General features: G+C 45.8%; 2 protein-coding genes across 2 annotated transcripts; both read right to left on the reverse strand.

The window, feature by feature from the left end:
• Nucleotides 1-7,208: 7,208 nt before the first annotated feature.
• LOC134203465 (otefin-like) lies at nucleotides 7,209-8,814 on the reverse strand. Its single transcript, XM_062678342.1, has 2 exons — nucleotides 8,645-8,814; nucleotides 7,209-8,573 (listed from the first exon to the last, which is right to left on the reverse strand). Exon 2 carries the CDS (start codon nucleotides 8,570-8,572, stop codon nucleotides 7,367-7,369), a length of 1,206 nt encoding a protein of 401 aa, XP_062534326.1. The 5' UTR covers nucleotide 8,573; nucleotides 8,645-8,814; the 3' UTR covers nucleotides 7,209-7,366.
• Nucleotides 8,815-32,823: 24,009 nt separating this feature from the next.
• Nucleotides 32,824-43,953, reverse strand: LOC134203464 (zinc finger MYM-type protein 5-like). The gene is made up of 6 exons (XM_062678341.1): nucleotides 43,809-43,953; nucleotides 41,540-41,887; nucleotides 41,356-41,453; nucleotides 41,171-41,259; nucleotides 41,011-41,115; nucleotides 32,824-33,238 (listed from the first exon to the last, which is right to left on the reverse strand). The coding sequence occupies exons 1-6, from the start codon at nucleotides 43,951-43,953 to the stop codon at nucleotides 32,824-32,826; spliced, it is 1,200 nt and encodes a 399-aa protein (XP_062534325.1).
• Nucleotides 43,954-67,058: the final 23,105 nt, after the last annotated feature.

Genomic DNA, 67,058 nt, shown 5'->3' on the forward strand with positions numbered 1-67,058 from the left:
GTGGGGCAAGAGTACGCATATGAATCTTCAAGTTATGATGTCAAACCCGTATTTCCGGCCGAAATAAGACTTCTTCCAACGCGTAAAGATCCACAACTAAGAAAAAAGGGACAGAATTCGAAATTATCACAAGTTTTTAGGATAAGTTGAAGTAATTCGGTGTTAGAAAGGACTTAGCGAACAAAGCACTGAAGCGAAATAATGAAATTGTATTAGGACTTGTTGTACACCTAAACATAGTACGAAAACACAATTTCATCTAAATGATAATTTTATTTAATCAAAAGAAACATTCATAAATTACGCAACGTTTAGCTGGGAGGGGTTGTGAGATGTGTAACGATCCATATAATTTTTAGAGGATTCATACAAATAGTGTAAGATAGGGGGGAGGGGTGATGAAATAGCCAAATTTTACGTTACGTGATTGGTAGACTTTCTTTAAGGAAAATGCCTTTGTATACGCCACGCGAAACCTGATATATATTTTTACCTCTGTAGTTTTTTGTATATATTAGAAACAATGGTTTTTCGTATGAAAGTGCACATTTTTAGGACCCCTCCCCCCTTCAAGAGTTACGTTATCTTTAAACATTCCCTAATATATCCTCATTAAACATCAATTAAATGTTATCAACTCTTATTTGTGTTAATATATACTTAAAGCACATGATTGGATAAATGCGTACTCTTACCCCACCCGATGCGCACTTTTACCCCACCGGTGGGGTAAGAGTGCGTTTTCCACTTGTCTTGCAATAAGGGTTCTACTAGAACGAATCTCAATAATTTCAATATTTTTTCCACTGGGTAACATAAAGGAAGAGTATATGAATCATCGACACTGATTTGATATGCAGAAGCTAGCTTCAGAAGGGCCACATGATCGATTGAAAACTAAGTGCGTACTCTTGCCCCACTCTACTCTACTCATGCCAATGGTCCGAATGAAAAAAAAAACATTCTGCACGTACCGATTGCCATTCTCAAATGTAAGTTTATTGGACAAATAGTCCCCGCTATTTGATTCCATATTGGAAAACGTTTGACGTATGAACACTACAGGCCTTAAAATGGCATTAATGTAGCTGTTCCATTGCACTTAACGAAAAACAACATTGTGCATTCGAAATGCTATTATAAGACTATGCCTCTCATGATTGCTTTGAAAATGCTTATTTAGAACAGCCAGGTTTTCGAAATGCTTATTTACAGCATGGAGCATATGCAATGCCAGTATGATGCTACTATAGTGCTTACTTTAATGCTTATTGGTTACCTGGGCTATGCCTGTCCCAGCCTTGACGAGGGGGGGGGGAAAGGGGTTTTCCGTCCTCGGGCTCGGAACCCGCCCGGTTGACCGACGCCGCGAAAGCGACGATACCATGTTGTTCTTCACGCGGCCACTTGTTCGATAAAAGGATCGAGTTCGACCACAGGGCACCGGTATGACCCATGAAGCCGACTCCGATCCCTTGGACCACCTCTTATTTGCGCCTGAACTAGCCATTCCTCGAGTTCACACGCCACCTTCTGTGTAGCTCCGAGACGATTTGGACGATACCCGATAAAACGGCATTCCAGGCAACTTCATCTTTACACGTCCTCCGGACTAGGTTGTCCGGGGTAGTGTCCAGACAACATGTGGCAAGCATGTGGTCACGCATTGTGCGAAAACGCGGGCACACGAACAACACGTGTTCCGCCGTTTCCTCTAAACCTGCGCACACCGGACACTCGGGCGAGGCCGAGTGTCCGAACCGGTGTAGGTACTGTCTGAAGCAACCATGGCCTGTAAGGACCTGGGTCAGGTGGAAAGTGATTTCCCCATGGCGCCTCTTGACCCACGTACCTATCTCCGGTGTCAACCTATGTGTCCATCTACCCTTAGTGGAACTGTCCCACGCACGCTGCCATTCGACCATTGAGGCCAACCAGACAGTCCTACGGATGCCTCTCGTGCCGCGCATTTCGAAGCACTCTATGTCTTCACCGATAACGATGTCAAAAGGCATCATACCGGTGATGACGCAAAGTGCATCGTGCGACACGGTACGGTACGCGCTCGCAACTCTTATGGGCCAAACACAATGGATATGCTTGCGTGCGTTTTGACAGTTTTCCCATGGCAAAACTGTCAAAACGCACGCAAACGTACCCATTCTGCTCAGCTCTTTAGGCACATGAGCCTATAATACTTTCTAACTTCGTTCTGTAGCAGTTAATACTCAGGGCCGTGCCCCAAGCTGGCCCCCCATACCTTAGTATGGACAGAGCAACGCTAGCCAGAAGCTTGCGCTTGCTGGCATAAACCGCAGAGCTATTGGACATCATCCGGGACAATGCCACTATAGCTGTGGAGGCACGCTTGCAGGCGTAATTGACGTGACTACCAAAGGTGAGCTTATCGTCGATCATTACCCCCAAGAGTTTGATGGAGCGTTCAGAGGTGACCGTGCAGTTGCCTGCCCTTATCGCCGCTTGTTGCTCCGACTCTCGGTTGTTAACAACAATCACCTCAGTCTTATGGTGAGCCAGTTCTAACTTCCTGGAACTCATCCACTCCTCCATAATTGCGATCGAGTGGGCTGCAGTCAACTCCACCTCTTCGATCGATTCGCCGTAGACCTCCAGCGTAATATCGTCAGCGAAGCCGACGATTACCACGCCCACCGGGAACTTCAACCTCAAAACACCGTCGTACATGACGTTCCATAACACCGGACCCAGTATGGAACCTTGCGGAACCCCTGAAGTTATGTCAACGCACTTCCGACCTGCCTCCGTGTCGTATACCAGTACTCGATTCTGGAAGTAGCTTCCCAGAATCTTGTACAGGTACTCGGGAATTCCAAGAAGCAGGAGCGCATCTGCAATAGCTGCTCAACTGGCACTATTGAAAGCATTCCTCACGTCGAGAGTCACTACTGCACAATAGCGAACTCCCCTCCTCTTACGCTGGATAACTATCTTCGCGGATTTGGTAACCGACAAGATAGCGACTTACCCTTTCGGAAGCCAAACTGGTTACTCGATACACCATCCGCACCCTCCGTGCGTATCAACAACCTGTTGAGGTCAGTACATTCAAAGTTAATTGCCTATATGCCGGGTATTAAGCCACCCGGAGTGGAAATTAATTACTATGTCTGAAACTTGATTATGCATATGTACAACATGTGATAGATTTAGTTCGGAAAAGGTATTGGAGGGTAACCGCCCCTTCGGTGGGGTTTGATCCCACGACCCCAGTTCGCATGACAGGTGCTTTCCCTACTAAGCTACGAAGGACCTCCGTCGTCCACCGCAGCTTACCTGTTGAGGATGATCTTCTCGAGCACCTTCCCCGCCGTATCAAGCAGGCATATTGGTCTATATGCCGACGGATCCCCCGGTGGTTTTCCCGCTTTTGGCAATAGGACCAAGCTCTGCCTTTTCCATGCTTCAGGGAAGACTCCCTCGTCCAGGCATCTCTGCATGACAGATCTGAACATCTCGGGAGCCTCGGCAATGGCCGCTTTGATGGCCAGGTTCGGAATACCATCCGGTCCTGGCGCCTTACCTACACTAAGGGACTGTGCAATCCCCGCAAGTTCCGCCACCGTTACTCTTCCCTCGTCGGCCACCCTGGCCCGTGGCAGCTCCACAAAGGGAGGCCAAGGACTTGGGTCGTGACGTGGGAAGAGCCCCGCGATGATCCTCTCCAGCATCTCTGGAGACCGCTCTGTAGGGGCCATCACCCCACGTGTCTTGGCCATTACGACCCTATAGGCGTCACCCCATGGATTCGCGTTGGCACTTTGACACAGGCCCTCGAAGCAGGCTTTTTTGCTTGATCTAATCTCAGTCTTCAGAGCGGCTCTAGCAGCCACGAACGCCACCCGTCGTTCAACACGCTCCTCTTCTGTGCGTGCTCGCTGCATCCGCCTCCTTGCCCGTAGGCAGGCGCGGCGCAGGTTCGCAATTGCTTGAGTCCACCAGTAAGCCGGTGGCCTCCCTTTCCTAGGCATGGTGGCATCGCATGCACGCGAGAGTACTGTTACCAGCTGCTCGCCGCTCAGACCGAGAGTATTGTGCTCGCGGCGGAGCGCTTCCTTAAATACATCGTCGTCGAAGTATGATGTCTTCCACATACGAGGGCTAGGCCTCGCTCCTTCTTCCGTCCGCTGAATGCTGGTCGTAGAGTCGATACTGTAACGAACCGCCAGGTGGTCGCTGTGAGTGTAGCCATCATCTACCCTCCAGTTCGAACTACTCGTTTGGCCAGGGCTCCAGAACGTAACGTCGATAATCGACTCGGCCCCGTTCCAGCTATAGGTACTTTTGGTACCGACATTAGCCAAGTCCACATCCAACATGGCCAGTGATTCCAGCAGGATCTCGGCAGGATCGGCTTCCCCATTCCACGGCCCAAGCGTTGAAGTCCCCCGCTATCACCACCGGCCTACGCCCCATCAAGTTAGCCGTCAAACAATCTATCATTCGACCGAACTGCTCGATCGACCATCGAGGAGGCGCATAGCAGCTGCAGAAGAAGACCCCGTTGATTTTGGCAATGACGAAGCCCTCGTGTGTCGAAGACACCAACTCTTGGACTGGGTATTTCCCCGTTGTCCATATCGCCGCCATTTTAGACCCATCGGTGACCCAATTACCGTTCCTGGCGGGTACCCGGTAAGGATCTGCTATGATGGCGATATCCGTTCCCCATTTAGCAACTGTCTGACACAGCAGTTGCTGGGCTGCATCACAGTGCTTCAGGTTTAGCTGCGTTACCTGCCCTTGTGATATTGCAGCACGCTTAAACGCCGGGCACTTGGAACCCACCATGGAGTGCTTGCTGTTGCAGCTTTGCTGGAACAGATCAAACAATTGGGAGGGTTCGTGCAGCATTGTGCCTTATGTCCCTCCAATCCGCAGCGTCGACAGAGCTTGCTTATGTCAAGGCCTTTGCAGTCCCATTGCTTGTGCCCCGGTTCCAGGCACTTGAAGCAAACTTCGGGTTGCTCATATATGCCCACAGGGCATACCGACCACCCCACCTTAACGCTCCCTAACTTGACTACCTTGGAGGCGTCCGCTGAAGATAGCCGAACCAATTCTACCTGTGTCCCTGCCGGAGCTTTCCGTAACCGAACGGCTGCGGTGGACGCCTCCACTTCACACAGTCGCCGCTGTGCCGTGACGAGCTCTTCGACTTCGGTGATCTCGTCCAGGTCTTTAACCCTTAGATTCACCTCCGTAGTGAGTGCCCTCACCTTGACCGTATCGCCTAGGACTTCCTCCGCAAACTTCTTGTAGGCGGCGCCCTTTTGCGAGACGCCCCGCTTTAGCTCGAGGATCAACTCGCCCATCCGGATACGTCTTATTCGACGTACGTCGGCGCCGAGTTCACCGAGTGTGTGTGTGTGTGTGTGTGTGTGTGTGTGTGTGTGTGTGTGTGTGTGTGTGCACAAAAAAAATGTCACTCATTTTTCAGGCACTTATCCTTAACCGATTTACTCGCAACAAGTTGCATTCGACGCAAAATAGTCTCTTATTGTATCCTATTGAAAATTGGCCAGATTGGACTATGGGCTCAAGAGTAATGGCCAAAATACTTTTTTTATACTACACGAGAAAGGCACCATCACCGCTAGGTAGATTAATCAGGGTTTTTTCTCTGTTCTTCCTTCTTTATTTTTCTTTCTCCTTTCTTCCTTTCTTATGTCTTTCTTCTTTCCTTTTTTTCCTCCTTCTTTCTTCTTATGTCCTTCCTTACTTCGTCTTTCTTCCTTCTACCTTTTTTATTTCTTCTTCCTTATTCCTTCTTCCGTCTTTCTTCCTCCTTTTTCCTTCTTCTTTGTTCCTTCTTTCATTTTTTCTTCTTTCTTTCCTTTTATATCCCGTCTTTCTTCTTCTATCTCCTTTCTTCTTTCTTTCTTTTTTTCCTTCTTCCTTTCCTCTTCCTTATTTTTTTCTAACTTCTTCCTTAGTTCTTTCGATTTGTTTCGCCCCGTAGACTTTATCCATGAATAAGACATCAACCTCGTCAATTTAAAATCGATTTTGATAAAATCTGCAGAAAGTTGGTGCTTGTTGTTGGATTTGCAACGCCGATACAAATTTTGGTATATCTTTTGAATTCATGATTGACCAAACACGGCTCCCACCCCGACGAGAATGGTAGGAAGAACGGTTTGTTTGAACGAGCTTAGCATTGGTTTAGTTTTGCTTTGAACATGTTCTATGCGTTTCAGTTTACCGGAATCGTCCAAGTCGCTGTAAGTCAACATGTATTCCAAATGCTGATTGTTATACCGTTGTTAGGCCTTTTTCAGAAGATTCTTATTAAAATCTTGATTTACCAATTCGTAAAGCTGTATAGTGCTTCGTCGATTCCAATAGCGGTCTAATTGTGAATGTATAAGAATGATTCCTTGATCAACTCTAGGGATTTAGAAAAGTTCTCGAGTGAATCACTTTCATCAATCACATTGCTGAATGGCTTGATGGTTTCTTCATAATATGTCTCAAAGTTGATATAATTTGCGGTGGTTAATTCCTAGAAGTTATGCCTACCTAGTTATGTCCGATTCGTAGGGAAGAATCACGATCATTACATCAATGATCATGATTCGATTCCATTGTTGTACTCGTTCCGATCAACTAGATGTAACGGCTTTTTGTAAACTTTGAATCGCGTGAGTTACAAGCCGTGAGTGTAAATGACACCGATTCACGTAAATCTTGCTCTCCTGAAATCACGGTAGCTTACTACCCGAAACGCTCCACACGAATAAAGGGTGGAGAGCGCAAAACCATCACTTACTGACGATGATGCTTATGGATCTCACATAAAGTGTGTACATGTTCGTTGGTCGCTAGAAGCCATTTTTTGACATCGCTGATCACGAGCTGTTGTATCAAGTGTACAAAGAAAATATTGTGAATCGGATAAAATACGGCAGACGGCAGTGGTCTGGTCACTCAGTGCGAATGTCGGAAGAAAGAATAGCGAAAACAGTATTCAACAGAGAACCGGATAGAAGCCGGCAACTTTGTTGGCTGCACGCAATGGAATCGGAGCTGGAAAGGAAACCATAAATGTTCGTGGAAGAACAGCACCCAAGACCAACGATTATGGAGCTCTACAATACGCCAGCCATAGGTGTATCGACGCTGTAGCCAACCAGGTATTCAGGTAGATAGAATGTAAAAATCATAGATTCTTTAGTAGTTGCATATTAAAAATTAGTTTATTAGATATTGAAATGTCAACCTTACACGGCCAGTATAAAACAACAATCAAATACAGAAAAAACAGATCTTTACGTACACCTCTGAACTCTGGCTCAGAACAAGTTAGTTCTCCAACCTTTGCTGCTTAAAGAAAAAAGAAAACGAACAAAAATATCAAAACCATGGCCACGATCAGCAGGTAGAACAACTTCCTAATCGAATACTTCTGGTCCAGCGAAAGGATGACCTGTCGGAGCGATGCCCGAATTTCGCCCTCCTTTTTGCCTTCCGCGACTGGTTGGCCCCGAGTTGAAGCCAACCGGGTTGCGACATAATCGCCATCGGTCTCACGGGTAGCGGCATAGCTGGAAGCAATCGTGCGTCTTATCGGATGGTCCCGCACCGCATTCAGCTGGGCATTTTCTGCCTTCAGACGGGACAAGCGCTTCGTAAACTCGCTCAGATAAGGGGAATCGGTCGGTTCCAGGTGAACCTCCTCTCGACGTGATTCTGCCCTAGGGGATGTGTACACGCTAGACAACGATGGACGGCCAAAGGACGTTGAGAGCTCGCTTTGGCGAGCTGCAGTCATTGCGGGAAATCCTCCGGCAAGTGTGGTCCGTTTGCTAGATGTCGTTGTACTTGTAGAAGTCGTATGGAAACGAGTATCACGCGGTGGATTAACTGAAGGCTGCTTCCTGGGTTCCGGTTCAATCATGATATCGTCCGTCGACTCGGTAAGATCTATTTCCATGTCCTCTACAATAGGCTGCGGTGGCTCAACTTCCACCTGATGAACGTACGACGTCGTTACCATTTCAGCTCGCGACAGCGACGGGCTTTTCGATTTCCGGTCACGGGTATTCTTTATCTGGGTTAACGGAAGCATATCCTCATCTTCTTCATCATCGGAATTTTCCACAATCATTGGTTCCTTGGGGGCGGCCACTGTCGAAGTATCATTTTTGCCTTGAACTGGGGTAATCCTTCCTGATCTACGCTTCTGAACGGATTCAGTTTTCTCCGTTTTTGCTTTCGGTGGTGGTAAATCCGGCATGACTGGAAGCATTTTTGACAGTTTAGTAGCAGATGCACCGATAGTTGCTCGTCGACTGGATTCCTTCTTTTGTACTTTCTTCGGTTCTTCGGCGGTATCGGTGTCGTCGTCGGAGGAAAACTTTGTGACGTGAATAGTATCCCGACGGGATTTGCTATTGGCATTCTCAACATAGTTTTTTAGCTTTTTAACAACCGCCTTACGAGTTGTCGCTGTTATGGGAATGTTCGGCATGCCGTATTCTTGCATCTTCAACCGGAGTTGATCGTTGGAAAAATCGTCAAAGTTTTCCATTCTGCAATGACGTGAAGCATATTGGAATGAATAAAAAAAAAAATTATAAAGTCGATAGAATTGCTCTCTTACCTTGCCAATTATATGCAAATGCCTATTAAAAATATTGTATTTTGCCTGTTCTTTTAATTTTAATTTAACGTTTATTCTTTGTGGTGTTGAAGCCGTTCACTTTTTTTTTGCGATTTTTAAATGACGTTAGCTGCGGCGAAAAAGTTTTTTGAAAAGTCTTGTTTTTCCACGATTGGTCAAGGTTTCTAGCAGTGCAGGGGTGTACAGAACTCAGTTGCTCGAATATTTTAAGCTGAGATATTTGAAGTACTAGCCTCAAACACGGAGATTTTCTTTTACCCATTAATGGGTATTTTTATGTGCGTTTTTTTTAAAGAGGCTGCACTCATAACAAACACGTAAAAAATAACCTTATATGTTATGGCAAAAAACCATTCGAAAATAATCTTCATTATGCCACACGCAGCATAATTTCGTAAGGTTGAACCAAAAAAGTATATTGTTGAATACAACAATAAGTCTTTTATTGTTTCAAAAATATTTGATTGTTGAAACTACAATGTTGTTCGATTGATTCAACAATATTATTTTAAATTCAACAATATTTTGTTTTGTTATGAATTCACCTGATTTAAATGCAGCGTGTATATTTTAATGTGTACTGTTGTTATTTTAAAAATGGAGAAATGTCTCTTATACGTGAATATAGCCAAAACTTAATTAGTTTAATTGTAGTTGGATGGTGAAATATCCACAGGGCTAACCACAGGTAAAAATATTATTATTTTCTAAATAATCATATATTAAATTACACTATTTGTAGCAGAATCCTTGATATGAATCGCTTTTTGAAAACAGTTCCGTTTGCTTACAAAGGACGCCTTCAAAATGTTAATCCGTGTTATAAATACATTCTTCCTAGTAAGGTAATTATTCCGCCACAGCTTTAATAATATTCTATTATATTCAATGAATAAATAAATTTGAAACTCATCATTTTTTGTTTTTTATTCGAATAAAATATAAACAATCACATTCTTATAAATGCCATATTTTTTGTTTCAACAATATTTTATTGTTGAAGCAATCCTAGATGTACTATTGACCTAATATAAAAGTCACGATTATTCCAACAATAATATTGTTGAAACCACAATAATGTTGCTCACGTCATGGAAAGCATCTGATTGTAGAAACAACAATATTCTTGGTTGATTCAAAAGATAAATATTATTAGCCCTGAGTTAACAATATTTATTGTTGAATTTGAACAGGAATATTGTTGTTTCTACAATACATTTCTGTGCGTGCACCTTATGAATGATCCAATATCAGAAAGCTAATAACATTCATAAGTTAATGAAAAGTATAAGTTTCCGAATGTATGTGACTAATGCGATGTATAAGTTTTTTCTTGTACATACTTCTGTTTTTGGTACCCAGTTTCTGGGTAGTATAAGCCATTTTATATAAAATATACAGTATACAGTATATAAAGTATACAGTTCATATATTGTATTCCATATTGTTTTAGACTAGAAAAAGGATTATAAATGAACCATATCACATACTGTATAGTGAAAAAATTGTATTGGAAAATGGCCTTTTTTATATTGTAATTATACTTAACCGCCTATTACCCATATAATCATTTAGCCAATTACAGCATACCATATTGTGGAGATCATTTATGTTGAGGTCAGTGTATCTTAAGTATGAACAACAATCGGAATGGTATTATTAATGTTATTTATTGTCATAGACGCTCTGGGGAATGGTACGATTATGGTCCATGATTATGCGGGATGGCTTATACCCGAATTCAGCGCTCATTTTGGGTGATTGATAAGAAAATTATTTTGAGCTTTTTAGTGGAATGTTTTCACCTGTCATAAGACGAGTTTAAACAATCCCATTGAATTCCACCACTTAATTGTATCCTGACAGATACGTATTTCGACCTCAACAGTAAGGCCGTCTTCAGTGTGTCGGGATTGTTTAAACTCGTCTTATGAGAGTTGGGTGATTGGTTAATACGCAGTTAGTGCTAATTATCGGAATTTAACTTCTCCTGGCGAAAACTTGCAATTGGTTGAGGTACATCGAGCCTTTTGTGTTTGTATGGCTTCTTTATGTCGAAAAATAGCTCGTCGATACTTCCGAAGTTTTGTTATCATGAATCAAACGAAATTAAGGTGGGTAGGCGTATTAGCCTTCTCTTCAGTCTCCTGACAGCAACTAATTTGTTCAAAAACCAAGCCGGTGACAAGCGCGATGTCATCATTATCAACAGACATACCCCGCTGTGATCATTGAAACGCAGTATGAAAAAAAGTTATAGCCCGGGGCTACGATCTGCCCGGATAAAAATATACAGTTTTGCAGTTATCGGACCGCTAAACTTCAAACTGATGTCAAACTCAATGACAGCTGCATTGCGCTGCACATTTAGATGCACTTTTATTGCATCTGACGTCGATTGACAACCGTTTGACGTCCAGAATGCGTTGCAGTTATCGAACGGCATTCGTTAACTGAAAAGTAAACATTTTGCAGTTATCGAACGGCTACTGTATTGGTTCAATAGTGTAAACAATTGAATTCACTGAAAATAATTGAAACGCTCGATTCAAGAATTCTTGCACATTGATGTCAAAGTTGGTCCACTGTTCAATTCAAAATGGATATCCTTCCAGATTAAAACTTCTTCACCCTTTGAGTTCAAGAGCTAAAACACTTGAGAACTCAATTACCATTCACTCACCGATATCAAGTGTGTTGGTTATTTAATTAAAGTGGAAAACACTTGGTTTTGCCCCACTAGTCAGTAAAGCCCTAAACGCAATACAACGGAACGGCGACGGAAACGGAAAATTTGACAGTTAGCCCATATATTTTCTGTCAAATTTGCCGTTTCCGTCGCCGTTCCGTTGTATAGCGTTTGGGGCTTAACAGTGACATCGAAGCAAGGAGCTAGACTTTACTAAGGTGGCGCAGATCAGCGCAGCGTGTCACTAGTCGTCTCTTTCTCTCTCCCGTTGTTCTTATGCAACGCAAATAGTGACGTCACTATTTGCGTTGCATAAGAACAACGGGAGAGAGAAAGAGACAACTAGTGGCACGCGGTGGTGATCTGCGTCACCTTAGTAAAGTCTAGCTCATTGACATCGAAGTGTAAAACACTTTTGATTCGATCGTTTTGGATTTGGCAATAAAGAGAATTCTGTTGTATTGCTGGCGAAGTCGTCAAAGTAAAATCCCTACAATCGAAAGTGTTTTACACTTTATTAAAGCATGTTTTGTTTTGAAAAAAAAAAAATGAACTTGCAAGTTGTGGCAATTAGTGGAGAACATGAAGGAAGCTAAGAAAATTCACGTTCTCAGGATAAAAATCAAAATATTTCCAGAAGGTAAGAAAAATTAATTAATATCAATTGTTGTGCACATTTGTTTATAAATGCTTATAACTATTATTCTTTCAACAGGAAAAAATCAGGTGCTATAAGACACAATATTCACCATGGAACATGGCTGGTGTATACCTTATAAGATACATAGTTTGAATCATTTTAAAATATAACCACCTCGATATCCACCACATGATTCATCCATTTAAAATGTCTTTACAGTACGCTGCTATAGAAACAAGACATGCATAAGACAACGGACAGGACGCATAACTCCCAGTATGGACCAGTGGAGAAATTAACCGATCGCTAAAAATTTCCTTCTCGGAGATTGAACCCACACTCCATAGTCGTCGCTAACCGCACGGCCATGAAGCCCACATTTTCCAAGTAATTGTGTATCAAAATCTATATATATAAAAATGAAATGGTCTGTGTTCGTATCCGCATTACTCAAAAACGGCTGGATGGATTTTCTTCATTTCTTCAGCATATGTTCGGTACCGTTTCCGACGGGTTTATATGATATTTCCTCATCCGAAAATTACGCGTAAGGTTGTGCAAATCGTAATAAACTAAAATTAGGACTCGTATGGAAATTTCACATGGGATTTTTCGCCTACTACGCAGGACCTTTTTTTCTGGTTGAACAGCTAGCGTCACAATTTGATAAGAAGTTGGTTGCCCGGTTTCTTCAATTTGCACTAATTTTTCGCATTCGTTTCTCAAACCGACAGTATCAGGAAACACACTGGGACCGTACCACCATTCATGGCAATTAACGCAGCAGATCGGACGGACACCACGAAACACTAAATCTGCCGGGTTTTGCTGCGTCGGTGTTATAACACCACATGTTCGCTGCAAACAGTTTTCTGATTTTCACCACTCGATTTTGTACAAACACTGGAGTTCCAGCTGACAACAAAGCAGCACACAGTTCCAGCCTAGGAATCGTCATCTCACCTGGTGTTGCATATTCTTCGGTATCTCGTTGCACTTCTTTCAAAGGAGCGACACGTGACTTGTCACAAACCAATCTACTCTCCGTTGTTACATCACCCAAGACACTTCTCGAGTAGATGCAGCATCATATGTGACTTTGGATGCATCGGTGAACCCATGGATCTCCATAGCAACAGCGTCGTCAACGGATATTTGCCTATCGATCCGCAAAGCATGTAGGACGCCACGCTCAGCTCTAAATCTATTCCATTTTCGAAGCTGTTCACTCGGAATTGGATCATCCCAACCGATTGCATGTTTTTCTTAGGCGACTAACTGGCGATTATTTTTGGTTGCGACGAAAAATAAGCGGATGTGTAGATTTTTTTTATCCGCGGTACAATATTGCAGTCGCTCAAGGATTTCGCGTGGAACATAAATTCAACCCCAGACGGATTCCAAAGTATTCCCAGTGTTTTAATAACTCCGTTGATCTCGCTGTATTTCAATTTGGATGTCATCGAGCAGAGTTTCGTCATTCGCACACCATTTGTGAAGTTGAAAGCCTCCTCTATCTAGAAGAGCAATCTCCTTTCAGAATCGCAAGCGAGTTAGCTCGTGCGTGAAGCCTCGATGATTGAGATTTGAGTATGATTCTAATAACACTGAGAGAAATCAAATCTCCTTGAAGTTGTTTTGCTTCGTGCAGTGTATAAGCACCAGTTACTAGGTCATCAAAATAGAAGCATTTCTCTACAGATTCACGTGCAGCTGGAAAATCTTTCTGCTCGTCTCTGGCCAATTGTTAAATTGATCGGGTTGCCAAGAAGGGCGCAGCAGCGCCTTTGTCGTCTTCAAATGCATACAATAAGCATCATAGCGTATTCTTCTGACTCCGCCAATTAGTATGATTGTTATCAGTACATGACATGTATGACATGCATGACATGCGAACTGGGGTCGTGGGATCAAACCCCACCGAAGGGGCGGTTACCCTCCAATACCTTTTCCGAACTAAATCTATCACATGTTGTACATATGCATAATCAAGTTTCAGACATAGTAATGATTGTTATGTTAATTTTCATTCTGTAATTATTACTTACTACATTTTTCGAAAAAATTACTTTGTTCATTTCGACTAAATAAATTTGTCACCGGATAATGTTAAAGTCCCTGGATAATGCATTGATATTACAATCACTGGAGCCACTAGCGTGCGCAGCGAACTTGTAAAGGTGGGGCACAATGTTGGTGGTGCAAGATGTAAAAAGGTGGAAAACGAGAAAACGGTTTAAGCTTCAAATTTGGCCAATTCCAGTAAATAACTGGATAAAATGGCCTAAACATTTTTTTCTTCTTTATTAAAGAGGCTTTCAGGGTGGTGTAAACATGGTGAATGGAAAAACAAAGTAAGGTGCGAGAGTGTAGATTTGCTGTTTTCATGGGTGATTTTTAATACTTAATAAAAAAATTGTCTTAGATTAGCTTAGGCTATGTTTAGTACATTCAACAATTAATAAATGTTTTCATTGGATTGATTACATTAAAAAACCTATCCAGACTACTAACTTCATTACTTGATAAAGTTTTTTTTGATATGAAACATAATGAACATTATTCCCAGTAAAAATAATAAGTGTGGACTTTAACATCAAGATACTCTTTATAAAGTGATTATAAAAATTGGAGGTAATTTTTTTTTTTTTCAAAATAATATCGGCCTAAATATTTAAATATCAGGGAAAATGTTCAATTTGGTGGGTTCTTGCCCCATCGTGTTCAACTTCAGTGATTAGAAAAATTGATGGAAAATCAGTTTTTTTTCAGAACAATTTTGGCATACCTAAATACTTAAAATTTTGGGAAAATTTTCAATTTGGTGGTCCCTTTGTGCCACAGCTCAATTATGATAAAAATTGGTGGAAAATCTTTTTTTTTTTGAAACAATTTTGGTGTACCTAAACACTTAAAATATAAGGGAATTTTCCAATTTGGTGGCCGTATCGTAGCTCAGCTCAACCTCGCCAGTGGTTATAAAATTTGTTGGAAATTTTTCTTCTCTTTCAGAACCATTTTTTCGTATCCAAATACTTGAAATTTAGAGAAAATTTTCAATTTGGTGGCCCCATCGTTCTCCAGCTCAACCCTGCCAGTGATTATAAAACTTGATGGAAAATTAGTTTTTTTTCAAAAAAATTTCGGCCTAAATAAATATTTAAATATAAGGAAAATTATTTAATTTGGTGGGACTGTGCCTCATCGTTTCTCAATTTAACTCCGCCAGTGATTATAAAAATTGCGGGAAAATCAGTTTTTTTCCACAAAACAATTTTGGCCTAAATATTTAAATATCAGGGAAAATATTCAATTAAGTGGGTCCGTGCCTCATAGATTCCCAATTTAAATCCGCAAGTGATTAGAAAAATTGGTTGAAAATCAGTTTTTTTTTCAGAACAATTTTAACAGACCAAAACACCTATAATTTGGGTAAAACTTTCAATTTTATGGTTCCTAATAAAAATGATTAAAATTGTTGGAAAATCTTTTTTTTTTCAGAGCTTTTGTGGCGTTTCTATACACTTAAAATTTAAGGAAAATGGCCCATCGTTTCCCAGCTTAACTCCGCCAGTGACTATAATATTTGTTGGGATTTTTTTTTCAGAGCAATTTTTGTGTATCCAAACATTTAAAATTTAGAGAAAATTTTTAATTTGGTTGCTCCATCGTGTTCCAGCTCAACCACGCCAGTGATTATGAAAATTGAAGGAAAATTTCGGCCTAAATATTTAAATATCAGGAAAAATATTCGATTTGGTGGATCCATGTCTCATTGATTTCTAATTTAAGGTGATTATAGAATGAAGCCCGTGGTGAATTTCAAATTCACCACACGTTTATCTACATACATTTCCAAAAGCCCAAATCTGGCGTAATAGTTTTCGTACTGTGCCGAAACTCAAATTATGATTGTTCAGCATAACTAAGCAAACGATCTACCATTATTTCAGCCCCATACACGTTATGGATCTTTCATCTCATGCTCTTGAAAAATATATTGGAAAAGCACGTGGTTTACAAAATAGTCGGCTTCATTCTATAATCACCTTAAATCCGCCAGTGATTATAAAAATTGAGGGAAATATTCGATCTGGTGAGCCTCAATTCCGTCAGTGATTATACAATTTTTTGGAAAAGTAGACTATTTTTTCAGAGGAATTTTTGGCGTACCTAAACAAAATTTTCAATTTGGTGGCCATATTGTGCCCCAGATCGATGATGATAAAATTGGTGGAAAATCTTTTTTTTTAGAGCAATTTTGGCGTACCTAAACCCTTAAAATTAAAGGAAAATTTCAATTTGGTGGCCGCATCGTACACAAAACAACTTCGGCCTAAATATTTGAATATCAGGGAAAATATTCAATTTGGTGGGTCCGTGCCCCATCGTGTACCAATTTTACTCTGCCAGTAATTATAATAATTGGTGGAAAATCAGTTTTTTTTTGCATACCTAAACAATGACAATTTTGAGAATATTTTCAATTTGGTGACCCTTTTGTGCCCCATCTCAATATGAGGATAAAAATTGGTGGAAAACAAGTTTTTTTTCGAAACAATTTTGGTGTACCTAAACAAATAAAATAAACGGAAAGTTCCAATTTGGTGGCCGCATCATACCGCAGCTCAACCCCGCCAATGATTAGAAAAATTGATGGAAAATCTTTTTTTTTTAGAACAATTTTGGCATACCTAAATATTTAAAATTTTCAATTTGGTGGCCCTATCGTTCTCCAGCTCAACCCCGCTAATGATTTTAAAAATTGATGAAAAATTAGTTTTTTTTTTTTCAAAACAATTTCGGTCTGAATATTTAAGTATCAGGGAAATTATTCTATTTGGTGGGTCCGTGCCTCATCGATTCACAATTTAAATCCGCAAGTGATTAGAATAATTGGTTGAAAATCAGTTTTTTTTAACAATTTTGGCAGATCTCAAAACTTTAAATTTTTTCTAAAATTTTCAATTTGATGGCCGATGCGTACACAAAACAATTTCGGCCTAAATATTTGAATATCATGGAAAATATTCAATTTGGTGGGTCCGTGCCCCATCATGTCCCAATTGAACTCCGCAAGTGATTAGAAAAATTGGTTGAAAATCAGTTTTTTAGAACAATTTTGGCAGACCTAAAAATTTAAAATTTTGGTAAAATTTTCAATTTGGTGGCCCCATTGTGCCCCAGCTCGATGATGATAAAAATTGGTGGAAAATCTTTGTTTTTGGCGTTCCTAAACACGAATATATTCAATCTGGTGACCCCATTGTGCCCCAGCTCAACCCCGTCAGTGTTTACGAAAATTAGTGTAAAATCAGTTTTTTTTTTAGAACGATTTTGATGTAACTAAACACATAAAATTTACTTTACTTAGATTCACCTTAAACCAAATAATAGGTCGATATACTTATCTAAAAAAAATAAATCGAAAAGCATTTGCATCCATTTGATTTAACCCCTTCAGTTAATCCTGAAAAAGAAATAGTGTAGTAGTGCCTCTTGTCAATTGAGAGATTCAATTGAATGACGAGTTATTCGAATGACTGGTGGTCGAAAAAATGGAAAATTGCAGGGAAAGCACATTCCTTATCACCTTATTGATATGTATTATTAATGCTGAATTATTGTTTGTGCTTATTATGGTAAATGTTGTTCCAAAAATTGGGTTTTCGGCATGTTTTTGAACTGACATGATATGCACCAAAAATCAATCGAATGAATGCGGCGGCTGCTGTCAATTGAATCGACAGAGGTTACTCAATTTAGATCTCTGTTATTCAATTGATATCTGCGTAGGCAAAGTTCACATTAGGGTCAAAAAGATCAATTGACATTGAGATTTCACGGCACTGGCTGACGAGTTCGCTAATGTTGACTCCTATGTATAATAACCAATACGTTATCGAAAGATGATGATGACGGACGATTATATACATTTGTATACTATCCTGACAAAAAGGTAATAATCAAAAAACTGTTGATTTCAACGACAAACTGTCATAAGCATTGGTATTGAAATAAATATCGAGTCATAAAAATACGTGATACCTCTAGCACACGTTTCAAAAGTTTCACGAAGAAAAGTGTTTCAAGCAACAAGAACGAAATTACATCTTGGAAGTGTCATGCAAATTTACTTCTATGTTTAGGCAACAAACTTTAAACAATCGCGGGTAAAAACGCGCTAGCCATCTGGGCTATACACCAGATGAGAGAAGTACGAACAAAAGACTATCATAATCCTAGTTCTGCATTATGTGAATAAGATATAATAAGATTTTCATTTATCCTCAAGTAAAAGGGTAACAGAGATGAATATGAAGTGGAGTCGGCACCATGTTAATTGGTGGCCTTTTCTGTCATCAAGCTCATTGGAATCATTGTGTGGGTCAAAGTTATATAGTTGTACACGATTCATATACTTGTTGCTGGAGGAATCAACGAGAGTCCTTTAGATGTACTGATCGAAACCAGATAAACCGCCTTAATGCAATGAGCTGGCATAGGAAATATAACATTCTCTGAGTGGTTTGCATGCGAGATTTGATACGAAATCAACATTTGAATCTTTGTTTACAAAATCACATGCGTCCTTTTTATAAATACCCGAGTCAAGATGTTTTTTTGTTTGTCTAAGCCAGGACTGCCCAAAGTACGGCCCGCGGGCCGGATGCGGCACTCGGGACCATTTTTTGTGGCCCGCGTCACGCAGAACAAAATGCTTTAGAATCGGCCCGCAAGCTCTTCTATCTGATGCGAGAAGCTTAATTTTTCATCATTTATTATTAATTACTTACTATTGAGAGATCAGCTGTGATTTTTTTTTCGATTTTTAAGAACGGCTACGCAGTCTTAATGGATTGAAACTAAATGTGTATTTATCCGACGTTTTGACACGGGGATAAATACGAAACGGATAAATACACATTTTGAATAACCTGGAATAAGTTTTCCACGAGTCGAGTTCACATAGATTTCATGAGTTCTATATATTAATCGTCACGTTGAAAATTTAAGCCAGCAGTGTAAACGTATTGCCTAATGTCATACAACGTAGATTGGCCACGGCCCGGGGATACGTTGAGTATAACAAGAACAAGAATAATAAGAATCCATTAAGACTGCGTAGCCGTTCTTAAAAATCAAAATTATTAATTACTGTAGGTTACTACTGGTTTCAAAAACAATTATAGCTACTTTTATTGTTCTTCAAAATCATTACTTTATTGCTGCTGTTAATGTCTTGAGAAATTTAATTGGAAGAAAATTAAAAGCATAAACTTATTTTCTTCCCGCCGAACGAAAGTTTTCAAATTCAACGTGGCCCCTAGAAATCAGAGGCTGACGAAAACATCGCGTTTACAGTGAACTCTACGTTCCAAAGGAATACCATTTTGTTTAATTTGTTCTGAAAGTGGTACTGTGTTGAAGCAATATGATATGAAACGACATTATGACACCAAGTATTCAACGAAATATGATGTTTACATTAGATTAGGAAGAAAACAAACGTTTGAAAGAGCTTCAAAGGTAAGACGCTCATTTAGTTTGAATTTCAAATGCTTCAAATTATTGGTGAAATGAAGGATTATCGAAGCAATAAGCTCTTTTTACAACACTTTGCAGCAAATAAGCAAACACTTTGTAAAAAGTGCAGTACGGGCCAGGTTTGGAAAACTGATACATTTCCCTAATCTTGTTCACGCAAATATGTTAAATATGCTGGTAAAATCGAAGCCCTTTAACAGAAATGTTCAGCCTAATCACTGATTTTCGAGTGCAGTATGGAAATTGCCATTTCCTCCACACTGTTTACTGATGTGAATCTGAGATAAGAACGAATAAACGGTTCGAAGGTTACAGTGATTGGCGGGACTAATACTTGACTCAAGTACCACCAAGCATTACATTATTGCACATACATCAATCACAAATCGGCATGCTAAATTGCATTAGATCAGTTTTAACCATGTGAAGTTGCATTTATTTATCAACTGTCAGATAACGATACTCTAAATCAGCATTACGCATACAGCGATTCATTACTCATGCTTTATTTCAACCTGAGATATTTCAACATGTCAAAGTAATGAACAATTAATTTGGTCTTATAATTGCCCTTTTCCACTCCCGAAGATATTCCTGGAGCAACTTCCGACGATATTCCTGGCAGAATTTCCGAATGAATTCCAGGAGGGATTGAGCGTTTGACTGGGCCAAATACTTGAGCTGGTGGTTGATAAGAGAGAATGCTTGGCTTACTGAAGGGCTGAACAGTTTGAAGGTAACGGCAGCCGCCGTGACTAGTACTTACGCAGCGGAATAAATGCAAGAATTACTAAACAGCTGGCCGGATCGGGAGACACATCTATATGTGACGAGAATGCTTAACTTAATGAACGGCTGAACGACTCGGAAGATAGAGGGATTGACGGGACGGGGCCAGTACTTTAGTTGGCGGCAAAGAAACATTGCATACCAAAATGCTGCATGTTTTGAAGAATAGAGCGACTGGCGGGGCCATCTTTAGTTGGCGACGAGAAATCTGTGCTTACTAAACTGCTGGACGATTCGGGTTAAAGAGCGATTAGCGTTTTGAGTACTTCGGTCGGCGGCAAGAATGTTGTGCTTACTGAAAAGTGTTGAAGAGTTGAATGAATGGAGTTTGCGGTGATAATGTTTGACTTACTGAACGGTGTGGGGAATAAAGTGAGTCTGAAAAATGCATTTGCATTTGTTGGTCACATTGATGGATAATGTGGAACGTATTTCTTATTTCATGATAAAAATAATGAAATAAACTAAAATATTTTAAAATGACATTAGTAGAAAAATGATAACGAGTTTGAAATTCAATCGTAGTTGGCATTTGAAATGCCAGCATACTAAGAAGCTAATGAGAAGAAATTTGAAATTCAATCTCAGTAGGCTGACAGGAATTCTAGATGATTCTAACGGTGAAAATAAACGATCATTCAGTGTTATGTATTTGAGGCGTGAACATGCGAATTATCCTTCGGTGTTCCGCGCTTGTTTTCGTTGGTAAAAGGCAAATCGGAAGATGGATTTGCTTGGCTACGACAATGACGTAGTCGTTGCTCCCTACAAGGTAAGAAAGGTCAGCAGTAGAAGAAAAGCTGAATGAGGCAAAAAAATATGATAAGCCTCCGACGTGAAAAATATAGCAAAAAAAAATGATAAGCTATGATTGGTGAAGGGTAAAAAAAAGGTAAACCCCAGACGAGATATGGCAAAAAATAGTGGTAAGCCTCAGTCTAAAAAAATGGCAAAAAATAATGGTAAGCCATTCTATATAAAAGGCAAAAAAATAATGGTAAGCCTAAGTTGGAAAAGAGAACGGCAAAAAAAAAGATAAGCCATGATATGCTAAGGGCATATAGAAAGAGAGAGAGAACGCGAAGAAATAACATGGCAAAAAAAAAATTAAGAAAAGTCATGAAAAAAATTACATCGGATTTGGATTGGATATATATTGGATTTAGATTTAATTTGGATTGGATTTGGATATGATTTAGATTGGATTTGGATTGGATTTGGATTGGATTTGGATTGGATTTGGATTGGATTTGGATTGGATTTGGATTGGATTTGGATTGGATTGGATTTAGATTGGATTTGGATTGGATGTGTATTGGATTGGATTTGGATTGGATTTGGATTTGGATTTGGATTGGATTTGGATTGGATTTGGAATGGATTTGGATTGGATTGGATTTGAATTAGATTTGGATTGGATTTGGATTTCATTGGATTTGGATTGGATTTGGATTTCATTGGATTTGGATTGGATTTGGATTGGATTTGGATTTCATTGGATTTGGATTGGATTTGGATTGGATTTGGATTGGATTTTAATTGGATTTGGATAGGAATTGGATTTTGGTTTGGATTTGGATTGGATTGTATTTGGATTGGATTTGGTTTGGATTTGGGTTGGATTTGGATTGGATTTGGATTGGATTTAGATTTGGATTGGAGTTGGATTGGGGTTGGATTGGGGTTGGATTGGATTTGGATTGGATTTGGATTGGATTTGGATTGGATTTGGATTGGATTTGGATTGGATTTGGATTGGATTTGGATTGGATTTGGATTGGATTTGGATTGGATACCCTAACAGCTCTAAACAAAATTCCTAATCGAAAAAAAAGAGTAGAGACGGTGAATATTGTGGGGAATAAAGTGAGTCTGAAAAATGCATTTGCATTTGTTGGTCACATTGATGGATAATGTGGAACGTATTTCTTATTTCATGATAAAAATAATGGAATAAACTAAAATATTTAAAAATGACATTAATAGAAAAAATGATAACGAATTTGAAATTCAATCGTAGTTGGCATTTGAAATGCCAGCATACTAAGAAGCTAATGAGAAGAAATTTGAAATTCAATCTCAGTAGGCTGACAGGAATTCTAGATGATTCTAACGGTGAAAATAAACGATCATTCAGTGTTATGTATTTGAGGCGTGAACATGCGAATTATCCTTCGGTGTTCCGCGCTTGTTTTCGTTGGTAAAAGGCAAATCGGAAGATGGATTTGCTTGGCTACGACAAACGGATGAACAGTTCAAAGGTTACAGTGATGGGCGGAACCAGTACTTCCTCGGCGACGAGAATACTTTGTTTACTAATCAACTGGACGGACGATAAAGCTATTGTCGGCGAGAATGCTTGACTATATGAACAGCTGGACGGTTCGGATGAAGGGGATTGATGGAGGCAGTACTTCAGCCGGCAGCTGAATACATGCCTACTAAACTGCAGCGCATTTTGAAGAATATCACTAGTGGCGAGCCATCTACATCTTTACTTGGCGGCGAGAAAGATGTGAACTTGCTTGATGCTTACTGAACGACTGGACGATTAGGATTATAGACCGATTAGCGTTCCATGTACGTCAGTCGCGGTGTGCTTACTAAACTGCTAAAAATTTTGAAGGATTGAGTTACCAGTACTAGCCCAGCACCGATCTTGAATGTTTGGCTTACGGAACGGTTTGGTTTTCTGGCAACGATAGTACTTGAGTTGACGGTGATAATGATTGGCTTACAGAACGGCTGGACGGATCGAAGATTGCATCGATTGGTGGGATCAGTACTTGGTGGTGGCTTGGTGGCGAGAATGCTTTGCTTACTGATTAGCTGGACATACCGGAGTATAGATATATTGGCGGCGAGAATACTTGACTTAATCAAGGGCTGAACGGTTCGAATGAAAGAGGGATTGACGGAGCCAACCAGCAGCGAGAATGATGTGATCATTAAACTGTTGCATGTTTTGGGGAGTAGAATGATTGGCGGAGTCAATTTTAATTGATGGCAATAATGCTTGACTTACCGAACGGCTGGACGTTTCGAAGGTTAAGGCGATTCGCTTGACCAATACTTTAATGCTTGGCTTACCGATCAGCTGGACAAATATGAAGATATTGTGATTGGCGGCAAGTATGCTTGGCTTACTGAACGATTAGCATTTCCAGTAGACGACGGCAAGAATTCTGTGCTTACTGAAAAGATTAGAAGGATTGAATGGTTGGTTGGGCCAGTATTTGAATTAGCGGAAGAATACTTGGCTTACCGAATAGCTGGACGGTTCGAAGGTTACAGCGATTGGCGGGACCAGTCTTTGCTCGGCGGTAAAGGACTGGACACATTGTACTAGTACTAGTACTCCAGCCAGCGAAAAGAATGCTATGCCTACTGAAGGTTTTGAAGGATTGATGATCGGAGAGTCCAGTACTTGATTTGGCGATAAAAATGCTTGGCTCGCTGAACGGCTGGACGGCTTACAGGTACAACGATTAGCCCAGTAGCGAGAGTGCTTTGTTTACTGAGCAGCTGGACAGACTGAAGGTTACAGGGATTGGCGACATGAATGTTTGACTTAATGAATGGCTGGACAGCTCGAATGATAGAACGATTAACATAGTCCGTACTCAAGCATTCAGTGAGAATGCTGTGTCTACTAAACTGCTGTAGGTTTTGGACGATATTGCAACTGACGGGGCAAGTTCGTGAGTTGTCGGTGAAAATAATTGGCTTAGCAAACGGCTCGACGGTGCTCAGGTTACAACGATTGCCAGAACTAGTACTTGCTGCTCCGGCTACTGGACAGATCGAAGGATATAGTGATTAGCGGCAAGTAACGTTTGCTTACTTACGATTTCGAAGGATTGAGTGATTGGCTTGGCTTGCTGAACGGCTAGACGGTTCAAAGGTTACAGTGATTGGCGGGACCAGTAATTACCGGGCGGCAAGAATACTAGACAATCACAGCAGCTGGACAGATCGCAGGAAGAGCGATTGCCGTCGCCAAAACTTGAGCCATGGAGGATAATGCTATACATATTAAACGAATGGCGGCTGTCGAGAAGACATTTATTATTAAATTTCTGAGCGTTTGGGAAAATAGAGCTATTGGCGGAGCCAACTTGTTGCGGGGAGAAATTTGTGCTTACCGAACTAATGAAAGTTTTGAAGGATTGAGTGACTAATACATGCCGAGGCGAGCGATAATGCTCGGCTTACTGAAAGATAATACAACGATTGGCGGTAAAATTATTTGAATTAACGGTGAGAATACTTACGTTTCGGTGGACAGGGCAGTTAGCGGATCCAGTACTTGAGCGGGTGGAGAGAATGTTTGGTTCACGGAATGGCTGCACGGGCCGAACTTGAAAAAGCAATGAGCAGGGCCAGTACTTGAGCCGGCGGCGAGAATGCTTTGCTTGCTGAGGAGCAGGACGTTTCGGTGAACTGGGCAGTTTGCGGATCCAATACTTGAGCGGGTGGCGAGAATGTTTGGTTCACGGAGCGGCTGCACGGACCGAACTTCAGAGCAATGAGCAGAGCCAGTACTTGAGCCGGCAGCGAGAATGCTTTGCTTGCTGAACAGCAGGAAGTTTCGGTGGACAGGGCAGTTAGCGGATCCAGTACTTGAGCGGGTGGGGAAAATGTTTGGTTCACGGAATGGCTGCACGGGCCGGATGAAAAAGCAAGGATCAGGGCCAGTACTTGAGCCGGCGGCGAGAATGCTTTGCTTGCTGAGCAGCAGGACGTTTCGGTGAACTGGGCAGTTTGCGGATCCAGTACTTGAGCGGGTGAAGAGAATGTTTGGTTCACGGAGCGGCTGCACGGGCCGGATGAAAAAGTAATGAGCATGGCCAGTACTTGAGCTGGCGGCGAGAATGCTTTGCTTCCTGAACAGCAGGACGTTTCGGTGGACAGGGCAGTTAGCGGATCCAGTACTTGAGCGGGTGGGGAGAATGTTTGGTTCACGGAATGGCTGCACGGGCCGGATTAAAAATCAATGATCAGGGCCAATACTTGAGCCGGCGGCGAGAATGCTTTGCTTGCTGAGCAGCAGGACGTTTCGGTGGACAGGATAATTATCGGATCCAGTACTTGAGCGGGTGGGGAGAATGTTTGGTTCACGGAATGGCTGCACGGGCCGGAGGAAAAAGCAATGGTCAGGGCCAGTACTTGAGCCGGCGGCGAGAATGCTTTGCTTGCTGAGCAGTAGGACGTTTCGGTGAACTGGGAAGTTTGCGGATCCAGTACTTGAGCGGATGGCGAGCAGAGCCGAGTAGTACTTGCTGAGCAGCAGGACGTTTCGGTGAACTGGGAAGTTTGCGGATCCAGTACTTGAACGGGTGACGAGCAGAGCAGAGCCAGTACTTGAGCCAGCGGCGAGAATGCTTTGCTTGCTGAGCAGCAGGACGTTTCGGTGAACTGGGCAGTTTGCGGATCCAGTACTTGAGTGGGTGGAGAGAATGTTTGGTTCACGGAATGGCTGCACGGGCAGGATGAAAAAGCAATGGTCAGGGCCAGTACTTGAGCAGGCGGCGAGAATGCTTTCGGTGGACAGGATAATTAGCGGGTCCAGTACTTGAGCGAGTGGGGAGAATGTTTGGTTCATGGAATGGCTGCACGGGCCGGATGAAAAAGCAATGATCAGGGCCAGTACTTGAGCCGGCGGCGAGAATGCTTTGCTTGCTGAGTAGCAGGACGTTTCGGTGAACTGGGCAGTTTGCGGATCCAGTACTTGAGCGGGTGGCGAGCAGAGCCGAGTAGTACTTGCTGAGCAGCAGGACGTTTCGGTGAACTGGGCAGTTTGCGGATTCAGTACTTGAGCGGGTGGCGAGCACAGCAGAGCCAGTACTTGAGCCGGCAGCGAGAATGCTTTGCGAGAATGCGAGAATGCGTATCGGTGAACTGGGCAGTTTGCGGATCCAGTACTTGAGCGGGTGGCGAGCACAGCAGAGCCAGTACTTGAGCCGGCAGCGAGAATGCTTTGCTTGCTGAACAGCAGGACGTTTCGGTGGACAGGATAATTAGCGGATCCAGTACTTGAGCGGGTGGGGAGAATGTTTGGTTCACGGAATGGCTGCACGGGCCGGATGAAAAAGCAATTGTCAGGGCCAGTACTTGAGCCGGCGGCGAGAATGCTTTGCTTGCTGAGCAGCAGGACGTTTCGGTGAACTGGGAAGTTTGCGGATCCAGTACTTGAACGGGTGACGAGCAGAGCAGAACCAGTACTTGAGCCAGCGGCGAGAATGCTTTGCTTGCTGAGCAGCAGGACGTTTCGGTGAACTGGGCAGTTTGCGGATCCAGTACTTCAGCGGGTGGCGAGCAGAGCCGAGTAGTACTTGCTGAGCAGCAGGACGTTTCGATGAACTGGGCAGTTTGCGGATCCAGTACTTGAGCGGGTGGCGAGCACAGCAGAGCCAGTACTTGAGCCGGCAGCGAGAATGCGAGAATGCGTATCGGTGAACTGGGCAGTTTGCGGATCCAGTACTTGAGCGGGTGGCGAGCACAGCAGAGCCAGTCCTTGAGCCGGCAGCGAGAATGCTTTGCTTGCTGAACAGCAGGACGTTTCGGTGGACAGGGCAGTTTGCGGATCCAGTACTTGAGCGGGTGGAGAGAATGTTTGGTTCACGGAATGGCTGCACGGGCCGGATGAAAAAGCAATGGTCAGGGCCAGTACTTGAGCCGGCGGCGAGAATGCTTTGCTTGCTGAGCAGCAGGACGTTTCGGTGGACAGGATAATTAGCGGATCCAGTACTTGAGCGGGTGGGGAGAATGTTTGGTTCACGGAATGGCTGCACGGGCCGGATGAAAAAGCAATGATCAGGGCCAGTACTTGAGCCGGCGGCGAGAATGCTTTGCTTGCTGAGCAGCAGGACGTTTCGGTGAACTGGGCAGTTTGCGGATCCAGTACTTGAGCGGGTGGCGAGCAGAGCAGAGCCAGTACTTGAGCCGGCAGCGAGAATGCTTTGCTTGCTGAACAGCAGGACGTTTCGGTGGACAGGGCAGTTTGCGGATCCAGTACTTGAGCGGGTGGGGAGAATGTTTGGTTCACGGAATGGCTGCACGGGCCGGATGAAAAAGCAATTGTCAGGGGCCAGTACTTGAGCCGGCGGCGAGAATGCTTTGCTTGCTGAGCAGCAGGACGTTTCGGTGAACTGGGCAGTTTGCGGATCCAGTACTTGAGCGGGTGGAGAGAATGTTTGGTTCACGGAATGGCTGCACGGGCAGGATGAAAAAGCAATGGTCAGGGCCAGTACTTGAGCCGGCGGCGAGAATGCTTTCGGTGGACAGGATAATTAGCGGGTCCAGTACTTGAGCGAGTGGGGAGAATGTTTGGTTCATGGAATGGCTGCACGGGCCGGATGAAAAAGCAATGATCAGGGCCAGTACTTGAGCCGGCGGCGAGAATGCTTTGCTTGCTGAGCAGCAGGACGTTTCGGTGAACTGGGCAGTTTGCGGATCCAGTACTTGAGCGGGTGGCGAGCAGAGCCGAGTAGTACTTGCTGAGCAGCAGGACGTTTCGGTGAACTGGGCAGTTTGCGGATTCAGTACTTGAGCGGGTGGCGAGCACAGCAGAGCCAGTACTTGAGCCGGCAGCGAGAATGCTTTGCTTGCTGAACAGCAGGACGTTTCGGTGGACAGGATAATTAGCGGATCCAGTACTTGAGCGGGTGGGGAGAATGTTTGGTTCACGGAATGGCTGCACGGGCCGGATGAAAAAGCAATTGTCAGGGCCAGTACTTGAGCCGGCGGCGAGAATGCTTTGCTTGCTGAGCAGCAGGACGTTTCGGTGAACTGGGAAGTTTGCGGATCCAGTACTTGAACGGGTGACGAGCAGAGCAGAACCAGTACTTGAGCCAGCGGCGAGAATGCTTTGCTTGCTGAGCAGCAGGACGTTTCGGTGAACTGGGCAGTTTGCGGATCCAGTACTTCAGCGGGTGGCGAGCAGAGCCGAGTAGTACTTGCTGAGCAGCAGGACGTTTCGATGAACTGGGCAGTTTGCGGATCCAGTACTTGAGCGGGTGGCGAGCACAGCAGAGCCAGTACTTGAGCCGGCAGCGAGAATGCGAGAATGCGTATCGGTGAACTGGGCAGTTTGCGGATCCAGTACTTGAGCGGGTGGCGAGCACAGCAGAGCCAGTCCTTGAGCCGGCAGCGAGAATGCTTTGCTTGCTGAACAGCAGGACGTTTCGGTGGACAGGGCAGTTTGCGGATCCAGTACTTGAGCGGGTGGAGAGAATGTTTGGTTCACGGAATGGCTGCACGGGCCGGATGAAAAGCAATGGTCAGGGCCAGTACTTGAGCCGGCGGCGAGAATGCTTTGCTTGCTGAGCAGCAGGACGTTTCGGTGGACAGGATAATTAGCGGATCCAGTACTTGAGCGGGTGAGGAGAATGTTTGGTTCACGGAATGGCTGCACGGGCCGGATGAAAAGCAATGATCAGGGCCAGTAGCAGGCCGGCGGCGAGAATGCTTTGCTTGCTGAGCAGCAGGACGTTTCGGTGAACTGGGCAGTTTGCGGATCCAGTACTTGAGCGGGTGGCGAGCAGAGCAGAGCCAGTACTTGAGCCGGCAGCGAGAATGCTTCGCTCGCTGAGCAGCAGGAGGTTTCGGTGGGCAGGGCAGTTTGCGGATCCAGTACTTGAGCGGGTGGGGAGAATGTTTGGTTCACGGAATGGCTGCACGGGCCGGATGAAAAAGCAATTGTCAGGGCCAGTACTTGAGCCGGCGGCGAGAATGCTTTGCTTGCTGAGCAGCAGGACGTTTCGGTGAACTGGGCAGTTTGCGGATCCAGTACTTGAGCGGGTGGAGAGAATGTTTGGTTCACGGAATGGCTGCACGGGCAGGATGAAAAAGCAATGGTCAGGGCCAGTACTTGAGCCGGCGGCGAGAATGCTTTCGGTGGACAGGATAATTAGCGGGTCCAGTACTTGAGCGAGTGGGGAGAATGTTTGGTTCATGGAATGGCTGCACGGGCCGGATGAAAAAGCAATGATCAGGGCCAGTACTTGAGCCGGCGGCGAGAATGCTTTGCTTGCTGAGCAGCAGGACGTTTCGGTGAACTGGGCAGTTTGCGGATCCAGTACTTGAGCGGGTGGCGAGCAGAGCCGAGTAGTACTTGCTGAGCAGCAGGACGTATCGGTGAACTGGGCAGTTTGCGGATCCAGTACTTGGGCGGGTGGCGAGCACAGCAGAGCCAGTACTTGAGCCGGCAGCGAGAATGCTTTGCTTGCTGAACAGCAGGACGTTTCGGTGGACAGGGCAGTTTGCGGATCCAGTACTTGAGCGGGTGGAGAGAATGTTTGGTTCACGGAATGGCTGCACGGGCCGGATGAAAAAGCAATGGTCAGGGCCAGTACTTGAGCCGGCGGCGAGAATGCTTTGCTTGCTGAGCAGCAGGACGTTTCGGTGAACTGGGAAGTTTGCGGATCCAGTACTTGAACGGGTGACGAGCAGAGCAGAACCAGTACTTGAGCCAGCGGCGAGAATGCTTTGCTTGCTGAGCAGCAGGACGTTTCGGTGAACTGGGCAGTTTGCGGATCCAGTACTTCAGCGGGTGGCGAGCAGAGCCGAGTAGTACTTGCTGAGCAGCAGGACGTTTCGGTGAACTGGGCAGTTTGCGGATCCAGTACTTGAGCGGGTGGCGAGCACAGCAGAGCCAGTACTTGAGCCGGCAGCGAGAATGCGAGAATGCGTATCGGTGAACTGGGCAGTTTGCGGATCCAGTACTTGAGCGGGTGGCGAGCACAGCAGAGCCAGTCCTTGAGCCGGCAGCGAGAATGCTTTGCTTGCTGAACAGCAGGACGTTTCGGTGGACAGGGCAGTTTGCGGATCCAGTACTTGAGCGGGTGGAGAGAATGTTTGGTTCACGGAATGGCTGCACGGGCCGGATGAAAAAGCAATGGTCAGGGCCAGTACTTGAGCCGGCGGCGAGAATGCTTTGCTTGCTGAGCAGCAGGACGTTTCGGTGAACTGGGCAGTTTGCGGATCCAGTACTTGAGCGGGTGGCGAGCAGAGCAGAGCCAGTACTTGAGCCGGCAGCGAGAATGCTTTGCTTGCTGAACAGCAGGACGTTTCGGTGGTCAGGGCAGTTTGCGGATCCAGTACTTGAGCGGGTGGGGAGAATGTTTGGTTCACGGAATGGCTGCACGGGCCGGATGAAAAAGCAATGGTCAGGGCCAGTACTTGAGCCGGCGGCGAGAATGCTTTGCTTGCTGAGCAGCAGGACGTTTCGGTGAACTGGGCAGTTTGCGGATCCAGTACTTGAGCGGGTGGAGAGAATGTTTGGTTCACGGGGCGGCTGCACGGGCCATATGACAGAGCAATGGGTAGGGCCAGTACATGAGCCGGGTGGCGGGAATGTTTTGGTTGCTGAACCGATGGACGTTCGATGGACCGAGTAGTTAGCGGATCCAGTACTTGGAACAACAGCGAGCGGGAATACTTGGGTCACTGAACGACGGCTCGGGCCGGATGTCAAGGCCAGTACTTGTCTGGCGGCGAACGAGAATGCTTTGCTTATTGAAGGTATGAACGTTTTCAAGGATTGGGGAATAGGCAAGACTAGTTCTGGATTCGTTGATGCGAATGCTAAGCTTACTGAACGACGATGCGTGTCTGTTTGCACGATGTGAATGATAAAGCGGTCGGGGCAGGCAAATTATATTCTAGCGGTGGTGTTGATGAAAAAACTATAGTCCGGTTAAAGCTCCATTCGCCTGGGAGCCTCTACAATGCTCTTGAACTCATCAATGATTTCCTGCACCTTTGCATTGGTTGCGAGAGCTTGCTCCACAAATGGAAGCATTAGTGCTTCAAGCCGTTGTTGTGTCATGGTTGACCTCAGCTTGGTCTTGACCAATGCCATCTTTGAAAATGTTCTCTCTGATGAACAAGACGTAACGGGATAAACGCAAAAGAATGTAATCGTTTTTGTAAACGTACAGTAGACTGTCGTTTGGTTGGTCTTCTTAAGCCAATCAATCCATTCGAATGCCCCCCAGTCTACTTCATCTGATTTTCTAGCTTTCAGCAATAAGACTTCTGCTTGCAGTTCACGTCCAGAAACCCCTACGCGAGCAGCAACTTCATCTATATCTTCCTGAGATGGACAGAGTTGCATTGTTCTACAAAACGCTCCCATCATCGTTAGGTTTTCCTGTTCAAACCTAGCATCAAGCCCATTAATCAAGCTATCCAACAACGGATAAAACATCATTGCCCGCATTTCGTCCTCTTTGGTCGTGAAAACGAATTGAGAATTCGGGTTATCGTCAATCTTCCTCGACACTTTGCGAGCCTTAACCTGTGGAACTTCGATTCCTAATTCACAACACTTTTTAACACCTGCCTCGTACAGTTTTCTGAACTCCTCCTGACTTCTCAAAGAAACAAGGGACTGCTTGAGACAACTGACCGCTTCTAGTGCTGTGCTCAGTATCATTTGTGTTGCCTGCAGCGCTTTATTTGCCACATTCACCATGTGCAGTACTCTGGCAAATACTTCTAAGCAAATAGCGAATTCAAAGCTTCTAACTTGGTTAAGCACTCCTTTTCCCTTGGCTCTGACGTCTGGAACCATGGTGTTCTCCATAATCTGTTCCACAGTCTCAATCAGTGCAGTGTATTGCCTATGAACAGCGGCTACTGCTTCTGCACGACAGGCCCACCGGGTAGTCGACAGCGACTTTAAAGCATAGACCCGTTCTCCCAAGTTACCCATCACCTGCTCAAACACGGCGTGTCGTGTAGGGCTTCCTTCAATAAACGTGTACAACAGCTGTATTGTACCGAAGAAATCGAAGGCTAATGCGTTATTTCTTCGCATACAAACTGCGTCAACCAAAGCCAAGTTGAGGCAATGTGCATAGCAGTGTACAAACAGGATGCTACTGTTTTTTTCTTTGCACTTGGCTTGAACACCACCCGTACTGCCAGCCATAGTACTCGCGCCGTCGAAACACACTGCCGTGACCTGCTCCCAAGACAGCTGCATACCTTTTAGCACTTCGGCTATGGTGTCGAAAATTGTACCTGCATCCGTCTTGCGAACTCTTTTGATGCCCACAAAAGTTTCCACAGGCCGTTCATCAACGAAATGCCTTATTACAACTGCAAGCTGTTCGTTGTGGCCACAATCGCTAGTCTCGTCAGCAATAATTGCAATTCGTTTCCCTTGCAGTGATTGAGCAATATTGCGCAGTACAACGTTATGCAACGACACGATCATATCGTTTTGTATACGATTGCTCGTGTACTGGCAATTTTTTGGTCCTTCGCACAAATGCTTCTGCAGTACAGGATCAAATTTGGCAATTAGCTGTACAACCTCAAGGAACGAACCTCGCTCCACACTTTCCGCATCTTCACTATGTCCATGGAATGCCCTTCCACTTTTACATAGCACTTTCGCCACTTCGATAAACCGTTCCATCATAGAACGGTTACCAATCCGCTTCGCCTCTCTAGCGGCAATCATGGCGCTTTTCTGGTTGTCTAGTTCTTCGACAACACCTTTTGCGTCATATCCCAGGCTCGCATGCTCCCATTGTGGAAATCACTCCGATTATGTTTGGAAAAGGATTCCGTTGCCTTTTTCCAGTTGTTGAATCCCCTTTCGGTAAACGCAGGATCCGAATGACCAACTTTAGCTGAATTCTCTTTTCCGAAAAATCTGCAGTAGAAGCAGAAGCACGCATCTTTGCTCGTACTGTACTCCAGCCATATATGTTGTTTGAACCATTCTGCCCGAAAGGATCTTTTGCTCTTCGTTGATGATGGATACGATGGTTGCAAGGGTTGATAGGGACCCTTTTCAACCAGTATCCTAAATTCATACCGATCTTTTGGAACCGCAGTACTAGGATCATTAACATTTGAAGTTGTCGATTCATCTCGCGTAAACTCTTGTCTAGGAAAATGAAAATATTATTGAAAACTGAACTTTGAAGGCTTCTGTATTATGCCCTTGGAATAAAAAGCAAGCCGCAGTATGTATAGATATCAGTACAATCTGTTATAATGACATACATGCTAAATGCTATGTTTAATTTACAAAAGCCCAGGTATATTTATTGAACAGAACATCCGCCCATGTTAGGTTCTATATACCTCACTTTTTCACACGTTGTTATCAATATACTTGCTCCATAGATTTCTTGAATCTAAAGAATTCCATAAAAGAATTCCCAGAAAAGTATATTCTTGTAGAATTTCCTAAAGAAATTCTTGGAAGTAGATCCGAAGGAATTTCTGGACGAAACCGTAATCCATTCCTTCGAGAATTCCTCCGGAAATTCCTTCGAGAATTTCTTCGGGAATTCCTGCTGGAATTTTTTCGGGAATTTCTCCGGGAATTCCTTCGGGAATTTCTCCTGGAATTCTTCCAGAAATTCCTTCGGGAATTCCTTCTGGAATTCCTTCGGGATTTCTTCCAGGAATTCCTTCGAGAGTTTCCTAAAAAATCCTCCGGAAATTGTTCCAGGAATTCTAGTAGTTCTAGTTCTAGTTCTAGTAGTTTTTCCGGGATTTGCTCTTGAAGTTCCTCCAGCACTTCCTCAATCAAATCCTCCGAAATTAACTCCAAGAATTCTTTCGATAATGTCTTCTGGAAAACTTCCTGGGAATACTGTAGGAATTCTTTCGGAAATTTGTCTCGAAGTTACTGTGGAGGTTTCTATGAAATTTTCTCTAGGAAGTTTTTAAGCATTTCTCACGAAAATTTCTCCAGGAATTCCTCCTGGGATTCCTCTAGAAATTCTTCCGGGAACTCGTGCGAGAATTCCTTCAGGAATTCTTTCAAGAATTCTTCTAAGAATTCTTCCAAGAATTCCTCCAGAAATGTCTCGAAAAATTCCTCCAGGAATGGGAGAGTGAATACCTTTGGGAATTTCTCCAGCAATTTTCTCTAAGAATTTCTTCAGAATTTCTCACGGAAATTCCTCCGGGAATTCTTCCAGGAACTCCTCCTGGAATTTCTCCAGGAACTCCTCCGGGAATTCCATCTGGAATTCCACCAGACATTTTCCAGGGAAATTCTCTTAAAATTTCCCCAGGAAAACTTTCAAGAATTCCTCCAAGAAGAAGTCATCGTTGCCAGAAGTTGCCATCGATGTTGTAAAACAGTGTAGTACCAGGAGTCACTCGATGAACTGCCGATAGCCGATCCCGATTAGGGAACGGAAGTGAAGCCGCGATGGCCTTATCTCAAAAAGAGCTGGATACAAAATCTGCAAAAAGATTTAGATTGAAACACAGCAGAATATCGCGGCTATGGCAGCTCCAGAAGCTGACGACCGGTGGCACTGCCTTTACGAAAAAACGACACGTAAAAAAATAACCTTATATGTTATGGCAAAAAACCATTCGAAAATACTTATACTCTTATATGCTTTGGCAAAAAAGTATTAGAAATATTAATAATATATAGAGTAGAGTGGGGCAAGAGTGTGCGTGGGGTAAGATTACGTTTTCGATTTTTTGAAGTAATAAAAAAGATAAACTAGCAGTACTGCATCAGTTTGACAGGTTTTCTGGCCAACTATTATCATGTGTAATTGTAAACGATTTGAATAAACAACAAGGGAGATATGGAGTTAGATAACTTTTCGGTCATTTTGCTAAAAATAATTGAATTTCCGCTAGTATTTCATTACCATATATACATTCAATCAGGTGAACATTATACCATTTCGATAACCTATTGTATAGAGTACTTTATGGTACAGAACACCAATCCGGTTGGTTTTCCAAGAAGTCAAAACCATTACTTGAATATTTTTTGGGACTGTGGGGTAAAAGTACGCAGGAACCGGTGGGGCAAGAGTACGCATATGAATCTTCAAGTTATGATGTCAAACCCGTATCTCCGGCCGAAATAAGACTTCTTCCTAAGCGTAAAGATTCACAACTAAGAAAAAAGGGACAGAATTCGAAATTATCACAAGTTTTTAGGATAAGTTTGAGAAATCCGGTGTTAGGAAGGACTTAGCGAACAAAGAACTGAAGCGAAATAATGAAATTGTATTAGGACTTGGACACCTAAACATAGTACGAAAATACAATTTCATCTTAATGATAATTTCATTTAATCGAAAGAAACATTCATAAATTACGCAACGTTTAGCTGGGAGGGGTTGCGAGATGTGTGACGATCCATATAATTTTTAGAGGATTCATAGAAATAGTGTAAGATAAGGGGGGGGAGGGGTGATGAAATAGCCAAATTTTACGTTACGTGATTGGTGGACTTTCTTTAAGTAAAATGCCTTTGTATACGCCACGCGAAACCTGATATATATTTTTACCTCTGTAGTTTTTTGTATATTCGAATGAAAGTGCACCCCCTCCCCCTTTAAGAGTTACGTAATCTTTAAACATTCCCTAATATATGCTCATTAAACATCAATTAAATGTTATAACTCTTATTTGTGATAATATATACTTAAAGCACATGATTGGATAAATGCGTACTCTTACCCCACCGGTGGGGTAAGAGTTCGTTTTTCACTTGTCTTGCAATAAGGGTTCTACTAAAACGAATCTCAATAATTTCAATATTTTTTCCCCTGGGTAACATAAAGGAAGAGTATATGAATCATCGACACTGATTTGATATGCAGAAGCTTGCTTCATAAGGGCCACATGATCGATTGAAAACTAAGAGCGTACTCTTGCCCCACTCTACTCTAACATTATTTTTTTTTACGTGGATGATTTCCACAATGCCGTTGAATCTATCAATCTATTGCTTGATCTATCGAATTTATTCCGTTCACCGATGGGCAAAACGGAAATGATTCACAAAGTCGGTTGCGAATAAAGCAGCTCTCAGGCATCATGAAGCTTTTGCGTTTGGTACTGTATTTGCTCCGCTTGACTCACAACACCACCAAATCGACTAACGAATGAACACAGATAATATTTTATTTTTCGCCTACTGATTTTAATTGTCAAAATTCCTTTGGAAATAACTCGAAATTTTCCTTGACCGTTTTCCTTGAGAACTGCATACTAGGCTTAAGGATTAAAAATGCTGGATGGTGCAGCAGTATATGCTAAACCCAGATAAAACAACCAAGCAGTGATGCCTTTTTCTATTGGGTTGTTTATTTTTGCCTTAGGGGGAAGACAGAGTAAACGCGACGCAACCAGTGCAAATTGACAGATCATTGATAAAAAATTGTTATTATTTTACACGAGTTGCGTCGCATCGTAGTGCGATACCCTGGTAGTGCGATACCAAAAATAATTGCCTCCCTTATGGAACGTACACACGGTCAAGCAGATTGACCAACATTGACTCCACCTCTCGTTTAATCAAACATCCATCAAGTTTTACCAACAGCCGCGCGATCAATCAATTTATTCGACCAACAATATCACACACGAACGACCGAAGCGCCAACTTGAGCATCAACCATCAAACAATATATGGGGTTTTTGTGCAGCTTCATTACAAATGCTCAAACTTGTTCGGTGAACATTGACTCCACCCCCGACAACTCAAACCAAAATCTAAGGCTTTAACTATTGATTGCACCCACAATTTGTCAGAATGAATGGTTACCAAAAATCGCAAAGTTCCGGAATGAACTTTTGGAATTGGCCATTTTGACGATCTTCCGGATCTTCCGGAGGACCGTTTCTTGGACATTTGTAGGCCACAGAAGGCTTTAACTTTTAAATGCACCCACAATTTGCCAGAACGAATGGTTACCAAAAATCGCGAAGCACTGAGATAAACTTTTGGAATTGGCCACTTTTACGAATGTTCCGGATCTTCCGGAGGACCGTTTCTTGGACATTTGTAGGTCACAGAAGGCTTCAACTATTAAATGCACCCACAATTTGCCAGAACGAATGGTTACCAAAAATCGCGAAGCTCTGAGATAAACTTTTGGAATTGGCCACTTTTACGAATGTTCCGGATCTTCCGGAGGACCGTTTCTGGGACATTTGTAGGTCACAGAAGGCTTCAACTATTGATTGCACCCACAATTTGCCAGAACGAATGGTTACCAAAAATCGCGAAGTTCTGGAATGAACTTTTGGAATTGGCCATTTTACGGATGTTCCGGATCTTCCGGAGGACCGTTTCTTGGACATTTGTAGGTCACAGAAGGCTTCAACTATTAAATGCACCCAAAATTTGCCAGAACGAATGGTTACCAAAAATCGCGAAGCACTGAGATAAACTTTTGGAATTGGCCACTTTTACGAATGTTCCGGATCTTCCGGAGGACCGTTTCTGGGACATTTGTAGGTCACAGAAGGCTTCAACTATTGATTGCACCCACCATTTGCCAGAACGAATGGTTACCAAAAATCGCGAAGCACTGAGATAATTTTTTGGAATTGGCCACTTTTACGAATGTTCCGGATCTTCCGGAGGACCGTTTCTGGGACATTTGTAGATCACAGAAGACTTCAACTATTAACTGCACCCACAATTTGCCAGAACGAATGGTTACCAAAAAATCGCGAAGCACTGAGATAAACTTTTGGAATTGGCCACTTTTACGAATGTTCCGGATCTTCCGGAGGACCGTTTCTGGGACATTTGTAGATCACAGAAGACTTCAACTATTAACTGCACCCACAATTTGCCAGAACGAATGGTTACCAAAAAATCGCGAAGCTCTGAGATAAACTTTTGGAATTGGCCACTTTTACGAATGTTCCGGATCTTCCGGAGGACCGTTTCTGGGACATTTGTAGGTCACAGAAGGCTTCAACTATTGATTGCACCCACAATTTGCCAGAACGAATGGTTACCAAAAAATCGCGAAGCTCTGAGATAAACTTTTGGAATTGGCCACTTTTACGAATGTTCCGGATCTTACGGGAGACCGTTTCTAGGACATTTGTAGGTCACGGAAGGCTTTAACTATTTATTGCACTCACGATTTGCTAGAATAAATGATTTCGAAAAAAAATCGCGAAGCTCTGTAATAAACTTTTGGAGTTTGCCACTTTTACGAATGTTCCGTATTTTCCGGAGGACGGTTTCTGGGACATTTGGGGGTCACAGAAGATTTTTACTATCGACTGCACCCACAATTTGCCAGAATGAATGGTTACCAAAAAATCGCGAAGTACTGAGATAAACTTTTGAAATTGGCCACTTTTACGAGTGTTCCGGATCTTCCGGAGGACCGTTTCTGGGAAATTTGGGGGTCACAGAAGACTTCAACTATTGATTGCACCTACACTTTGCCAGAATGGATGCTTACAAAAAAATCGCGAAGCTCTGGGATGAACTTTTGGAATTGGCCACTTTTACGAATGTTCCGGATCTGCTGGAAGACCGTTTCTGGGACATTTATAGGTCACAGAAGGCTTTAACTATTGATTGCACCAACAATTTTCCAGAATGAATGGTTACGAAAAAATCGCGAAGTTCTGGAATGAACTTTTGAAATTGGCCATTTTGACGAATGTTCCGGATCTTCCGGGGGACCGTTTCTTGGACATTTGTAGGTCACAGAAGGCTTTAACTTTTAAATGCACCCACAGTTTGCCAGAATGAATGGTTACCAAAAAATCGCAAAGCTCTGGGATTAACTTTTAGAATTGGCCACTTTTACGGAAGTTCCGGATCTTCCAGAGGGCTCTCCGATGACCGCTAGAGGGATAAATTTGCCCAGAAATGGCATATACAAGATAGCAAATACAGTTGGGATCATCAGAGCACATATTTGCAAGCAATTTTATGTTTCATAACACGAAACTCGAAAATTTGGTGCCAAATTGAGAAGCTCAAACAGTACCTCTTTAGTACAGGTTCCCCGGGAACTACAGAGGTCAATTTTAATGAATCACCCCATGAGCTTGTTCTATGAACCTACAGCTTTCGTTTGATGCCTGAGGATCGAGAATCGGTTGAAATTTGAGTTTTTGTGATCGTGATGAAATCTTGGGTCCAAATGGACCCCACTGCACTCTGTGTAACTTTTTTCTAATGCATTATGCAACGTACACACCAGTCAAGCAGTTTGACGAACATTGACTCCGCCCCCAAGAAAACGCTTCGGTTGCTGCTTTGCTTGAACGTGTGTGAAGTTGTTCGAACAACCATTTGACAGTTGGCGGCTCGGTTGGAAAAAATTAAAACGGTTTGATTTTGGTTTGAGTTGTGGGGGGTGGAGTCAAGGTTCGCCGAAAATGTTTGAGCATTTGTAGTGAAGTTGCACAAACCCCCATATATTTTTCGATGGTTGGTGCTCAAGTTGGCGCTTCGGTCGTTCGTGTGTGATATTGTTGGTCGAATAAATTGATTGTGCGTGTCGCTGTTCGTAAATATTGATGGATGTTTGAATAAACAAGAGGTGGAGTCAATGTTGGTCAAACTGCTTGACCGTGTGTACGTTCCATTATGCAACGTACACACCAGTCAAGCAATTTGACGAACATTGACTCCGACCCCAAGAAAACGCTTCGGTTGCTGCTTTGTCTGACCGTGTGTGAAGTTGTTCGAACTAACGAGCCTGGATTAAAAACAAAACACTTCATCTCTTTTATGAGTGCAGCCTCTTAAGTTCGAACAACCATTTGACAGTTGGCGGCTTGGTTGGAAAAAATTAAAACGGTTTGATTTTGGTTTGAGTTGCCGGAGGCGGAGTCAAAGTTCGTCGAACATGTTTGAGCATTTGTATTGAAGTTGCACAAACCCCCATATATTTTTTGATGGTTGGTGCTCAAGTTGGCGCTTCGGTCGTTCGTGTGTGATATTGTTGGTCGAATAAATTGATTGTTCGTGCCGCTGTTGGTAAAACTTGATAGATGTTTGAATAAACGAGAGGTGGAGTCAATGTTGGTCAAACTGCTTGACCGTGTGTACGTTCCATCAAACACGAACGACCGAAGCGCCAACTTGAGCACCAACCATCAAAAAATATATGGGGGTTTAAGCAACTTCACTACAAATGCTCAAACATGTTCGGCGAACCTTGACTCCACCCCCGACAACTCAAACCAGAATCAAACCGTTTTATGAGCCTCGCACATAGGATACGTTTGCGTTGCGGTTGACAATTTTCCCATGGGAAATCGTAGGAACAGAACCATGCGAGGGCGGAATTTGATTAATGAAGGAAAAAACAATGGATATACAGATAAGATAAATATAAGAGTCATGGGGAAACTAAAGGCCATGCTAAAAAAGTGAGTGCTGAGGTGCGTTTTGACAATAAATATATGGGTTAACTGTCAAAACTCTCCTTCGTGCTCACCATTATAGCTGGGCCATATCTTCACTATGGATATGTGAGTTTATAAATTGTGAAACAATTTGTTTTTCATTCAAAATTGACAATTTTCCAATAAATCCCTAATAATCCTTTTTGCACCCTGAACGACCACGCAGAATGAGTAAAGAATCAGCTTCACGTATCCATTCTACGTGTGTCTTAAGGTTCCCCCAACTACACGCGATGCGACTGTCGCTGTGACTCTATCACTAGGTAGTTGCATCATGCAATGTTCGGTTTACGTTGCGCAGTCGCCAATCGAAGGCGACAGTCCCGTTGCGTGTGTTTGGGGGAACCTTTAGCATGCCAGAGTATAGACACAACCACAAGACCCTCGTTTCACTAAGGAAAATAAACTGATCAACTGATAAATTGACCTTGCCCTATGGCTATGCTTTTTCATCCAAGAAAAGTATATAATTATTGTACTCACCCCACCATCAAAGCAGGCATGTCCGTACTCGTATCCTCAGAGCGTGCGATACTTGGATGCTTCTCAATAATGTCATTTTCCTCGCTGTTGGAACTGCCTTTCGGCCTTAAAATGAAGCACGGAATCAATTATTAGTTTTTATTAATCTTACTATCTCTACCTTTTGGCTCCTGCAACTGCATCCCCAAGTTTCCTTTTATGTCTTTCCTGTGGCGTGGAAATGACCAATCCGCTCGCTGCACTACATTCCTAAAATTTAAAATGAATAATTATTATATGTAGAAAATGAAACTACTACTGCTATAATGAAACCATGGTACTGTAATTATTGAAAATATTACTTACAACAATGTCCTCATCGGAAGTATTGCAATCCATTGCAGTAATCTCAGACTGCATTAAACCATCGACATCTTCAGATGCAGCAGAGTTTACGACATCTCCTGAAAAAGTTTGGAAATGGTTTCAATCTGAAGTCGATACTCAGCCTGAGTCAGTTGGTTAAGCAATGCGTAAAATGTATACTTACCAGGGATATTATCGTGGTTGCTGGTTTCGGATCTGGCAAAGAAATTTCGATCGTTTGCCTCGGTAACGAAATTTTCAACTCGTTCGTTTGCTTCTGCAACGGAATTTTCAGCTCGATCGTTAGTCTCGGCAACGGAATTTTCAACTCGTTCGTTTGCTTCTGCAACAGTATTTTCAGCTCGATCGTTTGTCTCGGCAACCTCAACTAACGCATCGGGAGGGATACCAGTACTATCGCTCAGGTCTGCAAGATGTTCGTTTGCTTCTGCAACAGTATTTTCAGCTCGATCGTTTGTCTCGGCAACGGCAGCTAACGCATCGGGAGGGATACCAGTACTATCGCTCAGGTCTGCAAGATGTACGAACCATCGAAGTAAATATTATAAACAAAATATATAGAAAGTCGTGTCTTCTTCTTCTTCTATGGCATTACATTCCCCACTGGAACATTCCCGCCTCGCAGCTTAGTGTTCATTAAGCCCTTAAGCTATCAGTACACTGTTTGTCATAATGACAAATATTTGTCAAGTCAGCCTGATATCCATGTCGATTTCTAATCGGTTTGGTAGAAGTCCGGATCAACTTGACAAATATTTGTCATTATGACAAACAGTGGACTGCGGGCTTTACACAGTTATTAATTGCGAGGTTTCTAACCAAGTTACCATTTCTGCATACGTATATCATGAGGCTTTACTTTTATGCCCAGGGAAGTCGAGACAATTTCCAATCCGAAAATTTCCTAAACCGGCATCGGGCATCGAACCCAGCCACCCTCAGCATGGTTTTGCTGTGTAGCCGCGCATCTCACCGCACGCCTTAGCCGTGAAAGGGAGAAAGTCGTGTATTATTCTGAATATTGCGGAAAAAAACTCAATTCATGATAACATTACTAAATAAAACAAAACAACTTTGTTTAAGAATATATTGTCGATTCAGTCATAGAAATATGTTTGAATGTAAAGTAAATCATTTCTTCTTCATCTTATTGGCATTACATCCCCACACTGGGACAGAGCCGCCTCGCAGCTTAGTGTTCATTAAGCACTTCCACAGTTATTAACTGCGAGGTTTCTAAGCCAAGTTACCATTTTTGCATTCGTATATCATGAGGCTAACACGATGATACTTTTATACCGAGGGAAGTCGAGACAATTTCCAATCCGAAAATTGCCTAGACCGGTACCGGGAATCGAACCCAGCCACCCTCAGCATGGTCTTGCTTTGTAGCCGCGCGTCTTACCGCACGGCCAAGGAGGGCCACGGAGTAAATCATTTACTACATTGTAAATGAAGTTTTCGCAATAGGGCCGTACATTTATTAGCATTTTTTTTCTAGATTTTCCGACTTCCTCCCCCATGTAAGATTTCTTTTCTATGTGCAAATGATTTTTACCTTTCTCAAAATTGTACCGAAAGGCTACCATTGCACTCCGAAAACAAACTTTCTATAGAAAGCTCGGAGACCCATAGTGTTATATATCAATCAACTAAGCTCGATGAACTGAGCACATGTCTGTCTGTCTTTGTATATAATACTTAACTTATGTATATATATTATGGTGGCTCAAATTAGTATGGGGAAAAACTTATTTCAAATTTGTTGATGGGCCGCCCTCTCATTCAATCCTATTTGTTGATGCCCTGATGCTATGGACAAAATTTCAGCCAAATCCATCATGGTTTGGGCGGTGCTATACTCGTTAGAAGTTTATACGGAAAAATGTATGCAGAAACATCGAAAAACAGCGATTTGCAGTTAGATGGCACAACTCACGATGTAGAACTTTGATACTCATTCAGGTATTGTAGGATAAAATACAGAATGTTATGCTGAAAACCGTGAGAAGTTCTGAGTTCACACGGCAAAGTTATTAGCATTTTACTGAAGTGTAGTTTGAGCAAATTTCGTTCCGTAATTAATCCACCCTTACAACACTCCAGTAAAATGCTAATAACTATGGCTAATAAACTTTAATCTTCTCGCGGTTTTCAGCATAACATTCTGTATTTTATTCTAAAATAACTGAATGAGTATCGAAGTTCTTCATCGTGAGTTGTGCCATCTAACGGCAAATCACTGTTTTTTGATGTTTCTGCATATTTTTTCAAATAAACTTCCGAGTTTAGCACCACCCAAACTTTGACTTTAATATATACAATATACGGAATTATATTTTTATAAAAAATATATATAAATAAAATTCGATGCATTTTTTCTTCAGTTATGACAGCACTGCTGTATGCCGTCGTGATTAATGCTCACTAACCTGCTGCGCTGCCAGATGCCACCGGAGTCGTCGTCAAAAATTTCCTCATCGAGAGGGCCATAGATGGGTTTTGCTTGGCGACATTACGAAGCGCATTCCTCTGCTTCTCCTTGCGCCAATGATCTCGTTTTTTATTTCCGTCCATTTTCTATGCACTTAACTCACAAAGCAGCTTTACAGCAATTTAGAAATTTATATTTAAAATATACCAAATATACAGACCAAGATTCAACTACTAAAAATGGCTGAGATGTGGCAGTGTATCCAGATTATTTACTTCCAGCATTTACTTTAGCAGTGCAAAAACATAAGGGAAAATAAAGGGACAGAAGATCGAAAGTCGAAAGGGACAGAAGGTCGAAAGTCGAAAGGGACAGAAGGTCGAAAGTCGAAAGGGACAGAAAGTCGAAAGTCGAAAGGGACAGAAAGTCGTAAGGGACAGGAAATCGAAAGTCGAAATGGACAGAAGGTCGAAGATCGAGAGGAACAGAAGGTCGAAAGTCGAAAGGGACAGAAAGTCGAAAGAGACAGAAGGTCGAGAGTCGAAAGGGATAGAAGGACGAAAGTCGAAAGGTACAGAAGGTCGAAAGTCGAAATGGACGAAGGGTCGAAAGTTAAAAGCAACAGAAAGTCAAAAGGGACAGAAGGCCGAAATGCGAGAGGGACAGGAGATCGAAAGTCGAAAAAAGGTCGAAAGTCGAAAGAAGGTCGAAAGTCGAAAGGGACAGAAGGTCGAAAGAAATAGAAGGTCAAAAGTCGAAAGGGAAAGTAGGTCGAAAGTCGAAAGGGACAGAAGGTCGATATCGAGAGAGACAGAAGGTCGAAAGTCGAAAGGGACAGAAAGCCGAAAGTCAAAATAAACAGAAAGTCGAGAGGGATAGCCGGTCGAAAGTCGTAAAAGACAGAAAGTCGAAAGTCGAAAGGGACAGAAGGTCGAAAGGTATAGAAGGTCGAAAGTCGAAAGAGACAGAAGGTTGAAAGTCGAAAGGGACAGAAGGTCCAAAGTCGAAAGGGACAGAAAGTCGAAAGAGACAGAAGATCGAGAGTCGGAAGGAATAGAAGGACGAAAGTCGAAAGGAAGCGAAGGTTGAGAGTCAAAAGACAGAAGGTCGAAAGTCGAAAGTGAAAAAAGTTCGAAATTCGAAAGGGACAGAAGGTCGAGAGTCAAAAGGGACATCAGGTCGAAAGTCGAAAGGGACAGAAAGTCGAAAGAGACAAGGTCAAGAGTCGAAAAGGATTGAAGGACGAAAGTGGAAAGGGACGAAAGGTCGAAAGTCAAAAGAAAAAGAAAGTCGAGAGGGACAGAAGGCCGAAAGTTGAGAGAGACAGGAGGTCGAAAGTCGAGAGAGACAGAAGGTCGAAAGTCGAGAGAGACAGAAGGTCGAAAGGAATAGAAGGTCAAGAGCCGAAAGTGACAGAAGGTCGAGAGTCAAAAGGGATAGGAGGACGAAATTCGAAAGAGACAGAAGGTCGAGAGTCGGAAGGAAAAGAAGGACGAAAGTCGAAAGGGACAGAAGGTCGAAAGTCGAAAGGGACAGAAAGTCGAAAGAGACAGAGGGTCGAAAGTCAAAAAGGACAGAAGGTCGAAAATCGAGAGGGACAGAAGGTTGAAAGTCGAAAGGGACAAGAGGTCGAAAATCGAATGTCGAAAGGAACATAAGGTCGAAAGTCGAGAGGGACAGAAGGTCGAAAGTCGAAGGAGACAGAAAGTCGAAAGGGACAGAAGGTCGAAAGTCGAAAGGGACAAAAGGCCGAAAATCGAAAGGGACAGAAGGTCGAAAGTCGATAGGGACAGAAAGGTGAAAGTCAAAAGGGACAGTAGGTCACAAATCGAAAGGCGCAGAAGGTCGAAAGTCGAGAGGGACAGAAGGTCAAAAGGGACAGAAAGTCGCTTTATCCTAGTTTATCGATGAAATAGAACTTTTGCTGAGTAGCATTTATTCAGCTTAATTTTGAAAACAAGAAAAAAAATCTGTTGCGTTTTTTTTTTCAAATTCTTTTTGCACTTTGTATTTTATATTTTATCCAGTTTTCCGCGAGCGGTAATGGCCGCCAGCATGTCTGCGGGTTAGTCTCTGGTTTGACGTTACTGGCACCCACCATTCAAGCATTTTGATCAATGTGGTATAAGAAGGCTTTAATTTAACTTTACAGTATGGTCCATAAAAAAATGCGAAAATATTTTTTAACTTATGTTTCTGCACATTAAAGGGTTATTTCTACTATTCATATATATGTATGTAAGCGAACGTATCATGAAAAAAAAAACATTTGTATCTAGTGAATGTATTATTGAAAAAAATTGTTACTATGTAACATAGTCTCTCAATTATAAAACTACGTAACTATAATTTTCATGTTTTCGCATTTTTTTATGGACCATACTGTATATGCCACATTGATCAGAATGCTCGGAGCGGTGGGTGCAGTTGACCTCCACAGACGTCAAATCAGAGACTAACCCACAGGCAAGCTGGCGGCCATTACCGCTCGCGGAAAACTGGATAGTTATTATATTTCATAATCTTTAAATGGAACACTTTTTCGTTACTCTCTTCGAGCGGGACTCGAAATCACACTCTTGCAACCCGACGCTGTAGTTGTCATCGCCCTTACCAGCTGGCCCATACGAGAAGGAGTGGTAATGGGAATAGTTTTGCCCAACATAGACATTACGCACATTCTGGAATATTGAAACTTAACCGAACTCACGAATTTTTCCCCAGTGACCGATTCGTTTAACTTTTAGTTAAAATTTAACAATTCCCAGATCACCATTTTTGCCTTCGTATATCATGAGGCTAATACGATGATACTTTTATACCCAGGGAAGTCGTGACAACTTCCAATCCGAAAATTGCTTAGACCGGCACCGGGAATCGAACCCAGCCACCCTCAGCATGGTCTTGCTTTGTAGCCACGCGTCTTACCGCACGGCTAAGGAGGGCTCAAACATGTTTGACGAATATTAGTGCTGTCCAATGAGAGCTTGAAGTAGCTCGAAGTTTCTCCCTGTCCTGCTCATGCCCATTTATTGACAAAAAAGAACGAGCAGGACGGGAACAACTTCGAGCTGCTCATTTGGACAGCACTATTGACTCCACCCCCGAGTACTCAAACCAAAATCAAACCGTTTTAATTTTTTCCAACCGAGCCGAGCCGCCAACTGCAAATGGTTGTTCGAACAACTTCACACACGTTTCATTTTCGTTTCGAAGCGTTTTCTTGGGGGCGAAGTCAATGTTCGTCAAACTGCTTGACTGGTGTGTACGCTGCATTAGTTGGGACCTTCGAAAAAACCACGCTTGTCGTAAAGTTCAACGGGACTGCGTGAGTGATTCAGGACGCGAGTCCCGAATTGTGGAGGAAAATATCCTAGAATTCCTCCTAGTTTCTTAAAGGAATGCCTCCAAAACAACAGTTCCTACAAGAATTTCTCCGGTAGTTCCTCCAGTCTTTCAGATTGCTTCTCCGATCTTTCCATAAACAAATCCATCCAGATCGATCTGTCCCTGCACCGGAACACCGATCGCCTTCTGGAAATTAATGAATTTCTGTTGAAAACGAGGAAAAATTTCCCCCCGCGATTTGTAACCATATAGTGTTTCGGATGGCGTTTCCCGTTATTTTTTAATCGCAAACATCCGGATTACATCCGAGGAATGTGCGGATGACCTTCTCCGTGTTTCCCATAATCCAAAACATCTGGATTGTTTGATTCCTGCAGCGGAACAACAGGGAACAACAAATGTATTTTGGGAACTAACAAATTCCTGCTGAAAACATTAAAATTAACGCGAGCGGATTCCCCTTCCATCACACAAACTAAATGAGTCTTTCGGATTGCTTTCCCGATCTTCCCATAAACAAATCCGTCCAGATCGATCTGTCCCTGCACCGGAACACCGGTCGCCTTCTGGAAATGAACGAATTTCTGTTAAAAAACGAGGAAAAAATCCCCCCCGCGATTTGTAAACAAAGTGTTCTGGATGGCGTTTCCCGTTATTTTTTAATCGCAAACATCCGGATTACATCCGAGGAATGTGCGGATGACCTTCTCCGTGTTTCCCATAATCCAAAACATCTGGATTGTTTGATTCCTGCAGCGGAACAACAAATGCATTTTGGGAACTAACAAATTCCTGCTGAAAACATTAAAATTAACGCGAGCGGATTCCCCTTCCGTCACGCAAACTAAATGAGTCTTTCGGATTGCTTTCCCGATCTTTCCATAAACAAATCCGTCCAGATCGATCTGTCCCTGCACCGGAACACCGGTCGCCTTCTGGAAATGAACGAATTTCTGTTAAAAAACGAGGAAAAAATTCCCCCCGCGATTTGTAAACAAAGTGTTCCGGACGGCGTATCCCGTTATTTTTTAATCGCAAACATCCGGATTACATCCGAGGAATGTGCGGATGACCTTCTCCGTGTTTCCCATAATCCAAAACATCTGGATTGTTTGATTCCTGCAGCGGAACAACAGGGAACAACAAATGTATTTTGGGAACTAACAAATTCCTGCTGAAAACATTAAAATTAACGCGAGCGGATTCCCCTTCCGTCACGCAAACTAAATGAGTCTTTCGGATTGCTTTCCCGATCTTCCCATAAACAAATCCGTCCAGATCGATCTGTCCCTGCACCGGAACACCGGTCGCCTTCTGGAAATGAACGAATTTCTGTTAAAAACGAGGAAAAATCCCCCGCGATTTGTAAACAAAGTGTTCTGGATGGCGTTTCCGTTATTTTTAATCGCAAACATCCGGATTACATCCGAGGAATGTGCGGATGACCTTCTCCGTGTTTCCCATAATCCAAAACATCTGGATTGTTTGATTCCTGCAGCGGAACAACAAATGCATTTTGGGAACTAACAAATTCCTGCTGAAAACATTAAAATTAACGCGAGCGGATTCCCTTCCGTCACGCAAACTAAATGATTCTTTCGGATTGCTTTCCCGATCTTTCCATAAACAAATCCGTCCAGATCGATCTGTCCCTGCACCGGAACACCGGTCGCCTTCTGGAAATGAACGAATTTCTGTTAAAAACGAGGAAAAATTCCCCAGCGATTTGTAAACAAAGTGTTCCGGACGGCGTATCCTGTTATTTTTAATCGCAAACATCCGGATTACATCCGAGGAATGTGCGGATGACCTTCTCCGTGTTTCCCATAATCCAAAACATCTGGATTGTTTGATTCCTGCAGCGGAACAACAGGGAACAACAAATGTATTTTGGGAACTAACAAATTCCTGCTGAAAACATTAAAATTAACGCGAGCGGATTCCCCTTCCGTCACGCAAACTAAATGAGTCTTTCGGATTGCTTTCCCGATCTTCCCATAAACAAATCCGTCCAGATCGATCTGTCCCTGCACCGGAACACCGGTCGCCTTCTGGAAATGAACGAATTTCTGTTAAAAAACGAGGAAAAAATCCCCCCCGCGATTTGTAAACAAAGTGTTCTGGATGGCGTTTCCCGTTATTTTTTAATCGCAAACATCCGGATTACATCCGAGGAATGTGCGGATGACCTTCTCCGTGTTTCCCATAATCCAAAACATCTGGATTGTTTGATTCCTGCAGCGGAACAACAAATGCATTTTGGGAACTAACAAATTCCTGCTGGAAAACATTAAAATTAACGCGAGCGGATTCCCTTCCGTCACGCAAACTAAATGAGTCTGTCGGATTGCTTTCCCGATCTTTCCATAAACAAATCCGTCCAGATCGATCTGTCCCTGCACCGGAACACCGGTCGCCTTCTGGAAATGAACGAATTTCTGTTAAAAACGAGGAAAAAATTCCCCCCGCGATTTGTAAACAAAGTGTTCCGGACGGCGTATCCCGTTATTTTTTAATCGCAAACATCCGGATTACATCCGAGGAATGTGCGGACGACCTTCTCCGTGTTTCCCATAATCCAAAACATCTGGATTGTTTGATTCCTGCAGCGGAACAACAAATGCATTTTGGGAACTAACAAATTCCTGCTGAAAACATTAAAATTAACGCGAGCGGATTCCCCTTCCGTCACGCAAACTAAATGAGTCTTTCGGATTGCTTTCCCGATCTTCCCATAAACAAATCCGTCCAGATCGATCTGTCCCTGCACCGGAACACCGGTCGCCTTCTGAAATGAACGAATTTCTGTTAAAAACGAGGAAAAATCCCCCGCGATTTGTAAACAAAGTGTTCTGGATGGCGTTTCCCGTTATTTTTTAATCGCAAACATCCGGATTACATCCGAGGAATGTGCGGATGACCTTCTCCATGTTTCCCATAATCCAAAACATCTGGATTGTTTGATTCCTGCAGCGGAACAACAAATCTCGCCTAACTTTTCAAAAGGACCTAAGTAACATTTTTTTCATGAATTAATTTGAGTACTGCAATCAAAAGCTTTCATGTTTTTCTGTTGTTTGCGCTATTCAAATTAATTCATGAAAAAATGTTACTTAGGTCCTTTTGAAAAGTTAAGCGAGAAATGTATTTTGAGTACTAACAAATTTCTGCTGAAAACATCAAAATTAACGCGAGCGGATTCCCCTTCCATCACACAAACTAAATGAGTCTTTCGGATTGCTTTCCCGATCTTCCTATAAACAAATCCGTCCAGACTGATCTGTGCCTACACCGGAACACCGATCGCCTTCTGGAAATTTAAGGATTTCTGTTAAAAACGAAGACAACCCGCGATTTGTAAATAAAGTGTTCTGTCTGGACGGCGTTTCCCGTTATTTATTAATCGCAAACATCCGGAGTGCATACGAAAAATTGGATTGAAAAACAATAAAATAAATAACTTAGCGGTCTACTTCCATCTTGGTGCGGTTTGGCCACTTCATGCACCAACCGGGCAAACCGTGGGCCACTTCGCCAACCCTTCCGCCATCTTGGTGCGATTTGCTCCATTTAGCCACTTCATGCACCACCCGGTCAAACCGTGCGCCACTTTGCAGGGCCACCATGTCGTGCGGTTTTTTCGATTTGGCCAGAGTGTATGTAATTAAGAGTGGCGACATGTGCCGCATTTGACAGGGAATGACAGATGAATTTTGTTCCAATTCTGACAGTGTCGCCACTCTTAATTACATACACTCTGGATTTGGCTATTCCATGCACAACCCGGTCAAACCGTACCTCACTTTGTCACCCCATCCACCATATTAGTGCGGTTTGCTTGATTTGGCCACTTCATGCACCACTCGGTCAAACCGTGGACCACTGTGCCACTCCATCCACCATTTTATTGCGATTCTCTCCCTTTAAGCCACTTCTTGCACCACCCGGTTAAAACCGTGGACAAATGTAGCACCCCATCCACTATATTGGTATGGTTTGCACGATATACCCATTTCATGCACCAACCGGTCAAGTCGTGCGCCACTTAGCAGGCCCATTCACGATCTTGGTGTGGTTTGCTCGATTTGGCTAATTAATGCACCACTATCTTGGTGCGGTTTGCTCCATTTGGCCACTTAATGCTCCTCTCGGTCAAACCGTAAACAGCTTTGCCACCCCATCCACCGTCTTGGTGCGATTTGGCTATTTCATGCACCACCTGGTCAAGCCTTGCTCAACTTTGCCACCCCATCCACCATCTTGGTGCGGTTTGCTCGATTTGACAATTTCATGCACAACTCGGTCAAACCGTGGCCAACTTTGCCACCCCTTCCTCCGTCTTGGTGCGGTTTGCTCCACTTGGCCACTTCATGCACCAGCCGGTCAAACTGTGCATTACTTTGCCACCCTATCCACCATCTTGGTGCAGTTTGCTTGATTTGACTATTCCTTGCACCATCTGGTAGAGTCGTGTGCGATAATGCATCATCTGTTAAAACCGTGCGCCACTTCGCCATCCCATCCCCCATCTTGGTGCAGTGCGCCAATTTGCTACTCAATCCTCCATCTTGGTGCGGTTTGCTCGATTTGGATATTTCATGCACCACCCGGGTGACCCGCGTACCGCTTTGCCCCCATATCCTCCATTTTGGTGCGGTTCGCTCGATTTTACTATTTCGTGCACCATCCAGTCAAGCCGTGCGACAATCTGCTACCTTTTCCTACATCTTGGCGCGGTTTGCTTCATTTGGCCACTTCTCGCACCACCTGGTAAACCTGTGCATTACTTTGTCATCCTTTCCATCTTCTTGGTGCAGTTTGCTGGATTTGTGGACCACTTTGCCACCTCATCCACTATCTTGCTACGGTTGGCTCAATGTTACTATTTAATGCACCACCCGGTCAAGCAGTGCCCCACTTTGGCACCCCTTCCTCCATCTTGGTGCGGTATTCTTCATACGGCCACTTCTTGTACCATCTGTTCAAACCGTGGACCACTTTGCCACCCCATCCACCATCATGGTGCGGTTTACCCGATTTTAGTATTTAATCACCACCTGGTCAAGCCATGCATCACATTACAGGTCCATCCACCATCTGGTTGCGGTTTGCTCGATTTGGCTAATTCATGCACCACACGGTCAAACCGTGTGCCACTTCTCCACCCCATCCACCATGTTGGTGTGGTTTGCTCAAGTCGGCTGTTTCATACACCATCTGGTCAAGTCGTGCGCCACTTAGCCGCCCCTACCTTGGTGCGGTTTGCTCCATTCGGCCGTTTCATGCACCATCCGATCAAACCGTGTGCCAATTAGCCCCATCCACCATCTTGTGGCGATTTGCTCCATTTGGCCACTTCTCGCACCACCTGGTAAACCTGTGCATTACTTTGTCATCCTTTCCATCTTCTTGGTGCAGTTTGCTGGATTTAGGACCACTTTGCCACCCCATCCACTATCTTGCTACGGTTGGCTCAATTTTACTATTTAATGCACCACCCGGTCAAGCAGTGCCCCACTTTGGCACCCCTTCCTCCATCTTGGTGCGGTATTCTTCATGCGGCCACTTCTTGTACCATCTGTTCAAACCGTGGACCACTTTGCCACCCCATCCACCATCATGGTGCGGTTTACCCGATTTTAGTATTTAATCACCACCTGGTCAAGCCATGCATCACATTACAGGTCCATCCACCATCTGGTTGCGGTTTGCTCGATTTGGCTAATTCATGCACCACACGGTCAAACCGTGTGCCACTTCTCCACCCCATCCACCATGTTGGTGTGGTTTGCTCAAGTCGGCTGTTTCATACACCATCTGGTCAAGTCGTGCGCCACTTAGCCGCCCCTACCTTGGTGCGGTTTGCTCCATTCGGCCATTTCATGCACCATCCGATCAAACCGTGTGCCAATTAGCCCCATCCAGCATCTTGTGGCGATTTGCTCCATTTGGCCACTTCTCGCACCACCTGGTAAACCTGTGCATTACTTCGTCATCCATTCCATCATCTTGGTGCAGTTTGCTGGATTTGTCTATTTTACCACTCCTTCCTCCATATTAGTGCGGTTTGCTCCGTTTGGCAGCTCGATGCACCCAATCAAACGTGTACCACTTTACCACCCCTTCCTCATGCACCATCCGTTCAAGCCGAGCGCCACTTCATGCACCTCATTCGGCTACTTCACGCACCATCCGATCAAACCGTGCGCCACTTTGCCACCCCATCCACCATTTTTGTGCAGTTGGCTCGATTTTACTATTTAATGCACAACCCGGTCAAGCAGTGCGCTACTTTGCCACCCTTTCCTCCATCTTGTCATCCTCCATCCATTTGGCCCCTTCATGCACCACCCGGTCAAGCCGTGCGCCACTCATCGGTTTACTATATTTGGCAGCTTGGGGCACCACCCATTCAGTGCGTGTACAACTTTGCCACCCCTTCCTCCTGCACCATCCGGTCAAGCCGAGCTCCACTTTGCCACCCCTTCCTCCATCTTGGTGCGATTTGCTCCATTCGGCCACTTCATGCACCATCCGATCAAACCGTGGACCACTTTGCCACCCCATCCACCATCATGGTGCGGTTTACACGATTTTAGTATTTAATCACCACCTGGTCAAGCCATGCATCACATTACAGGTCCATCCACCATCTGGTTGCGGTTTGCTCGATTTGGCTAATTCATGCACCACACGGTCAAACCGTGCGCCACTTCTCCACCCCATCCACCATGTTGGTGTGGTTTGCTCAAGTCGGCTGTTTCATACACCATCTGGTCAAGTCGTGCGCCACTTAGCCGCCCCAACCTTGGTGCGGTTTGCTCCATTCGGCCATTTCATGCACCATCCGATCAAACCGTGTGCCAATTAGCCCCATCCAGCATCTTGTGGCGATTTGCTCCATTTGGCCACTTCATGCACCACCCCATCAATCCGTGCACCACTTTGCCACCCCATCCACCATCTTGATAAGGTTTGCTCAATTTGGTTATTTCATGCACTGCCTGGTCAAGCCGTGCACCACTTTGCCACCCTTTCTTCATTTTAGCGCGGTTTGCTCCATTTGGCCACTTAATGCACCACTCGGTCAAACCGGAAACAACTTTGCCACCCCATCCAACATCTTGGTGCGATTTGACTATTTCATGCACCACCCGGTCAAGCCGTGCGCCACTTTGCCACCCTTTCCTCCATCTTGGTGCGGTTTGCTCCATTTGGCCCCTTCATGCATCACCCGGCCAGGCCGTGCCACTTTTCTACGCTCATCTTGGTGCGATTTGATCGATTTGGCAATTTCATGCACCACTCGGTCAAACCGTGGACAACTTTGCCACCCCTTCCTCCGTTTTGGTGTGGTTTGCTCCATTTGGCCACTTCATGCACCAGTCGGTAAAACTGTGCATTACTTTGCCATCCTTTCCACCATCTTGGTGCAGTTTGCTGGATTTGGCTATTTTATGCACCACCCGGTCAAATCATGTGCCGTATTGCACCATCCGTTAAAACCGTGCGCCACGTTGCCACCCCATCCCCGCCATTTTGCTACCCGATCCTCCATCTTGGTGCGGTTCGCTCGATTTTGCTATTTCATGCATCACCCGGTCAAGCCGTGCGCCACTCCATCTTTGTTCGGTTTGCTTCATTTGGCCCCTTCATGCACACCCGGTCAAGCTGTCACCACTTTGCCACTCCATCAACCAGCTGGCTGCGATATGCTTCTTTGTCCATTTCTTGCACCACCCAGTCAAACTGTGGACCATTTTGCAATCCCATCCACCATCTTGATGTGGTTTGCTCGATTTGGTTATTTCTTGCACTATCCGCTCAAACCGTGGACCACTTTGCCACTTCATCCACCATTTTAGTGCGATTTGGCTATTTCATGCACACCCCGGTCAAGCTGAGTGCCATTTTTCTATCCCATCCACCATATTTGCTATTACATTCAATACCCGGTCAAGCCATGCGCCACTTTGCCACCCCTTCCTCCATCTTGGTGCGCCACCGTTTTGCACTCCATCCACCTTCTTGGTGCGATAAACTCCGTCTGGCCATTTCATGCACCACTTTATATAACTGTGCACCACGTTGACACTCCATCCACCATCTTGGTGCGATAAGCTCCATCCTCATGCACCGGTCCAGCCAAACGCCACTTTGCCACCCTTTCTTCCATCTTGGTGCGGTTCGCTCCATTAGGCCCCTTCATGCACCACCCGGTCAAGCCGTGCGCCACTTTACCACCTCCTTCCTCCATCTTGGTGCGGTTTGCTACATTTGGCAGCTTGGTGCACCACCCAATCATCGCGTGTACCACTTTGCCACCCCTTACTCATGCACCATCCGGTCAAGCCGTGCGCCACTTTGCCACCCCTTCCTCCATCTTGGTGCGGTTTACGTCATGCGGCCACTTCTTGTACCATCCGTTCAAACCGTGGACCATTTTGCCACCCCATCCACCATCTTGGTGCCGTCTACCCGATTTTACTATTTAAGCACCATCTGGTCAAGCCGTGCACCACATTGCAGGTCCATCCACCATCTTGCTACGGTTGGCTCAATTTTACTATTTAATGCACCACCCGGTCAAGCCGTGCCCCACTTTGGCACCCCTTCCTCCATCTTGGTGCGGTATACTTCATGCGGCCACTTCTTGTACCATCCGTTCAAACCGTGGACCACTTTGCCACCCCATCCACCATCATGGTGCGGTTTACCCGATTTTAGTATTTAAGCAACACCTGGTCAAGCCGTGCATCACGTTGTAGGTCCATCCACCTTCTGGTTGCGGTTTTCTCGATTTGGCTAATTCATGCACCACACGGTCAAACCGTGCGCCACTTCTCCACCCCATCCACCATGTTGGTGTGGTTTGCTCAAGTCGGCTGTTTCATACACCATATGGTCAAGTCGTGCGCCACTTAGCCGCCCCTACCTTGGTGCGGTTTGCTCCATTCGGCCATTTCATGCACCATCCGATCAAACCGTGTGCCAATTTGCCACCCCATCCAGCATCTTGTGGCGATTTGCTCCATTTGGCCACTTCATGCACCACCCCATCAATCCGTACACCACTTTGCCACCCCATCCACCATCTTGATAAGGTTTGCTCAATTTGGTTATTTCATGCACTGCCTGGTCAAGCCAACATCTCGGTGCAGCCTGCGCCACCGTGCAGAACCATGCACCATCTGGTCAAACCGTGCACCACATTGCCATCCCATCCACCATCTTGGTGCAGCATGCGCCACCGTGCAGAACCATGCACCACCTGGTCAAACCGTGCACCACTTTGCCATCCCATACACCATCTTGGTGCCGCCCGCGCCACCGTGCAGAACCATGCACCACCTGGTCAAACCGTGCACCACTTTGCCATCCCATCCACCATCTTGGTGCCGCCTGCGCCACCGTGCAGAACCATGCACCATCTGGTCAAACCGTGCACCACATTGCCATCCCATCCACCATCTTGGTGCAGCATGCGCCACCGTGCAGAACCATGCACACCCTGGTCAAACCGTGCACCACTTTGCCATCCCATCCAAACCGTGCACCACTTTGCCATCCCATCCACCATCTTGGTGCAGCCTGCGCCACCGTGAAGAACCATGCACCATCTGGTCAAACCGTGCACCACTTTGCCACCCCATCAAAACCGTGCACTTTGCGCCATCCCATCCCGCATGCAGCATCCACCGTGCAGGGCTCATGCACCATCTGGTCAAACCGTGCACCACATTGCCATCCCATCCACCATCTTGGTGCAGCATGCGCCACCGTGCAGAACCATGCACCATCTGGTCAAACCGTGCACCACTTTGCCATCCCATCCACCATCTTGGTGCAGCCTGCGCCACCGTGCAGAACCATGCACCATCTGGTCAAACCGTGCACCACTTTGCCATCCCATCCAAACCGTGCACCACTTTGCCATCCCATCCACCATCTTGGTGCAGCATGCGCCACCGTGCAGAACCATGCACCATCTGGTCAAACCGTGCACCACTTTGCCATCCCATCCACCATCTTGGTGCAGCCTGCGCCACCGTGCAGAACCATGCACCATCTGGTCAAACCGTGCACCACTTTGCCATCCCATCCACCATCTTGGTGCAGCATGCGCCACCGTGCAGAACCATGCACCATCTGGTCAAACCGTGCACCACTTTGCCATCCCATCCACCATCTTGGTGCAGCCTGCGCCACCGTGCAGAACCATGCACCATCTGGTCAAACCGTGCACCACTTTGCCATCCCATCCACCATCTTGGTGCCGCCTGCGCCACCGTGCAGAACCATGCACCATCTGGTCAAACCGTGCACCACTTTGCCATCCCATCCACCATCTTGGTGCAGCCTGCGCCACCGTGAAGAACCATGCACCATCTGGTCAAACCGTGCACCACTTTGCCATCCCATCCACCATCTTGGTGCAGCATGCGCCACCGTGCAGAACCATGCACCATCTGGTCAAACCGTGCACCACTTTGCCATCCCATCCACCATCTTGGTGCAGCATGCGCCACCGTGAAGAACCATGCACCATCTGGTCAAACCGTGCACCACATTGCCATCCCATCCACCATCTTGGTGCAGCATGCGCCACCGTGCAGAACCATGCACCATCTGGTCAAACCGTGCACCACATCCCATCCACCATCTTGGTGCAGCATGCGCCACCGTGCAGAACCATGCACCATCTGGTCAAACCGTGCACCACTTTGCCATCCCATCCACCATCTTGGTGCAGCATGCGCCACCGTGCAGAACCATGCACCATCTGGTCAAACCGTGCACCACTTTGCCATCCCATCCACCATCTTGGTGCAGCCTGCGCCACCGTGCAGAACCATGCACCATCTGGTCAAACCGTGCACCACTTTGCCACCCCATCCACCATCTCGGTGCAGCATGCGCCACCGTGAAGAACCATGCACCATCTGGTCAAACCGTGCACCACATTGCCATCCCATCCACCATCTTGGTGCAGCATGCGCCACCGTGCAGAACCATGCACCACCTGGTCAAACCGTGCACCACTTTGCCATCCCATCCACCATCTTGGTGCCGCCTGCGCCACCGTGCAGAACCATGCACCATCTGGTCAAACCGTGCACCACATTGCCATCCCATCCACCATCTTGGTGCAGCATGCGCCACCGTGCAGAACCATGCACCACCTGGTCAAACCGTGCACCACTTTGCCATCCCATCCACCATCTTGGTGCAGCCTGCGCCACCGTGCAGAACCATGCACCATCTGGTCAAACCGTGCACCACTTTGCCACCCCATCCACCATCTCGGTGCAGCATGCGCCACCGTGCAGAACCATGCACCACCTGGTCAAACCGTGCACCACTTTGCCATCCCATCCACCATCTTGGTGCCGCCTGCGCCACCGTGAAGAACCATGCACCACCTGGTCAAACCGTGCACCACTTTGCCATCCCATCCACCATCTTGGTGCCGCCTGCGCCACCGTGCGAACCATGCCCCACCTGGTCAAACCGTGCACCACTTTGCCATCCCATCCACCATCTTGGTGCAGCCTGCGCCACCGTGAAGAACCATGCACCATCTGGTCAAACCGTGCACCACTTTGCCATCCCATCCACCATCTTGGTGCAGCATGCGCCACCGTGCAGAACCATGCACCATCTGGTCAAACCGTGCACCACATTGCCATCCCATCCACCATCTTGGTGCAGCATGCGCCACCGTGCAGAACCATGCACCATCTGGTCAAACCGTGCACCACATTGCCATCCCATCCACCATCTTGGTGCAGCATGCGCCACCGTGCAGAACCATGCACCATCTGGTCAAACCGTGCACCACTTTGCCATCCCATCCACCATCTTGGTGCAGCCTGCGCCACCGTGCAGAACCATGCACCATCTGGTCAAACCGTGCACCACTTTGCCATCCCATCCACCATCTTGGTGCAGCCTGCGCCACCGTGCAGAACCATGCACCATCTGGTCAAACCGTGCACCACTTTGCCATCCCATCCACCATCTTGGTGCAGCATGCGCCACCGTGCAGAACCATGCACCATCTGGTCAAACCGTGCACCACTTTGCCATCCCATCCACCATCTTGGTGCCGCCTGCGCCACCGTGCAGAACCATGCACCATCTGGTCAAACCGTGCACCACTTTGCCACCCCATCCACCATCTCGGTGCAGCATGCGCCACCGTGCAGAACCATGCACCACCTGGTCAAACCGTGCACCACTTTGCCATCCCATCCACCATCTTGGTGCCGCCTGCGCCACCGTGAAGAACCATGCACCACCTGGTCAAACCGTGCACCACTTTGCCATCCCATCCAAACCGTGCACCACTTTGCCATCCCATCCATCTTGGTGCAGCCTGCGCCACCGTGAAGAACCATGCACCATCTGGTCAAACCGTGCACCACTTTGCCATCCCATCCACCATCTTGGTGCAGCCTGCGCCACCGTGCAGAACCATGCACCATCTGGTCAAACCGTGCACCACATTGCCATCCCATCCACCATCTTGGTGCAGCATGCGCCACCGTGCAGAACCATGCACCACCTGGTCAAACCGTGCACCACTTTGCCATCCCATGGTGCAGCATGCACCACCGTGCAGAACCATGCACCATCTGGTCAAACCGTGCACCACATTGCCATCCCATCCACCATCTTGGTGCAGCATGCACCACCGTGCAGAACCATGCACCACCTGGTCAAACCGTGCACCACATTGCCATCCCATCCACCATCTTGGTGCAGCATGCGCCACCGTGCAGAACGCCACAGTGCAGCCTGCGCCACCGTGCAGCCTGCGCCACCGTGAAGAACCATGCACCACTTTGCCATCCCATCCACCATCTTGGTGCAGCCTGCGCCACCGTGAAGAACCATGCACCACCTGGTCAAACCGTGCACCACTTTGCCATCCCATCCACCATCTTGGTGCCGCCTGCGCCACCGTGCAGAACCATGCACCATCTGGTCAAACCGTGCACCACTTTGCCACCCCATCCAACATCTCGGTGCAGCATGCGCCACCGTGCAGAACCATGCACCACCTGGTCAAACCGTGCACCACTTTGCCATCCCATCCACCATCTTGGTGCCGCCTGCGCCACCGTGAAGAACCATGCACCACCTGGTCAAACCGTGCACCACTTTGCCATCCCATCCAAACCGTGCACCACTTTGCCATCCCATCCATCTTGGTGCAGCCTGCGCCACCGTGAAGAACCATGCACCATCTGGTCAAACCGTGCACCACTTTGCCATCCCATCCACCATCTTGGTGCAGCCTGCGCCACCGTGCAGAACCATGCACCATCTGGTCAAACCGTGCACCACATTGCCATCCCATCCACCATCTTGGTGCAGCATGCGCCACCGTGCAGAACCATGCACCACCTGGTCAAACCGTGCACCACTTTGCCATCCCATGGTGCAGCATGCACCACCGTGCAGAACCATGCACCATCTGGTCAAACCGTGCACCACTTTGCCATTCCATCCACCATCTTGGTGCCGCCTGCGCCACCGTGCAGAACCATGCACCATCTGGTCAAACCGTGCACCACATTGCCATCCCATCCACCATCTTGGTGCAGCATGCGCCACCGTGCAGAACGCCACAGTGCAGCCTGCGCTACCGTGCAGCCTGCGCCACCGTGAAGAACCATGCACCACTTTGCCATCCCATCCACCATCTTGGTGCAGCCTGCGCCACCGTGAAGAACCATGCACCATCTGGTCAAACCGTGCACCACTTTGCCATCCCATCCACCATCTTGGTGCCGCCTGCGCCACCGTGCAGAACCATGCACCATCTGGTCAAACCGTGCACCACTTTGCCACCCCATCCAACATCTCGGTGCAGCATGCGCCACCGTGCAGAACCATGCACCACCTGGTCAAACCGTGCACCACTTTGCCATCCCATCCACCATCTTGGTGCCGCCTGCGCCACCGTGAAGAACCATGCACCACCTGGTCAAACCGTGCACCACTTTGCCATCCCATCCAAACCGTGCACCACTTTGCCATCCCATCCATCTTGGTGCAGCCTGCGCCACCGTGAAGAACCATGCACCATCTGGTCAAACCGTGCACCACTTTGCCATCCCATCCACCATCTTGGTGCAGCCTGCGCCACCGTGCAGAACCATGCACCATCTGGTCAAACCGTGCACCACATTGCCATCCCATCCACCATCTTGGTGCAGCATGCGCCACCGTGCAGAACCATGCACCATCTGGTCAAACCGTGCACCACTTTGCCATCCCATCCACCATCTTGGTGCAGCATGCGCCACCGTGCAGAACCATGCACCATCTGGTCAAACCGTGCACCACTTTGCCATTCCCATCCACCATCTTGCCGCCTGCGCCACCGTGCAGAACCATGCACCATCTGGTCAAACCGTGCACCACTTTGCCATCCCATCCACCATCTTGGTGCAGCCTGCGCCACCGTGCAGAACCATGCACCATCTGGTCAAACCGTGCACCACTTTGCCATCCCATCCACCATCTTGGTGCAGCATGCGCCACCGTGCAGAACCATGCACCATCTGGTCAAACCGTGCACCACTTTGCCATCCCATCCACCATCTTGGTGCAGCCTGCGCCACCGTGCAGAACCATGCACCATCTGGTCAAACCGTGCACCACTTTGCCATCCCATCCACCATCTTGGTGCAGCCTGCGCCACCGTGCAGAACCATGCACCATCTGGTCAAACCGTGCACCACTTTGCCACCCCATCCAAACCGTGCACCACTTTGCCATCCCATCCACCATCTTGGTGCAGCCTGCGCCACCGTGCAGAACCATGCACCATCTGGTCAAACCGTGCACCACTTTGCCATCCCATCCACCATCTCGGTGCAGCATGCGCCACCGTGAAGAACCATGCACCATCTGGTCAAACCGTGCACCACTTTGCCATCCCATCCACCATCTTGGTGCAGCATGCGCCACCGTGCAGAACCATGCACCATCTGGTCAAACCGTGCACCACTTTGCCATCCCATCCACCATCTTGGTGCAGCCTGCGCCACCGTGCAGAACCATGCACCATCTGGTCAAACCGTGCACCACATTGCCATCCCATCCACCATCTTGGTGCAGCATGCGCCACCGTGCAGAACCATGCACCATCTGGTCAAACCGTGCACCACTTTGCCATCCCATCCACCATCTTGGTGCAGCATGCGCCACCGTGCAGAACCATGCACCATCTGGTCAAACCGTGCACCACATTGCCATCCCATCCACCATCTTGGTGCAGCATGCGCCACCGTGCAGAACCATGCACCATCTGGTCAAACCGTGCACCACATTGCCATCCCATCCACCATCTTGGTGCAGCATGCGCCACCGTGCAGAACCATGCACCATCTGGTCAAACCGTGCACCACTTTGCCATCCCATCCAAACCGTGCACCACTTTGCCATCCCATCCACCATCTTGGTGCAGCCTGCGCCACCGTGCAGAACCATGCACCATCTGGTCAAACCGTGCACCACTTTGCCATCCCATCCACCATCTTGGTGCAGCCTGCGCCACCGTGCAGAACCATGCACCACCTGGTCAAACCGTGCACCACTTTGCCATCCCATCCACCATCTTGGTGCAGCCTGCGCCACCGTGCAGAACCATGCACCATCTGGTCAAACCGTGCACCACTTTGCCATCCCATCCAAACCGTGCACCACTTTGCCATCTCATCCACCATCTTGGTGCAGCATGCGCCACCGTGCAGCCTGCGCCACCGTGCAGCCTGCCCCACCGTGCAGCCTGCGCCACCGTGCAGAACCATGCACCATCTGGTCAAACCGTGCACCTCTTTGTTATCCCATGCACCATCTTGGTGCAGCATGCGCCACCGTGCAGAACCATGCACCACCTTGTCAAACCGTGCACCACTTTGCCATCCCATCCAAACCGTGCACCACTTTGCCATCCCATCCACCATCTTGGTGCAGCCTGCGCCACCGTGCAGAACCATGCACCATCTGGTCAAACCGTGCACCACTTTGCCATCCCATCCACCATCTTGGTGCAGCCTGCGCCACCGTGCAGAACCATGCACCACCTGGGCAAACCGTGCACCACTTTGCCACCCCATCCACCATCTTGGTGCAGCCTGCGCCACCGTGCGGAACCAAGCGCCATCTGGCGAAACAGAGCACCACTTTGCCACGCCATCCAACCAGTGAACGACTCAGCCACCCCCTTCACCATCTTGGTGCAGCCTGCGCCACCGTGAAGAACCATGCACCACTTTGCCATCCCATCCACCATCTTGGTGCAGCCTGCGCCACCGTGCAGAACCAAGCACCATCTGGTCAAACCGTGCACCACTTTGCCACCCCATCCACCATCTCGGTGCAGCATGCGCCACCGTGAAGAACCATGCACCATCTGGTCAAACCGTGCACCACATTGCCATCCCATCCACCATCTTGGTGCAGCATGCGCCACCGTGCAGAACCATGCACCATCTGGTCAAACCGTGCACCACTTTGCCATCCCATCCACCATCTTGGTGCAGCCTGCGCCACCGTGCAGAACCATGCACCATCTGGTCAAACCGTGCACCACTTTGCCATCCCATCCAAACCGTGCACCACTTTGCCATCCCATCCACCATCTTGGTGCAGCCTGCGCCACCGTGAAGAACCATGCACCACTTTGCCATCCCATCCACCATCTTGGTGCAGCCTGCGCCACCGTGCAGAACCATGCACCATCTGGTCAAACCGTGCACCACTTTGCCACCCCATCCACCATCTCGGTGCAGCATGCGCCACCGTGAAGAACCATGCACCATCTGGTCAAACCGTGCACCACATTGCCATCCCATCCACCATCTTGGTGCAGCATGCACCACCGTGCAGAACCATGCACCATCTGGTCAAACCGTGCACCACTTTGCCATCCCATCCACCATCTTGGTGCAGCATGCGCAACCGTGCAGAACCATGCACCATCTGGTCAAACCGTGCACCACATTGCCATCCCATCCACCATCTTGGTGCAGCATGCGCCACCGTGCAGAACCATGCACCACCTTGTCAAACCGTGCACCACTTTGCCATCCCATCCAAACCGTGCACCACTTTGCCATCCCATCCACCATCTTGGTGCAGCCTGCGCCACCGTGCAGAACCATGCACCATCTGGTCAAACCGTGCACCACTTTGCCATCCCATCCACCATCTTGGTGCAGCCTGCGCCACCGTGCAGAACCATGCACCACCTGGTCAAACCGTGCACCACTTTGCCATCCCATCCACCATCTTGGTGCAGCCTGCGCCACCGTGCAGAACCATGCACCATCTGGTCAAACCGTGCACCACTTTGCCATCCCATCCAAACCGTGCACCACATTGCCATCCCATCCACCATCTTGGTGCAGCATGCGCCACCGTGCAGAACGCCACAGTGCAGCCTGCGCCACCGTGCAGCCTGCGCCACCGTGAAGAACCATGCACCATCTGGTCAAACCGTGCACCACATTGCCATCCCATCCACCATCTTGGTGCAGCATGCGCCACCGTGCAGAACCATGCACCACCTTGTCAAACCGTGCACCACTTTGCCATCCCATCCAAACCGTGCACCACTTTGCCATCCCATCCACCATCTTGGTGCAGCCTGCGCCACCGTGCAGAACCATGCACCATCTGGTCAAACCGTGCACCACTTTGCCATCCCATCCACCATCTTGGTGCAGCCTGCGCCACCGTGCAGAACCATGCACCACCTGGTCAAACCGTGCACCACTTTGCCATCCCATCCACCATCTTGGTGCAGCATGCGCCACCGTGCAGAACCATGCACCACCTAGCCAAACCGTGCACCACTTTGCCATCCCATCCAAACCGTGCACCACTTTGCCATCCCATCCACCATCTTGGTGCAGCCTGCGCCACCGTGAAGAACCATGCACCACTTTGCCATCCCATCCACCATCTTGGTGCAGCCTGCGCCACCGTGCAGAACCATGCACCATCTGGTCAAACCGTGCACCACTTTGCCACCCCATCCACCATCTTGGTGCAGCATGCGCCACCGTGAAGAACCATGCACCATTTGGTCAAACCGTGCACCACATTGCCATCCCATCCACCATCTTGGTGTAGCATGCGCCACCGTGCAGAACCATGCACCACCTGGTCAAACCGTGCACCACTTTGCCATCCCATCCACCATCTTGGTGCCGCCTGCGCCACCGTGCAGAACCATGCACCATCTGGTCAAACCGTGCACCACTTTGCCATCCCATCCAAACCGTGCACCACTTTGCCATCCCATCCACCATCTTGGTGCAGCATGCGCCACCGTGCAGAACCATGCACCATATGGTCAAACCGTGCACCACTTTGCCACGCCATCCAAACCGTGCACCACTTTGCCATCCCATCCACAATCTTGGTGCAGCATGCGCCACCGTGCAGAACCATGCACCATCTGGTCAAACCGTGCACTACTTTGCCATCTGGTCAAACCTTGCACCACTTTGCCATCCCATGCACCATCTTGGTGCAGCATGTTTCATCTTACCATTTCATGCACCTTGTTGCTACGTTCGCACGTTGGTAAACTTTGACACGCATTTCTATCGCACGACCTAATACCCAACATGTAATTTCCTCTGATGAAGACACAATCCCTGTGTCGGAACGTGGCACAATATACATTTTTCGTAACTCGTCCAAGGCTGCGTAGCCTTTTTTTAAATTATTTTTTTATACATATCTTAAACTATTTTATTATTCCCAATACACTCTTCGGGTATTTTTTTTTTTAAATTATTTTTTTATAGAAGGGGGGGCAAGTGCCCCCTTACTATGTGCACGCCAGTGACTGGAGCAGATCACAAGTTCAAATAAACCGCTTTATATCTTAACAACCTTTTGCATACGAAAAATGCGTATGCTTTTATGGATCGTTCATCAAAGTCTAACTCTTCTTTGGAAGCAAACATTTAGGTAAGTTTTGACACACAAAACCATAAATACTAAATTAAATATTTGAAAAAAAGTCCAACTTTTTTTAGCACTCGAGAAAGGTGGTGAAGTGGGGGCGTTCTTGATGGGAAGATCAAGATTTATTGTGTCAATAGCAATGAAATTTATTACATTTAAGTGCATTATACACATTTTATAAAGTTTTCAAAAAATGTTAGTTTTGCTAACAACTTGGCTTATATGTATTTGTACAAACAAGTTAAAACGAAATCTAATGCCTCTGAAGATTTTTTATCAATGGCCTCTAAAATGGAATTTACATATACAATAAATATTTTGGAGGCTGGTATCTACATCGTTTATTCAATTAATTGCATATTATTCGGCAACTCGGCCGTACGAAAACCATTTTTTTGTTAAATATCTTGGCTGTGCATATGCACAGCATATGTTTCGAAATGGACAAATTGATATGAAATTTGCGAAAAAGAAACCACGTGTTTTGGCGGGACTCGAACCCTCAACCTCCTACTCTCTAGATAGGCGTGATAACCCCTACACAACAAGACCACTTAAAGGTCACTTTTGCGGAAAAGCCATCAGAATCCGAGTTCCAACCTCCACCGCGGTTAGCTCTCTTTTTTGTAAATTGAACATCTTTCGGATGTTTGATTTGCCCAATCTCCATATGTGCTTTACTGTTGTATATCCACAGTCAAGCGAGTGCACATTGTTTATTAAACGAGAGGATCGCACTCCATGCCCCCCAGTAACGGGCTGGGCGGGACGGTATAGAATGCGAATTCAATCGCACTCTGCTGTGCCAAAGGCTTTATTCATTTGTTTCCAATCGAGACTGAAGATGATTCCATAATGCACTGATGTTCTTACAAGTCGCGAATTTGTGCTCCAGATT

This window comes from Armigeres subalbatus, unplaced genomic scaffold (assembly GCF_024139115.2).
Source record: "Armigeres subalbatus isolate Guangzhou_Male unplaced genomic scaffold, GZ_Asu_2 Contig1862, whole genome shotgun sequence".
Classification (NCBI taxonomy): Eukaryota; Metazoa; Arthropoda; class Insecta; order Diptera; family Culicidae; genus Armigeres; species Armigeres subalbatus.

Excerpts from the sequence above, each read along its gene's own strand:
- LOC134203464 (XM_062678341.1), bottom strand. The coding sequence starts at position 43,953 with ATGGACGGAAATAAAAAACGAGATCATTGGCGCAAGGAGAAGCAGAGG. Across the intron at positions 41,454-41,539 it reads CAACCACGATAATATCCCTG|GAGATGTCGTAAACTCTGCT; the intron begins GTAAGTATACAT and ends AAACTTTTTCAG. Across the intron at positions 41,260-41,355 it reads CTTCCGATGAGGACATTGTT|GAATGTAGTGCAGCGAGCGG; the intron begins GTAAGTAATATT and ends TTTAAATTTTAG.
- LOC134203465 (XM_062678342.1), bottom strand. The coding sequence starts at position 8,572 with ATGGAAAACTTTGACGATTTTTCCAACGATCAACTCCGGTTGAAGATG.